Raw genomic sequence first — 72,089 nt, 5'->3', positions numbered from 1 at the left:
AGACTCATTAGCAGTTTTGGAGATCAAGAAGGTAATACCTAGGTTTTGACCATCTAGTTATCTTCGATGGCTCGAGATAAATAGTTTAGAAAGTCTATAATCATCAATATTAGTTGGGCATGCTTAACTTATATTATGTATATGATGTTTGATATTTGCATGTTCATGCCAAAGCATGAGACATTAAATCACTCCTTAATAACAAATTCCTTATTCAATATTAACTCACATGTTAAGAACATGATTAAATTGCCTTCCACATATAAAATAGGAACGAGAGCTTTGTTCATAGGTCAATTGTTGAGCAAACTCAAGGTTGTTTATTACTGGGTATGTTCTCTATTGATAAGACTTACTTAACTATCTTATATAAATCAGATGCATAAAGCCTTGATTATATGAAGATAGAGGCATGAATTAGGTGAAACATATATGATATTTAGAACATCATAAAATATGTTTAGACAAGCGGCATCTAGAAGTTGTATAGAGATACAATTGACAAATAGTTGTCTACCTAATTTATTTTAGTATGATTTTTGAGCAAACTCAAAATCATATTAAAATAAATGGGATTCCAGCCCACTAAGATAGCTAAATCATTAACATCTCGAATTAATAGTGAGGGCTATTAATTTGTATAAAAAAATAGTGGTAGTTAAGTAACTAGTTGCAAGACCCTTATTAGTTACTTGTATAAATTAACTTATATTCGTTTATCTTTATATTGGAAGGTTGTAAGAAAAGATTAGTGGAAATCTATCTTTGTGTAGTATCCTTGACACTAATAAGTTTACTAGGCTAGACTTTCTTGATTGGCATCACAATACGAGAATTGTTCTCAAATAAGAAAAGAAGCTTAATTTGTTAGACATACCTCCATTGCGTCTCCCTATCGCAAATGCATCCGAGAAGGTGATACAAGAGTACAAAAAGCGTAAAGAAGATAATGACTAATTTGTTTGTGTGATGTTATGGAGTATGACTTTCAAACTACAAAGACAATATGAATTTCATTAATAGGAAACCTTCGATTGACTCTGAGGCTCTTTCAAGCTATAGAATGATTCCGACAGTGATTTGCTTAAGTTTTTCAATGAAATCAAGTCCTAAAACATCTGAAACAAAAACCAAACATGTAAAATCAAGCAAATAAGTTTTAATAATGAATTAAAACCAATTAAATTGCAAAGTAAAGGATTTGGATTCAGAATATGATAATCAGACATTTTCAGGCAAACATTACTATAGCTTCAAACAAAAAAAGAACTGATGTAAAACCATTAAGTTATCATGTAAGACCAGTTAACATTCATAAACAATCAAGAATAAAGAGGATTTTATAAGATATAATTATATTGGAGATTGAATAAGAATTGACAAATTCAACAAATTATTAAAAACTTTCATAAAATAGCATGCTTGATTAAGAACATTATCTTCCTAAACATGGAAAATCATATAATAATCAATCCTAACATGTATATTTAATCATTTATGGCATTGATGATCATATTCAAAACCATCACAATAAAAATCCATAAAAAAGTTATCACATTCAAAATCCTGTCATGCAGATATAGTGAAAATAACATAGAAAATCATGTTAACTCAGATCTAAACATGTGAAGCATGTGAAGAAATTATTAGATGGAATTTATCACATAAATCCTAAGCATGTTACTAAAACATAAAGAAATCACAAAAGGAAGAGAAGATGATGAAATGAGTTTTAGGAACTCTGAAGTTATCACCGTATTTGTGTAGATTCTCGAGTCTCAAGAGTAGAGGAAGATGTTGATCCAAGATAGGGTGGAATCTATAGTGTTTTTAGGCTAAGTATTTAGTTTTTGGAAATCTAGTGAACTTACCAATCGTTCTCTATAAGTGTGTATTAAATGATAATTGCCAACCCCTTGGCCTTGGGTGTTCTTTTCTATTTATAGAAAAGAAAGGACGAAACCTAAGAGGCCAAAATAAATATCCTCTTTAGTTATTGATAATTCCAAGGAATTATTAATAATTAAAAGGACTTATCAAAACTTTTTGAATGATAAAATTAAACATTTAGGATAATTATTAATAAAAATCTATTTAATTATAAAAATATTTAAATTCCAGATAATTATCCATAAATACCTGATAAAAAGTGTATAATTATTGATTTTTTAAATTGGAAAATACCAGAACAATGACATTGATGTCTCAGTTTTGGCCAGTTTGAACTATATAGAGCCGGCCAGCTCTAGGTTGGCATTTTTAAGGATTTTTGTCTCTGAACTTTATAATTTTTTCAATTTTGACTCCAAAGAACTTATTTTTCGGTCAATTTAGTCCAATTCAATTTCAAAAAGGTAATATTTGGCTCAATTACTCGTAACTCTTATCAAAATTTTAACTTTCCTCAACTTCACGAGACCGCGAAAAAATGACAACTTTCATCATCAGATTTTTCATAATTCTCTCGATATCTAGACTCAAAGGATGAGTGTGTGGGTGATAGTTTGAGTGTGCAATCAAGTGTCTCTAGCCACTACGGCACTGCAATGTTTTTTAACTTAATTAGGAAAACGCTAACTAATCATAGAGACTAGCAAGGAGATGGAGTCGCCGCTCGGGTAATTCTCCAGGACACTTTTACTAATGGAGTGGCATACTAGATTCTATAAGGAAGCTTTGCCACATCTAGAGGTGGATCGAGAAGTCAACTTCCTTATTTGTATATCTTAATCTTTAATTTTATTATTTAATGAGCTATTCTCTATAAATATGACATTTTATTTTTACAAGGATTCATTACAGCATGTGAGGTCCTCCTAAGTCTAGTCCATTTTATTAAATCCAACCCATGTTTGATTTGTTCGCTTATGTTATTATTTAGTTATGTACAAGGAGACCCATTTAGTCTAGCCTAATTACAAATTATGCATTTGGTTCCAGTCTTTAAACCTAAATGTACTATCTTTTATGCTAAGCCTCAATTTAGTGATCTTAGATCTAATGTGGCCCAATTAATTCATTTAAACATGTTAAAGCCCATTAGATCTACATTGAATTTTAAATTTAGCCTAATTTACCATTTTATTAACCTAATGGACTACAATTTCATGTTAGGTCCAATTTTAATCTAAAATTTATATGTCCAGTTTTTAATTAGGCAATCACAATACAAATATTTGGCAAGAAATAAAAGTCCAAAAATATAAATCTAGCTATTATAACCATTTCTATAACTAAGACTGAAAGAAAAATAAATAAAAACTAACTAAGAATGAAAGAAAAATGCCTAAAAACTAAGTCACAATACATAAATATTGCCAGAATAAAAAAATCCGGCAAAATCCGTGACAAACCGGTCCGGCATGCCGCCGCGAGCCGATTCTTTAGCAGCTTTTCACGCTAAAAGCGATTTCAGGCGAGAAGACACAAAATCAATTAAAACATGTAAAATAAAATAAGAAGCATAAAAAGATAAAATTTAACCAAAAAACCTAAAAATAATACAAACCCTAAAAATTATACCAGACTGTAATCTAATAAGATATTTCAAGGAAGATTCTAAATTCCAATCATATAACCTTAAAGATCTAATCTAATTACATAGAAATACAAATCAAATCATGTTTCTCTAATCATTTTACTAATCATATTCAAAATCCAATAAAAACACATTAACAGATTCAAAACCCAGCATGCTAAAGACATTTTAATTCATAACAAACCCTAATATTATCATGTAAAACATATAAAATAGTAGGAAAACATCCTAATCATGTTTTTAGAATCACTAGAACAAAGAACCAATTAAAAGAGAAAAGTGATGTTAATGGTGGTGGATGTGGAGGAACTCTTAAGTTGTCACCAAAGATTGTTGTTCTATGAGTCTTTGGAGATGATAAAATAGTTGAATCAAAGATTGGCTGAGAATCCAATGCTACTTAGTCTCTCTATTTAAAGAATATTGTCCTAGTAATTAGTAAATGTAGCTAACCCTAGACCTAAGACTTAATGATATATTTATATTATTAAGATTTTAGAAAATCTTATATGTATTAGATAAATATCAATAATTAATTAAATCTCTTCATTTTATCAGATATTCAGTTAAATGAATATTCAATTAAATTTAAATAATTATCAATAAAATTCAATAATTAGCACTAAATATTCTTTATAGAACATTCTTTTATTAATTTTGGCATTTTTAGGTCAATATGTACATAAAACAACGTCGAAATTGAAAGTAAGCCAATCGGCACTATGCAGAGCTGATTGGCTTCAAGGGGAAAAAGTTTTAAAAATCTTGACAATTTAGTCCTTGAACTTGTAAAAGCTGTCATTTTACCCTTCAAACTTAATTTTTTTTTTCCGCTAGTTGGGTTCAAATTGATTCTAGAAAAATAATTTTGTTTGAATTATTCTCAACCCTAATTTGGATTTGCCCGTCCTCCATCTCTTGAGACTCGAGAAAAATAGTAACTTTCATCATATGGTTCTCTATAATTTTCTGGATATCTAGATTCAGAAAATGGGTACTGAAATGGTGCTTATACACTTCTCCTAAAGCATGGAACCATGGCCTACCCAACCTATCATTATCTTGTCTTTTCCAACCCAAATGAGAATCTATATAGCTTCAAAAAAGAAGTTAAAGTGATGCAAGAGACACATGATATGCATGATGCACGTGAAATGCACAAAGGTAAAGGTTAACAAGAACAAAAAAAGGTAAACAGGAGGTATAGACAATCATTCCTTCTGACTTTATTACTTCTACACATTGTTCGAGGTGAGTCTTTCTTCCTAGGATTTTTTGTCTAGGCTTACTATCAATACGGGATAGTAAGTACCAACATATATGCTAATAACTCTCAAATGATACATTTTTAGGCTAAAGCCTTCTAAGATGTGGGCTTCAAACTCTTATAAGGGGAAATACCTCAAACAACAAGCAATTGGATACATAATGGAGATTTATACTGTCATTATCATGGGCTCAGTCTCGAGTAAGTATAAAGGCTCTAATAAATTAAATATTCTTCCTTTGCTCGTCCTCCTTTTTATTGGTATATGCGACGAAGGAAATTTACTTATATTGTGAGTGATGGTTAGTCAGTATTGTAATTCTAAGGTTCTAATGGAGCTAAAAAACTACTAACCGATGTCACGGGGCTCTAGGGAAAAATGTGCATAATGTGTGAAAATGGTGTAGTGATGCAAGAATATACTATTAAGTGATAAAATTAAAGGTAAGAATAAACTGGAGTCAGCTTCTCTTATCCCTAGTGGAGTTGCCACTATGGGCGGCAGTTTTGAACGTGCACCCAAGTGTCTTTAGTGACTATAACATTGCAAAGCTTTTCAACCTAATCAGGAACACGCTAACTAGTCATAGTGACTAGTGCAAAAAAAGGGAGTCGCAACCCAAGTAAATCATCGTGACATTTCTTCTAATTAAGTAGCGCAACTGGATTCCTTAAGGAAGCATTGCCACATCTAGAGATGGATTTAGAAACTTCCTTAATTGTGCATTCTAACCTTTAATTTTATTAGTTAACAATGTATTCCCTATAAATGCAGCATAATATTTTTTACATATAAATAATACAACATATTATTGGTCGTCCTAGTTATAGCCCATTTTATTAAGTATGGCCTAATCTATCTTTATTTAATTATCCTAGTGAGCTACTTAGTTACATACAGAAATGTCCAATTAGTCTAACTCAGTTTTATTTGTTAATCTAAGTTTACCAACCTTTAGTCTTAATAGGTTACATCTTACATGCCAAAAGCCTGTCTTAACTTTTTAAGTCTAAATGGGTCGGTTTCATTAAATGGCAGAGCCTACCTAGGTATAATTAGATTTTATGATTAGGGCTGATTTGCCATCTTTGTAAACTAATGGATTATAGATTACATGCCAAGTCCAATTTTAAGCCTAAGTTTATTTGAATTGTTTTAGTTAGTAATCAAAGAAGCGTATATTTGTTCACTATTTTATAGATTACAAATATACAAAATTAGAAAGCAAAAGAATAATAAAAAAATAACAAAATTACATCCCTAAAGATAAAAATAAAGCAAAAAAAAATAAAAAAATGAGTAAAGTAGGCAAAAATTGGCGAAATCTGATTATGAGGCAAAAAGCCATCAGAAACTGGCAAAATCAAGCAAATGAGAGATGAACAGCCAATCGCCTGTAGGCTTGATTCCTAGGCCAATTTGAGCTTTACGCAAATAATTACTCCATAACTCTCAGAAAATCAATATACATATATAAAAACCAAAAAGAAATTATCAATATATGAAAAACATAGAAAAATAAATATATTAACTAATATTTAGAGTAAAGATAATATCAATAGGCTTTACATAGATGAACAATAGGCAATTAATACAAAAGCAGACTTTAATAGATAATCAGCTAAATAAACTTAATCAAAATATTGAGAGAACAATTGTTTCAAAATCTAATAATGTAATTCTAGTATGAAATATGGCAAAAAACTTAGATCTAATATATAATCTCATAATAGTTATCAGATTCAAAACCCTAAACAGTAAAATTAGCAAAACTAAATCCTAAACATGTTTCTAGATTATAAACAAAATTACAATAGGAAGAAAGAAATAGATGATAAGATGATTGGGTTTTTAGGAACCCTCAAGTTATCACCGTATTGAATAGATCCTTAAGTCTCAAGAGTAGAGGAAGAGGTTGATCCAAAGATGGGGTGAGGATCTAGAGTGTTTGATGGGTTTGAGTTTGTTTTTAGAAATCACAGTACGTTTACCAACTTACTAGTCATTCTTTCTACTAAAAACTGCAAACCCCCTAGCTTAGGGTTTCCTTTTCTATTTATAGAGAAGGTGGAGGAAATGCTAGAGGCTAGGATAATCATCCTATTAATTATTGATAGTTCTAAAGAATTATTAATAATTAAAGGGAATTTTAAAATCCTTTTTGATCAATAAATCAGACTTTAAAAATATTTAGGATAATTATTAATAAGAATCTATTTAATTATAAAAATAATTAAAAGCTAGATAATTATCATTAGAACATTCTCAAAAGTTCATTTTAATAATTATTGACGTTTAAAATTGGAAAACATTGAAAAACTATGCAAAAATCTGAGTTTTGCACTGGCACTATGGAGAAGCAGTAGGCTCCATACAGAGCCAATTGACTATACACAGAGTTGATTAGCTCTTTGGTTGGCAAATTTTAAGTTCTGTTTGTAATTTAGTCTCTAAACTTGATTTTTGACAGATTTTGACCGCAAAACATAATTATTTTGATCAATTTAGTATAACTTGATTTTGGAAAATGATATTTAGCTCAATTACTTGTAATCCTAACTGGAATTTTGATTTTTCCCAACTCTATGAGACTCGAGAGGATAACAACTTTCATCATCAGGTTTTCTGTAATTCCCTCAATATCTAGATTTGGAAAACAAGTGTTTACAATTAGCTTAGATTGAAAAACTATTGTAAGGTTTAGTTTGAGGCTAAATAATAAGTTCTAAAAGTTAGCTTGGGAAAACTCTTAGTGCATTAGTTTTAGGGCGAGCTTAGAAACACTTGGGTTTGATCTTTCACCCGTAAAAGGATTATTGTTAGTGGAATTCCCAATTTGAGATTAGGGTTTAATGTATGAATACTTGAGCCACTATAAATCCCTATGTTGATCTGCCTCCTTTACTCTCTTAGCTAATCAAATTTTTAATTGCCCCTTAACCTTCCAAACACCAATTTAACCCCCCTCTTAGTGCATTAAGGGAAAACAAGTGGTATCAAAACTTATGTCAGCGTAAATCATTTCATGACCATAGAAACCCTTGATCTTGATCTAAACAATCAAATTAAGTAGTGCTAATTGTGTGTTTTAAGTGTCTCTTTTGTAGGTTTTAAGTTAATGCTAAAAGGCCTAAGATTCATTTTTGCCTCCTAAATTGCGACTGCCATTAGCTTGTTATGAGCGCAAAAATCATATTTCTAAAAGTCATTGTAGTAAGGAAGAAATCATGACTATGAGTAAGCCATTGCGACTACGAGAAACCATGAAATGAGCACAAAGAAGATAACGCCCAAACTACCAAAGAGATGTTACCCTCAAACTTGATAAGATCACGGCCACAATATGCATACCCATTAGGAAGACCAGAATATTACTTTTTGCCTCCACATAAATAGTACTACATGGATTGCCAGTCACGTGAAAGTTCAAGAATTGACCATATATATATATCAAGTGTTTACATTGACGAGAGCATGATATTGAAGTTGCAACTAGGATCATGCTCTAACAGTGCATTTAATGCATTATGAGGAGCTAGAAGTAATGATATAGCCTATACTCTTAGGGTAACTCTCTTTGGTAGTTTGGGGCTATAAATACCCCCTTCAAAAGACATTTATGGTTGATCAAGAACCTTCTTAAGCGCCATATTACAGTTCTTGAATTTTACACTTTTCTAAATTAATTTCTTTATGTATTAAACTTGTGAGGTTGTTGTAAGAGCATTGAATGCTCTTGTGAGGTGTGATTGTAAGCTTAAACACTTAGGATTGAGTTGGAGAGTTAGTATAAGATCAAAACTCTTGTAAGGTTGTATGTTAGCCATAAAATACAAGTTGTAAGGTTGGGTATGAGCCTAAATACTAAGTTAGGAGTGACCTTATCAAAACTCAACTGCAATTATGTCTGTCATTAGTAAAACACATAATTGGAGATTGAAGAGTGAACACAGGGTTAGTTAACACCCAAGCGATTATAAACTTGCGTGTTCTTTCTTCTTTCTTCTCTCTTCACTCTAATATTTTAATTACTTGTTATTCTTTCAAGTCATTAATTCAATCCGCCTTCTTAGTTTATCAGGGCTAATAAATGGTATTAGATCTTTAAACTTACAAATCAAGCTTAAGTGTGGGGGCAAAAAATCAAGATGGCCAATGAAGGAGTTCACCATACAAGACCATACTTTGATATGTTTGATTATGCCCATTGAAAGTACAAGATGTGGTAGAGGTTTGGTGGTGAGATGCTTATGCAACTACAACTAAGGCAGTGAACCTATTGATGCAGCCTAGCACAACGATAAGTATTAAAAATATCGTATTCCTTGGGATGGTGAAATCCTAGAGTTACTACTTCGTTCCTTGTTATCTAGCCTAAAATTAATAACGGAGGTTTCTAAATTTACTAATGACTAAAAGTTAAATTCTAAATGAAATGCGAGAATGAACGAGTAAAGAGAGTAATCAAGGCAAGAAAGTAAACCCAAAGGATGCCTAGACTAGTTGGCAACCAAACAAAGGATAACAGATTGTTAAGCCTGATTATGCAACCCGTGAACGAATTCTAAACTGAATTCGGTTTCCCTCTCGAGACAACCGAATTTCTAAACCTAAGAACCTAAAGTTAGAATCTCTTTCTAACAATTGATTATTAAGTTAGCCTTAAGCTTTAATCCACCTCTATTAAGCTTTGTTAATTCTTAATCCGGCGAATTAATTAACCTTATCTCTAAGTGAAAATTAATTTGTTCTTGCAATTAAATTTTCAAACTCAATTAGAATTTCTCAATTGCTAAAAGAATTCTATGAAGAGTAATTAATACATTCAATGTAACGAAAACTAGGTCTTTATTATTAATTGTAAAAAGAATACAAAAAAAGAAACTTCGAAACAATCTTAACAATTCAAGTTACCGACCAATAGCATAAGGAACCCTAAATGGGTTTAATCAATCTAGCTACACATGTTTCATGTCCAAAACAAATAGGAATTTAATTCTGATGAGAATAAAGAAAGCGAAACCAGATACACCCTTTTCTACAGAATTGGATGAGCATTTCCAAGCCTTGATACTACTTATCTCTACAAAATGCCTTTTGATTTGCTCCAAAACCTCCTTTTATCTCGAGAATCTATAGTTACAAATCTAATGTCAATGTGTGGAATCAGTCTCCTCCCTGAAGCGCGCCGCCGGATGTCCAACGCGGTATAGAAAACTACAGGAAGATAAAGAGTTAAAATTGCCAATTCCTTCTCTTTTTTCGCTCGTTCAATTTTATCTTGTCTCCCTGAACACGCAGTCGCACAGTGTCTGGAGTGTCTTGTGAATCGTGTACGCCGAATCGAGGCGGCGTAATCGAATCGCCTGCGTGCCCGTGTTCTCGAATGTAGCAGCGTCACCGTGTGCCAGCAACATGCACTGCGTTTACCCTCAACAATCATGTTGCTTCAAAGTGCTTAAGCCACATGACCTAGAATTTCTACACTGCTCATGTTGACTTCCCAAAAGTCAACTCAAGGTCAAACGCCTCTGATTATGTCTGTTTTCGCCCAAAATTGATCTAAAATTGACCACTAATGATGGACCTATAAATCTCCTGAAATACAAAAAGACACAAAACACGGGTGATCTTGGAATAAAAACACAATAAATGCTAAGAAAATGCAAAATAATATGCAAGCAAACATGTATAAAACTATGCACATCAAATCACCCTACACTTAAGCTTTTGCTTATCCTCAAACAATTAACTCAACTCACAAAGATGCAGTCAGCAAGTCCTTAAAGTTCATGCCCTAGGCCACAACAAATAGCATTCAACACATATCAAAAGAAACTCAGTCGTAAGTCAAGTTGTAAATTATTAACATAGAATGGAAATAATATCAATGCATACATAACTTAAACAATAACTCAATAACAAACATAAAAAAACCAATGCCTCAAAAGCATCACTCAAGCCACTCAAAATGTGTATAAGGTGAGAAATAAATCCCTCAAAGAAAATGCACAAAACCCGCTCACCATAAGCTTGCTCATAAATCCTATCTTCGCTACTACAAACAAATGAATACCAAAATCAAAGGGTCTTTACCAGGGTTGTAATGGAGCTAAGGTAAAGGTATGGAGATTTAAGAAAGAAGTATGAAAATGTCGGAAATTCTTGCAATAAACAACAATGTATGCTCAAAGGATTAAATGCCTAAAAATATTCATTAAAATCCTCAATTTGTAGAATAACGCTCGAAAATGCTATCAATCCAATAAAGAGATAAAGAAATAAGGAATTTTTTACGGCTGACTAGCGACTTTACATACTATGAGAACAATTGAATAAAGTAAAGAGTAAAATTACAGTTTAGATTGAAGGGAGCATCTAAAGTATCAAAAAGAACTTAGTGAATTTACAAACATAGCAAATGTCATTTTAATCCCAAATAAGAGTGAGCAAATCAAAAAAAAAAAATCCAACATAAAGGTAAAAGAAAGATAAAATGAAATGGCTAAGATGTAAAGGGTGAAGTGTAATAATTAAGAAAAGGGGTAAAGGCTCAAACATGGCTAACTAAGGGAAACACAAAGGGTAGGCTTTTGGCCAAATATGGTGAATCCTAAGTTGCTCAAATCATCTCATGGTATTCGTGAATTCATGTAACCTAAACAAGCATTATAGAGCAAGTTCTAGAAGCAAAGCCAAGTACAATGCATACTCAAATAAGAAATATAAAGAGCATATGTATAATGAATGCTTAGAATGGCTCAAAATCTCACATTTGAAGTGTGGCATAAATGGGATTAAAATTGGTTCTCAAAATCATCAATTAGGTCATCACTTAAGAAATAGATGCGTACGACATAATCAAAATTCAAAATTACAATTTGACAACTTGAGAAATAATTAAATAACACCGGTTTAACCTATCAAAGTTGATGTATTAAACACCATTAATTGTTTTCCAAGGACAATGAACAACAAATTAAAGTAACTACAATTCTATAAATCAAATCGTTAACAGCTCAAAAATAGCATAACTCAAGTGCATAAAGACATATTATCCTAACATCCTAACAATATACAACATCAGCGATAGCAATTTTAGACATATCTAAAATTCAGAGGAAAGAAAAAGGAACATACAGTTTACCCACCTCACACTTGAAGGACACATTGTCCTTAGTGTAAAACAAAGTGGGTATCCCGCAAGGGAAGTACAAATAAGGAAAGCAAAATCAATAATATCCAAGTAGATAACATGTATGTAAAATAAACTAAAGAAAAGTAAAAAATGAAAGAAAATCTAAGGAAGACTGCTCGATCATTTAGGAGCTGAAAATTGTCGATGCATCCTCGGCTCAAGTGGCGCTGGGGGGTCTTAAGAAGATTGAGGTTGGTGGCATCGGTGCATCCTCCAGAGGCTCAGCAGGCATGTGGGCAGGTGGAGGTCCCGAAAAGCATGTGGATGTGGCGGATCGAGTCCGGGGGATACAATCTAGTTCAATATCACCCAGGTCATCAAACAATCGTTGCACTCCATCATCCTTGCAGGGTTAGCGATTAAGCTGCCGCCATCTAATCGTTATGTAACTTTGCTCTCTAGGGCCTCAAAGCCGGCACTAGTTTCAAACCTTGAGATGTGTCTCTGGTCTCCTCCCAAAACAGCCTGAACTCAGTGAAGTGCTACTCAGAGGTCACGAAGGCTTGTCTGCAGCGATGAGAGCATCTATCTCCGAAACCTTTGGAAGTGTTAGCGGTGTATGAAGATGAAGCACCGGAGAGGGGCGAAAACACGCGGTATGTCTCGGGTTATAGCTAAATAATCTATGGTGGGTCTAGGTGCTCTACAGGCTGGCCTCACACTAACCTCACAAGATCCGATCGACTAATCTACTTTCGCATGCCGGCCCCGGCCGCCATCATCCGTATGTTAATCATCTACTAATCAGAACATGTCCCACTCAAACAACCATCCAAAACATCCAACCTCCTAGCCAACCATGTGGTGTAGGGGCCAAAACAAATATGTATCTTCCTGGACTCCCTCACAAAGGTCTTGATCTAATTGGCTAGAAGATAGCCCAAATCTAGTTTCCTATGCTGGTGTAGTGCCCAAAGGACGAAGACATCAATCTGCATCACTACCCTAAAGCTCTCCCCTCTACCTATAATGGTGTAGACCAACAGGGAATGTAGATATTGGAGCCGGTCTGGAATGCTGGATGCCTTCAAGCGGCTCGGGTAGTAATGCTCGAGCCTGGTCATAATCTCATCCCACATCCTCTCATAAAGGATAGGGTGAGTATATAAACACCCTTAGTAAGCCTCTCTAGTGATCTCTTGCTTAGTCCATAACTCCAGGTGCATCCCAAATTGAGGCACTATCATTGAGAAATGTGGGCCCCCTAGCCTGAAAGAAATGGCATCTGACTAATGCCAATCAGTGATCTACTGTTGTAGAAAGAAAGTGTTGTATAACTCTATAGTGAGCTCCCGGTAGGTAGGCTCGATGATGTTGAAGAAGTGAGCATATGGTAGGGTCTCAAAGAGCTCTCTAACCTCCAGGGCTAGTCTGACCCTCTCTAGTGTGGTGAAGTCAATACACTGTCCAATCTTGACTTGCTTCTATCGAAGAGATTGGAAGCGCCGCTCATGGTCTACGAATTGAAAATTTAGCAACGTGATTCGTGCTGTATTGTCTTTGGTTTGTCAGGGGGCTTGGTGTGGCCAGTAGTCGGGTTGTGGTGGGACCCGTCCGCTATCGAGAAGAAGAACATCTCAGATGTGCTGACGCCTTTGGGGCCTATCGTGGAGGCTGTCCTGCTGTGCTCGTGGTCGAAAAGGTGGTCAGTAATGTAGCATGAAAATAATCTGGCCCGATCTGAGGAAGGTCCGAATCCAGAAGCTTCAAGCCATCTTGGTTTAATTAGGGACATTTGAAAAGCCCAAGAACTTCAACCTAATAAGGCATCCATGGAGGCCCAAGGAATAATATTTAACTTGTTTTTATGTTAATAACAATTAGGGTTACATGTAGCCACCATACAAGTTAATGTGGTAATTAATACCAAAATAGTACAAGAAGGCCCAATCACAAGGTCCAAATCCAAGAAGCTTCAACAAGCCATACTGGGTTTAATTAGGGACATTTGGAAAGCCCAAGAACTTCAACCTAATAAGGCATCCATGGAGGCCCAAGGAATAATATTTAACTTGTTTTTATGTTAATAACAATTAGGGTTACATGTAGCCACCATACAAGTTAATGTGGTAATTAATACCAAGTAATGGCTATCAATATGGGTAGTGGTTATTAAGAGCCACCATATACAAGTTAATGGGGTAATTAATACCAAGTAATGGCTATTAGTGTGGATAGTGGTTACTAAGGCCATTTAAGAGTAAAAGTAATCCTATGTGTGTGAGTCTATTTTAGTAGTGTGTGCATGGACTTGTACTCTATATAAACAAGTCGTTTTCTTTCTTTTGGAGCATGATTGAATTTGATATATGAAATTTTGTTTGAGTTTTATTGTGAAGAATTCTGTCTTTAATTTCTTGCTTGAACTTTGTGACTTATCAAGCTTTATTCTAGCTTGTGGTGTCAAAATCTAAATCTTTGTTTTCTTGTTATTTATCAAACTTTCTTGTTTGTGGCATAAGAGGAAATTCAAAGTCTATCTTAGTATCTTTATCCTTGTTGGTAAAGGGGTTAAGTAGCATCCATCTTCTTACTTCAATCTTTGAACGATCCGAATTTGTGGATTAAATTGGTAATTTCTAGTTTTCTTCTAATTCAACTTATCATAGTATTTTTGCTATTGGGGAGTTAATTGATGAAACCTACAATTCCCATCATAAGTGGTATCAGAGCATTGGCTCAAGATTGAGGTTTGCGTATCCAATACTATCTTTTAATTCTCAATATCTTGTGTTCATCTTATATTTTGCACATTTTGCCATCTATTGTTCTTTTTATTATTATTATTATTTTTATCTTTATTCTTCATATCTCAAGATTTTGTTTGCATATATCAAAAAAAAAAAAATTCATCCTAAAAGAAAAAAATTTGTTATCTTTGATATTCTTGTGTTAGATCTCAGATTACATAAAATAAAATTTACTCTTCATATTCCATTGAGATCTATCTTTATAATTCTATATCTTTGTGTTCTTTGATGATCTATCTTTGTTTTTCATTTCTATTAGCCTATTCGCTACAAATTGTTCATTTCTTTAAGCCTACCTTATTATTTTCTTGTTAGCCTACCTTATTTCTTTTTATCATTGATTACTACATTCTTAAAATTTTGTTTGATTGAGAAACTTAGTTCATCTAAGAAATCAAAAGCCAAATTTGAGAGGTAAAAGGCAAGAGTGTGAGATCATTAGAAAAAAAAAGCCAAAATTGAGGGTAAACACGAGTGGTATACATCAATTTTGAGTGAAACACGTGAGGGAGTGTTGTGAGATTGTTTCTTTCTATTTTTTTTTGTTAAAATTTTAGGTTTTACAATCATGTCAAAAGACACAAGTTCTTCTTCTACAAATGATCATGTGATTCGAAAGAATGTTTAATATGATGGTGGGAGTCAATGAAAAATTGGAGAGGCATGATGGCATCCTTAACCAATTATAAGGAGAGCCTAGACGAAGGAGACATCCACCAATTGACTAAGAGGAATATGAAGGAGAGGATGTTTTGGATGATGATCAAGTCACCTTGGTAGGACAACAAATCAATCCTAGGAGACAAGCTAGGAGAGGACATCCAAATGATGATGTTGATCGCAACCTTGGAAGCATCAAAATGAAGATTCCTTCATTCCAAGGAAGAAATGATCCAGATGTGTACCTTGAATGGGAGCGGAAAGTGGAACTCATGTTCGAATGTCATAATTATTCGGAGGAAAAATAGGTAAAACTTGCTGCTGTTGAGTTTAGTGATTATGCAATTATTTGGTGGGATCAATATTGCAAGGAAAGACGTAGAAATGGAGAAAGACCAGTGGAGTCTTGGAGGGAATGAAGCAAATCATGAGAAAGAGGTTTGTTCCAAGCCAAATACTATAGAGAGCTTCATCAAAGGTTACAAACTCTAAATCAAGGATCCATGAGTATGGAGGAGTATCACAAAAAAATAGAGAAGGCTATGATTAGAGCAAATGTGGTAGAAGATTGTGAAGCTACCATGGCAAGGTCCTTGAGAGGGCTAAACAAAAGCATTGCTGATGTTGTTGATTTCCAACATTATGTGGAGATTGAAGATATGGTGAATTTGGCCATGAAAGTGGAAAGGCAATTGAAAAGAAAGAGGAATGATTCTAAACCAAATATGGGTTCTTCTTCTTCTTGGAGAAATTGACTTGGGTAATAAGGGAAAGGGTGAGAATCAACCAACCCAAACTAGGGGAATCAAATGTTTTAAGTGTTTGGGTCATGGGCACATTGCTAACATTGCTAGGGAATGTCCAAATAAGAAAGCTATGATTCTAAGGAATGGTGATATTGAGTCGGAGAGTGAGGGGGATAGTGATGATGATATGCCTTCTTTAGAAGATTGTAGTGATGTTGAATGTGCTAAGGGAGATAATCTTGTTGTTCAAAGAACATTGAGTTTGCAAAATAAACATGATTTCCATAGGGAGCAAAGGGAAAATTTGTTTCATACTCATTGTTTGATTTTTAACAAGTTGTGCAACATGATTGTGGATAGTGGAAGTTGTACCAATGTAGCAAGCACTCTGCTAGTGGAGAAATTGAAGTTGCCTACTACCAAGCATCCAAGACCATACAAGTTGCAATGGCTTAATGAAAGTGGAGTTGTAAAGGTAAATAAGCAAGTTTTAGTTTCTTTTCAAATTGGTAGATATAAGGATGAGGTGTTGTGTGATGTGTTGCCAATATTGGCTGGACATATGTTGTTGGGGAGACCTTGGCAATATGATAGAAGGGCTAGTCATGATGGATTCAAAAATATGTATACTTTGACTATGGATGGAAAAAGGTCTAACCTTGGACCATTAACTCCAAAACAGATTTTTGAAGACCAAATGCGCATCAAGCAACAATATGAAGAAATGGGTTCTTCATTGCGAAATTCTTTGGGAAGGGAAACCTTTGAGAGTAAAGAAAAAGGTGAGATGAGTGAACCTAAAAATTCCAATTCTCTTGACCAAAATGGGAAACACATGGTGAGAGAAAACAAAGAAGGTTCAAATGAAGGAAAAATGAGTGTTTATGCAAAAATGAGTGATGTGAAGAAAGCTATGCTTTTGAGACAATACATGCTTGTACTTATGTACAAGGAGATTTTGCATATTTCTAACGAAATAACCAATTGTTTGCCTAGTGTTGTTGTTGATCTTTTGTAGGTTTATGAAGATTTATTTCCGGAAGAAATTCCAAATGGTTTGCCACCTAAAAGAGGCATTGAGCACCAAATTGATTTCATACCTGGAGCAAGCATTCCAAATAGACCAGCATATAAATGTAATCCGGAGGAGACCAAGGAAATTGAAAAGCAAGTGAGTGAGCTTATGGAGAAGGGTTATATTCGTGAAAGCATGAGTCCATGTGCCGTACCCGTCTTGTTAGTGCCTAAAAAAGATGGAACTTGGAGGATGTGTGTTGATTGTCGTGCCATCAACAAAATCACGGTGAAGTATAGACATCCCATTCTTAGGCTAGATGACATGTTGGATGAATTGCATGGTTCATATTTGTTTTCAAAAATTGATTTGAAATCTGGTTATCATCAAATTAGAATGAGAGAAGGTGATGAATGGAAAACAGGTTTTAAAACTAAACATAGTTTATATGAGTGGTTAGTAATGCCTTTTGGTTTAACTAATACACCAAGCACTTTCATGAGATTGATGAATCATGTTTTAAGAGCATTCATAGGCAAATTTATTGTTGTCTATTTTGATGATATCTTGGTTTATAGCAAAAATTTAGATGAGCATGTACAACATTTGACTTGTGTTTTTATGTGCTTAGAAGAGAAGTTGTATGCTAATCTAAAGAAATGTTGTTTTTGCACTAATGAAATTACTTTTCTTGGATATATTGTCAATGACAAGGGTATTCATATTGATCAAGAAAAGGTAAAAGTAATTAGAGAATGGCCAACACCCATAAGTGTAAGTGATGTAAGAAGCTTTCATGGTTTAGCTAGCTTTTATAGAAGGTTCATTAAGAATTTTTCTACCATATCTGCACCTTTAACTGAATGCATAAAAAAGAATGTTGGTTTTAAGTGGGGAATTGAACAAGATGAGGCTTTTAACTTGCTAAAAGACAAATTAAGTTCTGCACCCTTGTTATCTTTGCCAAATTTTACTAAACCTTTTGAGATTGAGTGTGATGCAAGTGGCATAGGTATTGGAGGAGTTTTGATGCAAGAAGGCAAGCCCATAGCATTCTTTAGCAAAAAGCTAAATGGAGCAAGTCTAAACTACCCTACATATGACAAGGAGTTCTATGCATTAGTGAGGGTTCTAAAGACATGGCAGCATTACCTTGGCTACAAAGAATTCATAATTCACACTGATCATGAGTCCTTGAAGTATCTCAAAGGACAAGGAAAGCTCAACAAGAGACATGCAAAATGGGTGGAATTCATTGAATCCTTTCCGTACATCATTAAGTACAAGCAAGGGAAAGAAAATGTGGTGGCCGATGCATTGTCAAGAAGGTATGCCTTGATCTCTAAACTTGATGCAAAATTATTAGGATTTGAATACATAAAAGATCTTTATTCTAATGATCCTGATTTTGCTAATGTTTATGGGGTATGTGAGAAAGGGGGTTTTGATAAGTTCTATAAGTTTGATGGTTTTCTTTTTCGGGAAAACAAATTGTGTGTGCCACAAAGTTCTTTAAGAGAGTTACTTGTGAGAGAGGCACATAGTGGAGGTTTAATGGGACATTTTGGAATTAAGAAAACTTTGGATATATTGGGTGACCATTTCTTTTGGCCACACATGAAAAGGGATGTTGAGAGAATTTGTGAGAAATGCATTACTAGCAAACAAGCCAAATCCAAACCAATGCCTCATGGCTTGTATACACCTCTTCCCATACCAAATGAACCTTAGGTAGACATTTCTATGGACTTTGTTTTAGGATTACCTAGGTCCAAGGGAGGGAGAGATTCTATTTTTGTTGTTGTGGACAGGTTTAGCAAAATGGCACATTTCATTCCATGTCACAAGACGGATGATGCAACCCATATTGCCAATCTATTCTTTAAGGAGATTGTAAGGCTACATGGAGTGCCAAGGACCATTGTGAGTAATAGGGATGTCAAATTCCTAAGTCACTTTTGGAAGACTCTTAGGGGAAAGATGGGGACAAAGCTTTTGTAATCTACAACTTGTCATCCGCAAACGGATGGACAAACAGAGGTGGTCAATAGGACACTTGCAACACTTTTGAGGGCTGTCATCTAAAAAAATCTAAAAAATCGGGAAGAATGTTTGCCACATGTGGAATTTTCTTACAATAGGAGTGTGCATGGTTCAACAAATTGCTCACCCTTTGAAGTTGTGTATGGATTCAATTCATTGACTCCATTAGATTTGCTACCATTGCCGTTGGACAAAGCTAATTTAGAGGGGAAACAAAAAGCTGAATTCATCAAGACTTTGCATGAGAAGGTGCGTGCAAACATTGAGAAGAAGACACTCCAATATGAAAAGCAACACAACAAAGGGAGGAAGCAAGTCATTTTTGAGCCTGGAGATTGGGTGTGGGTGCACTTGAGGAAGGAAAGATTTCCTAACCAAAGGAAATCAAAGCTTATGCCAAGAGGAGATGGTCCTTTTAGAGTGCTTCAATGCATCAACAACAATGCCTACAAGCTAGAACTTCCAAGTGAGTTTGGCAATGTTAGTGCTACTTTCAATGTTAGTGACTTGTCTTTGTTTGATGTACGTGATGAAGATGATGGAGCTGATTTGTGGACAAATTCTTTTGAAGAAAGGGGGAATGATGTGAATCCAAGTTCAAAGCTTAAAGAGATCCAAGATCCATTAATAATACAAGAAGGCCCAATCACAAGGTCCAAATCCAAGAAGCTTCAACAAGCCATACTGGGTTTAATTAGGGACATTTGGAAAGCCCAAGAACTTCAACCCAATAAGGCATCCATGGAGGCCCAAAAAATAATATTTAACTTGTTTTTATGTTAATAACAATTAGGGTTACATGTAACCACCATACAAGTTAATGTGGTAATTAATACCAAGTAATGGCTATCAATGTGGGTAGTGGTTATTAAGAGCCACCATATACAAGTTAATGGGGTAATTAATACCAAGTAATGGCTATTAGTGTAGATAGTGGTTACTAAGGCCATTTAAGAGTAAAAGTAATCCTACGTGTGTGAGTCTATTTTAGTAGTGTGTGCATGGACTTGTACTTGATGTGTGCTACTCGTGTTAGCTACAATCTAAGGCAGTGTACCTATCGATGCAGTCTAGCACTAATGGCGAGTATCAAGGTCGTATTCCTCGGGAAAGCGAAAGCCCAGAGTTACTCCTTTGTTCTTTGTTATATTAACCTAAAATGGATGATGAATAAATTCTAAACTAACTATTAACTACGAGCTAAGTTCTAAGGGAGATGCAGGAGTAATTGATAAGTGAAATAATCAAGACAAGAAGACAAACCCAAAGGGAATCCAAACTAGTTGGCATCCGAACAAAAGATAAAGGATCGGTGAGTCTAATTATGCTACCCAGTGGGCCGAATTCTTAATCAAATTCGGTTTCTCTCTCGAGATAACCGAATTCCTAAACCTAATAACCTAAAGTTGGAATCTCTTCCTAACGATTGATTCTTAAATTAGCATTAAGCTTTAATCCGCCTCTATTAAGCTTTGTTAATTCTTAATCCGGCTAGTTAATTATCCTTATCTCTAAGCGATTATTAACTGAGTTCTTGTTATTCAAAGTTCCAATTGCCAAACGGATTTCTCAATCTCATAAAGCAATCTAAACATCACAATTCACAACGTCTCATGAATAATGCATAATCTTATTCATACCGAAAACAAGAAGAATACAAAACCAACTCAAACAATCCAACAATATAATATCAAGCCAACATAGTAAAGAAATCCCGAATGGATTAAATCAGTCTAGCTAAACATGTTCATGTTTAAAACAATCTAAGAAATCAATTACAATGAAAGAATAATGAAAATAAAACATGTACACCCTTTTCTCTCGAATTGGATGAACGAGATAGCTCCTCAAATCCGGATCTACACTTTGATTAATCTCTGACTCCCAGCGCCCTCCTGTCGGCTCTGCTTGTTGCTAATTACCTTCGGGAATCGGGAATCCGATTGGGAATCTTACTCTCCACTTTCTGACGCGATGTGCGATGCACCGAACCAGCCAACTACACCCCAGACCACTAGCTCAATGTCGCTTTCTTCCCCTCTTTTTGAGAAAAACCTCATTTTTTTTATATATTCGCCGGGTAGGTGGGCAGTAGGTCTCCACCGGCAATCATGAATCTCCTACTATGTATTTCCTCCAGTGTGTTGGCCAGAGGCGTTTTCCAGTGTTGTTGTAGAGAGGCGGCCGAGAAGGTGGTACGAGAGCATTTCAAGAATCAGTTATGGTTGAGCAGCGGCGAGTCAGCCATGCTCGATGTGCATTCGCGGGCGCTCTTGTCCGATCTTGATCTTGATGAATTCTCGTCCGTTTCCGTATTGATCTATAATTGCTTAAACAACGATGATGGTCCTATAAAATGTTCTTAAAATGCAAAAGAAGAACACACAAACAGATGCACGGGTGGGGAATAAAAGCACAATAATTGCAAGCATCAGAATATATGCAACAATAATAATGCACAAATATGCTTATCAAGTCTTATATAAACAAGTCGTTTTCTTTCTTTTGGAGCATGATTGAATTTGATATATGAAATTTTGTTTGAGTTTTATTGTGAGGAATTTTGTCTTTAATTTCTTGCTTGAACTTTGTGACTTATCAAGCTTTATTCTAGCTTGTGGTGTCAAAATCTAAATCTTTGTTTTCTTGTTATTTATCAAACTTTCTTGTTTGTGGTATAAGAGGAAATTCAAAGTCTATCTTAGTATCTTTATTCTCGTTGGTAAAGGGGTTAACTAGCATCCATCTTCTTACTTCAATCTTTGAACGATCCGAATTTGTGGATTAAATTGGTAATTTCTAGTTTTCTTCTAATTCAACTTATCATAGTATTTTTGCTATTGGGGAGTTAATTGATGAAACCTGCAATTCCCATCATAAGAATGATGTGAATCCAAGTTCAAAGCTTAAAGAAATACAAGATCCATAAATAGTACAAGAAGGCCCAATCACAAGGTCCAAATCTCAAGGCTTAAGACCAAGCATACATCCGGTTTAATTAGCGACATTTGGAAAGCCCAAGAACTTCAACCCAATAAGGCATCCATGGAGGCCCAAGGAATAATATTTAACTTGTTTTTATGTTAATAACAATTAGAGTTACATGTAGCCACCATACAAGTTAATGTGGTAATTAATATCAAGTAATGGCTATCAATGTGGGTAGTGGTTATTAAGAGCCACCATATACAAGTTAATGGGGTAATTAATACCAAGTAATGGCTATTAGTGTGGATAGTGGTTACTAAGGCCATTTAAGAGTAAAAGTAATCCTATGTGTGTGAGTCTATTTTAGTAGTGTGTGCATGGACTTGTACTCTATATAGAAGCTAAATAATTTAGACAACACAAAAAATATAGCCAAAATTTTGGCATTATAATGGCTGAAAATTTCTAAATAGAAAATTTGAGGCATTAGAAAATGCCTCAAACCTCAAATTCCTGCAAAGAAATAATGGCTAATGGCATTCCAGCACAAATTAATGAGCAACAGTAACTAAACTTCCATAATTCAGCAATATAAAGCAGATTAAGAGAAATGCATAATTAAAAAATAGGAATTAAATAACTAAGTTAAACCTCAAACAACAACAAACAATAAAAACTAAAAAAAGTAAAAATTAAAAAAAGAAACAATATCAAATAAATAAGCAAAAAAAAACTAAAAATTAAAAAATTAACAATGAAAATAAATTAGAAAATGATGAAGAAAACTTACTTGGTTAATGGCGATATGCGAAAAAAATTGCACAAAGAGTGAAAAATCGTAGAAAATACCTGAAAAGAATGGAAGAGTTAGAAAGATTTTCTCTGAAACGGTCATGATATGCCCGTGTTATGCTCGCTATATATAGTCGTTCTTCACTAACACGCTCGTGTTCTAGACACGGGCCTTGTCCAAGCCGTGTTCTCTAATCAAACCGTGTCCGCAAACGCCTTAAACTTAACATGGTTCAAATACGGGCCGTGTTGAGCTACACGACTCGTGTTAGAGACTATGATACTCTCGGGAACCGTGTAGCTCCATTTTTCACAGCCAACACGCCCTAGGCAATTAAGCACGAGCAATGTTCATCAACACGGGTCATGTTAGGAACCGTGGCAAGCCCGGGTTGTTGCCCATAAATGTGCTTTCTTTCTGTTTTGTGCACTAACACCTGTATAACTCAGATATACACAACCAAGTAATTTTCAACCAAAACAACATAAAAATGAAAAGACTTAAGTTCAAAATCAACCAAAATTTAAAACAAGTAGAAAACTGCAAAAGAAGAAAACAGTAAAATGCTCAAAAATGCAGAAATGCAAAGGATAAGCTTAGGAATGCCTCCCGAGAGCGCTTCTTTTGACTGAGTCATTTAGCTAGACTCATTGACCACTCCCTGCATGTGCGGGTTTAACTTGTGCTGTGGTCGAACTGTCAGGTTTTGGATCCTTAGAATTTCAGCAATCCTCCTAGCAAACACTTTTTGGTACTTCCTTACAGAGGACAATGTCATCTCCCTCTCCTCGGGTGTCAAGTCTGCTGCTAAAATGACATGCAACCTGTTACCCTCACCCGTATATGCATAGTTGACTCGAGGACTAGTGGTTCCTCAAGTGATGGCCTCAACTTCTGCATACATATCTTATCAATCACAACAAACTTATCAGTATTGTTGCTTGGCTCATTTACTAACAGAAACTCAAGCTGTACCAACACTTCCTCATTTGACAGCTCATGCTCATCTCTCCTTGGTAAAGTAACTTGTAAAGGGCCTTTAACTAATATTTCCTGCAACTGTGTCTCAATAGCATCATCAAATAAATTAATAGTATACATAATATCATCATGATCTAAAGACTGTCTCATAGAATCATTCAAGTCAAAAGTGACAGTCTCATCCCCTACCCTAAGTTTTAGCTTTCCATCACAAACATCTATAATTGCCCTAGATGTTGTAAGGAAAGGTCTACCTAGAATCAAAGGTACACTACTCTCACCATCCATGTCTAAGATCACAAAATCAATAAGAAATATAAATTTATTTACTTTTACAGGCACATTCTCTATAATACCCTTAGGATACTTAACAAACCTATCAGCTAACTGTATGCTCATCCTAGTGGGTTTAGTCTCTCCCAGCCCCAACTTCACAAATAGGCTGTACGACATTACATTAATGCTAGCCCCTAAATCAGCTAAAGCATCATTAATAGATAAGTTACCTATAACAAAAGGAATAGTAAAACTCCTTGGATCATGTCACTTTTTTGGTGACTTGTTTTGGAAAATTGTCGAACATTCCTCGTTTAGTGTCACGCATGCCAAGTCCTCAAACTTCTTTTTATTGCTAAGAATCTACTTTAAGAAATTCGCATATTTAGGCATCTATGAAATAGCTTCAAAAGGTAAGTTTATGTGTAGTTTTTTAAATATATCCAAAAATTTATCAAACCGCTCGGTATTCCTCGGTGGAATCTCCTTTGCCTTTTCCTTCTATGGTTCCTTTGCCTTGGTAGCTTCAACTTCTCTACTTGAATCTACTTGCGCATTAACATCATTATTAGAAACAGAAGAAGAACCAGGAATACACTTACCTGACTGCAACATGATTGCATTCACATGCTCTCTCAGGTTGGACTCTGTATTGCTAGGCAGAGTCCCTGGCTGCCTCTCAGCTAACATCCTAGAAATCTGGCCTACTTGAGTCTCCAAATTCTGTACGGAGGCCTGCTGGTTTCTAAGAGCTGCATCCATTTGCTGAAACCTATTCTGTGAAGTGGACACAAACTTTATCATCAACTCCTCTAAATTGGGCTTCTTCTTCTGGTTTTGGGATAGTTAAGGAGATCCCATTGTTGGTGCCGGTGTGTGATCGAATCACAGGCGTTGTTATTTCACCACCCGAAGTTAGAATGGTTTTTCCACCCTGGGTTATATATGGTGCTGTATGGGTTATTCTGCTGCCTGGGTGCATTTTCCATATAATCAACTTGTTCATGGTTAGCAAAAGAAGATGAAGGAGAAGCAAATATACCTCTCGTATTACAGTTTGCATTATAGTACGGTCACCACAAAACTCACAGCCAAGTTGTGCTGCATGGACTGACATTTGGAGCTGGTCGATCTTCTTGGCCAAAAGCTCCACCCTTCCTAGCCTACTCAGAAGGCCCATCGATACGTGTTCATGGCCATCTCCAAAACTAAGTTCTGGGCCTACTCTGGTGTCTTACTATTGATGGCCCACCTACAGCTGCATCCACCATCTGCCTCGTGGCTGAGTTCAAGCTACTGTAAAAAGTCTACACCTGCATCCATAATAGCAAACCGTAGTGTGGGCAACATCTCAGTAAGTCCTTGTACCTCTCCCATACATCATACATGTTCTTATCATCAAACTGCACAAAAGAAGAAATATCATTATGCATCTTTGCAGTCTTAGCAGGAGGAAAGTACTTATAAAGAAACTTTTCAGCCAAAGAATTCCAAGTGGTGATGTTGTTAGCTGGTAGCGACTGTAGTCATCTCTTTGCTCTATCCCTCAAGGAAAATGGAAACAGCTTAAGCCCAATGATATCATCGGTAGTCCCATTTATCTTGAAGGTATCACAAATCTCTAAGAAGTTTGCGATGTGGGCATTAGGATCTTCACTGGGCAAGTCCCCAAACTGTACACTTTGCTGCACCATCTGAATGACATTTGGCTTAATTTTGAACTTATTTACTGCAATATGTGGCCTCAATACTAGTGTGTGTCCCCTCCAAAGAAGTTCTAGCAAACCCGTAGATCGTCCTGTTTGCTTCAGCAACATTGTTGTTGTCGTCTCCCCTGTCTTCTGGTGTATGGATAGGAATCTCAATCTACTCCTCCTCCTCCATATCTAATCGCTTTCTTAGCTGCCTGAGGGATCGCTCTAGTTTGGGCAGAGGGTCTACTAGTGCAGGATTAGAACTCCTTGTCGTAAACTACATGAAATGAGCAAGGCAGCAACAAACCAAACAAATAAATGAATGAATAAATGAATAAAAAGCAATGACAAAAGCATAAAAGAAAAATGGCTAAAGTAACAAATAGAAAATTTCACTCTAGTTTTCAAACAAAGTTCCCCGGCAACTGCGCCAAAAACTTGGTGAGATGCTTATGCAACTACAACTAAGGCAGTGAACCTATTGATGCAGCCGAGCACAACAACAAGTATTTAAAATATTGTATCCCTCGGGAAAGTGAAATCCTAGAGTTACTACTTCGTTCCTTGATATCTAGCCTAAAATTAATAATGGAGGTTTCCAAATTTACTAATGACTAAAAGCTTAATTCTAAATGAAATGCGAGAATGAATGAGTAAGCAAACACAAAGGGAATCTAGACTAGTTGGCAACCAAACAAAGGATAACAGATTGTAAGTCCGATTATGCAACCCGTGGACGGATTCTAAACTGAATTCGGTTTCCCTCTCAAGACAATTGAATTCCTAAACCTAAGAACCTAAAGTTGGAATCTCTTCCTAACAATTGATTATTAAGTTAGCCTTAAGCTTTAATCCACCTTTATTAAGCTTTGTTAATTCTTAATCCGATAAATTAATTAACTTTATCTCGAGGTTAAAATTAACTTGTTGCAATTAAATTTCCAAACTCAATTAATTATAATTTCTCAATTGCTAAAAGGATTCTATGAACAGTAATCAATACATTCAATGTAATGAAAACTGGGTCTTTATTATTAATTGCAAAAAGAATACAAGAAAAGAAACTTCAAACAATCTTAAAAATTCAGTACTAAGCCAACATAGCAAGGAACCCCAATGAGCTTAATCAATCTAGCTACACATGTTCATGTCCAAAACAAATAGGAATTCAATTATAATGAAAGAATAAAGAAATTGAAACATACACACCATTTTCCTAGAATTGGATGAACAAATCAAAGCCTTGATCTACACTATAATTGATCTCCAAAATGCCTTTTGATTTGCTCTAAAACTCCTCTTTAATCTTCAATTGAATCTCAATAGTCACAAATCTAACGTCAAAAGATGGAATCAGTCTCTTAGAAGCTGCCTCAGGATGTCTAAAATGTGTCTAGAAAAACTACAAGGGAAGATGAAGAGTCAAAATCGCTGATTCCTTCTCTTTTCTCGCTCGTTCAATTTTATACTGTATGCAAATACGGGCGTGCTCGAGGCCAGTGGCTTATGCATCCAGGCAATTGAAGAGGCATGAACAGAATTACCCTACTCATGATTTAGAGATGGCAGCAGTAATCTTTGCCCTAAAAGTCTGGAGGCACTATCTCTAGGGGGAGACGTGTGAGATATATACAGGCCATAAAAATTTGAAGTATATTTTTCAGCAGAAAGAATTAAATCTGAGCTAGAGGAGATGGTTGGAACTTCTGAAATATTATGATTGTAATATTCTCTACCATCCAAGTAAAGTGAATGTCATGGCAGATGCCTTGAGCAGGAAGTTAATAGGTAGTCTTGCTCATATCAGTACGAAGAAGAGACCCTTGACAAAAGAGTTGCACGAATTATACGTTGCAAATGGAGGTATTGGAATTGGGAGCATTGTTGGCACATATCAGGATTAGGTCTGTGCTTGTTGACATAATCAGGTTAGCTTAAAGTCAGGACCCACAATTAGAAGAAGTGCAATAGGGTTGAGATAATGATTTTGCTATATATGATGACGGTACTCTCAGGATGGGCACTAGGCTCTGTGTTCCCGATGTGGATAATCTCAGGAAGGAGAATTTAGAAGAGGCTCACTATACAGCTTACAACGTGCATCCGAGCTCTAGCAAGATGTATCACAATTTGAAAGGTAATTATTGGTGGAATGGAATGAAAAGAGATGTGGCAGAGTTTGTCTCCAAGTGTCTGATGTGTCAACATGTTAAATTGGAGTATCAAAAACCGTCAGGGTTATTGCAATTGCTTTCCATACCATAGTGGAAATAGAAAAGGATACTATGGATTTTATTTTGGGTTTACCTAAGACTTCGGCTGGTTATGACTCTATTTGGGTAATTATGGACCGATTGACTAAGTCAGCGCACTTTCTTCTTGTGAAGACTACTTATTCTGTGGCTAAGTATGCACGAGTGTATCTAGAGAGAATTGTCAATCTTCACAGCGTTCCTGTTTCTATAGTGTCTAACAAAGGACCGTAGTTCACTTCAAGGTTTTGGAGAAAGCCGCAAGAAGAGCTTGGTACTAGATTGGACTTCAACACAGCCTTTCATCCCTAGATTGACGGACAGTCAGAGAGGATAATTCAGATCTTAGAGGATATGCTTCAGATGTGCGTGATAGACTTTGCTGGTCAGTGGGATTAATACCTACTATTGATTGAATTCACGTATAACAACAACTGCCATACAAGCATCGACATGGCCCCTAATGAGGCGTTGTACAAGCGGAAGTGCAGATCTCCTGTTTGTTGGGAAGAAGTTGGCAAACAAAAGTTAACAGGACCAGAGTTGGTTCAAATCACTTCAGAAAAGATTCCTATTATCCGCGAGCTGCTGAAGACAGCTTTCAATAGGCAGAAAAGTTATGTGGACCCGAAGCGGAAGCACGTAGAGTTCAGTATTAGGGAGTATGTGTTCTTAAAGGTGTCCCATATGCATGGTGTGATGCGGTTTGGCAAGAAAGGCAAATTGGCCCCTCGTTATGTGGGACCCTTTGAGATTATTGGCAGGATTGGAGAGGTAGCATACAAGTTGGACTTGCCACCGAATTTCTTGCATGTACATCCGATATTTCATATATCCATTATTGAGAAAGTACATTTCGAAACCTTCACATGTATTACAACCTCAATATATGGAAGTAAGCGAAGACTTGACTATCGTGGAAACTCAAGTTTATACCGATGGTTAAGGTGTTGTGGTGGAACCAATCATCAGAGGAGTGTACCTAAGAAACCGAGCAGAAGATGAGGAACCTTTACCCTCATTTGTTTCAATCTTGAGGTAAGCCTTGCTTCTTTTAAAATTCGAGAACAAATTGTTTTCTTAAGGAGGGTAGAATGTAATACCCTAAAATAAAATAATAAAAAAATAAAAAAATAAATAAGGGAAGAGAACTTTTTTTCCTCTCCCTTTTTCTTCTTCCTCCTCCCTTTTCTCCCACTTTGTCACTTCCCTCTCCTCCCTCACCTCCCTTCTTTCTCTTTTACTTCCCCTCCCTCGCCGGCGTCACCTCCTCCTTCCTCTCCCTCACTGCCGACGTCGAAATTGGAAAAAGGAGTTACCGCCGCTAAAATAACCTCCTGCCTCTATTCTTTCGCTTGCCCAACACTAGAACCAAGCTCCCCGCTATCGAAAACTCTCGAGCCAAGCTCCCCAACCACTTTTCCCCCACCGACAGTAGTGTGCAATCTCGTTGGAGCCGAAACTTTCCAACCTCGATCCTGTGGCTTTCGGCGAGTTTCTGGCAAAAGCAGTTGCATTTTCGAACTCCCTGTAACTCAAGCTTCACATAGGTGCTTCCAAATTCGAAATCCGACACCATTGGCAGTACCGGCTTTCGGAACCCGGTGTTTTCCGAACGTGCAGAATTTTGGATTTTTGACTCGGTATAATTTTGTTTGGACCTTAAAATTTATTTTATAATTTTAGAATATTCATATTACTTATCAATTATAAATAATTTAATTCAATTAGATTTAATTAATTATAACTTAGACATAAATATTACAAATTAATTAGTATGATTAGTTATTATTCTATTTTGTGGTAGATGTGGTTATGTTGATTAGTTTAAATACTAGAAAAAAATTTTATGGATTGGTTGTGAAATTAATATTAATGACGGAACGTCTGTAATTAATTATGATCTATGGTGTGTTGCAGAGTCGAGAAAAAATAATACGGTTTTGGTAGCCCGACTCCCATTAAATAATTGCAGAATATTTGAAGTTTTTCTAGCAACATCTGAATCTTTTATTCGGGGGGTAAACATCCATATTTTAAGGGAGGTTCTGTCGAATTTTTGATAGAATTTTAGAGTCGAAATTTCTTAGGTAGTCTAATATAGGAGTCTAGGCCTATGAAAAATTAAGAATATCTTATTAACTGAGTTATTTTCATGAATAGATAATCCGTCCGTCTAGCCATTTCCACCTGAGGCGTGGGAGCAGACTGCAGAGCGCGACAGAACTGTGAGTTAAAGTTATACAATCAACTGCACTTGTGTCATGTTCAAATTAAATACAATGCTAATGGGTTTACAAGTATTATGACTATTATTATCATTAATTTTATTTGATTAATAATTATCACGAACACTAGAAGCATTATTATTATAAATTCTATTTTCGTTATTCTCGATATCTTTATTGTCATTTATTATTATTACTATTATTATTATTATTATTATTGGCTATTATTTTTATTTTTCATTTTACTATTATTATGATTACATGTAATTTTCATGTCTACTACAATTGTAACTTCGGGATGAGGCGGCAGTAGAACATGCCACCTGATGGGTTACATCAGGACTGTGTGTGCACCAGTATTAATCAGAGATAGGTAGTAAAAGATTATTTTTTGGATTTGCCCTGGTCGAGTACAACTCTCTAGGCTGTGAAAATTTGACTGCCGGAGGAAGGTCCCTAGTCGAGCGATGCTCTCTAGGCGCCGGGTTTATTAGGAATTAAGTGACCAAGCTGGATTTAAGGACCCTGATTGAGCACCTCTCTCTAGGCGCTAGTCCTATTGGAGTAAGAGAGCTGAAAGGGTGCTAGTATTGGGGTTAGGTTTTGCTGAGGTACTTGTCCCATAACTGTTTACATTGTATTTTTCTAAATCATGGTATGACACATGTTTTAATATAATATGATATGTTATTTTGATTAAATAAAGATTTTATTGAAAAGGCTTTATTTATTATAGGATTATATGATTTTAAATCACTCTCGAGGTTGACAGTCTCAATTTTAAACTTTTCAAATGATAGCTAGGTTCTTCGTCATCTTTCTCTTGACAGCCCGACTTCTTTCTCCTTCGGGCCTATTGTAATTAATTTCTACTTTTGTATTTTGCTATTTAAAATTTTAGACTTTTTGCAGTAGTGTACCTGGCATATTATGTTTGAATTTGGTCTATAATAAGTTATGGAATGTTTGCTAGTATCCAGCTGGAGATTTGTGAATAAAATGTTGGGCTGTTTTAATAGTATATATATATGTATGTATATTTGAAATGTTGATTAATTAGGCTTACTATGGGTTTGGGTGGCTTTAAGCCTACCTATTCCCTAGTGCCGGTCACGGGCCCACAAATCAGGTCGTGACAAAATATGATCAAGGGAGATTACCCTTAAAATTTAGAGTTTCCTTATGAGCATTTGGGAGCAATCGAGATCCAAGAATGTAGGTTGTACTTCTATGATGCAGTAAATGTAAAAGGTGTAGGGTTAGGTATAGTTTTTATTACATTAGAAGTCAAGATGCTATAAGTGGCCAAGAGGTTGCACACATGGTCACGAACAACATGGTAGAGTATGAAACGTGTTTGTATGGGCTAGAAGCGGCTATGATGGTAAGAGCAAATGAACTAATGGTCTACGAGGAATCCATGTTAGTACTCAACAAGTTATCGAAGAATGGGAAGTGAAAGAAGAAAGGCTGAAACCATATGTCAACTACCTGAGGACTTTGATTTGCAATTTCTCTAAATATTTTTTTATCTACTTACCAAGAGATTAAAACCAGATGGCAGATTCACTGTCTATATTCTCACCTATATGGGACAATTCCACTCAGCTACTAATGAGACCATTGGTGATTGTAAAATCTAGAGTACCTTATTACTATGGAAAATGGATTATGAATATCCATATAGGCTAGAAGAGAAGCCATAGGTTTATGATTTGCAAAGGTACATGGACAATAAGGAATATCTAGAGGAAGCAGCTATAAAAGACAAATACGCGCTATGAATACAAGCTAGGAACTATATCAGCCGTGATGAAATGCTGTATAGAAGAATGGCTTAGAGTGTTCAGGTTAGGTGTCTAACTAAGAGAGAAGAAGTACAAACGGTGATGAAAGAAATGCATAAAACGGTGTACGAGCCTCATATGAATGGATTAGTGTTGACTAGGAATATTATGCGTTGAGGCTATTAGTCGATGATGATGGAAAAATATTGTATAGCCTTAGTAAGAAAATGTCATGAGTGTCAAGTGTACAACAACTTGAATCATCTACCTCCAATAGAGATTTATAATTTGACATCTCTATGGCCCTTTGTAGCTTGGAAAATAGATATAATTGGAGAAATAAAACCTCTTTTGAACATTCATAGATTTATAGTCATAGCCATTGATATTTCTCAAAGTGGCATGAAGCTAAGTCATGAGTAGCAAAAGAGATTGGGATCTAGAGTGTTTGATGGGTTTATATTTTTCTTTTTAAAATCACAGTACTTTCACCAACTTACTAACCATTCTTTGGCAAGAATTCCCAACCCCCTAGCCTAAGATTTCCTTTTCTATTTATATAAAAGGTGGAGAAAACCTTAGAGGCCAGGATAATCATCCTTTTAATTATCAATAATTCTGAAGAATTATTCATAAATAAAGGAATTTATCAAAAACAATTTTAATCCATAAGTATAAACTTTTTAAAGAATTAGAATAATTATCAATAAAAATCTATTTAATTAGAAAAATAATTAAAATCTAGGTAAAATGAAATTCTTCTAGAAAATTTATTTTAATAATTATTGACGTTTAAAATCGAAAAACACCAAAAATGACATGAAAAATTTGAGTTTTAAACCAACCGGCACCCTGCAAAGCTAGGCAGCTTTGTAAAGAGCCGATTGGCTCTTGGTTGGAAAATTTCTAAAACTTTGCAATTTAGTTCTATACTTAGCAATTTGATTGATTTTAACCCCAAAACTTACTATTCTAGTCAATTTGGTCCAACTTGATTTTGAAAAATAATATCTTGGCTTAACTACTTATAACCTTAACCGGGATCTTGACTTTTCTCAACTTGATGAGACTCGGGAGGAACAATAACTTTCATTATCAGCTTTTTCGTAATTCTCACGATATCTAGATTCTGAAAACAGGGGCTTACAATATGATTTCTTTTATTATTTTCTTACTTCATTTTGGTGGCATGATGGGTGCTACTTATGTTAGCTACAATCTAAGGCAGTGTACCTATCGATGCAGTCTAGCACTAATGGCGAGTATTAAGGTCGTATTCCTCGGGAAAGTGAAAGCCCAGAGTTACTCCTTTGTTCTTTCTTATATTAACCTAAAATGAGTGATGAATAATTTCTAAACTAACTAATAGCTACAAGCTAAGTTCTAAGGGAAATGCAGGAGTAATTGATAAATAAAATAACCAAGACAGGAAAGCAAACCCAAAGGGAACCTAAACTAGTTGACAATCAAACAAAAGATAAAGGATTGGTGAGTCTAATTATGCTACCCGTGGATGAAATCTTAACCGAATTCGGTTTCTCTCTCGAGATAACCGAATTCCTAAACCTAATAACCTAAAATTGGAATCTCTTCCTAACGATTGATTCTTAAATTAGCATTAAGCTTTAATCCGCCTCTATTAAGCTTTGTTAATTCTTAATCCGGCTTGTTAATTATCCTTATCTCTAAGCGATTATTAATCAGTTCTTGCTATTCAAAATTCCAATTTTGAAATGGACTTCTCAATCACACAAAGCAATCTAAACACATAATTCACAACGTCCCATGAATAATGCATTATCTTATTAATACTGAAAGCAAGAAGAATACAAAACTAACCCAAACAATCCAACAATATAATACTAAGCCAACATAGTAAAGAAATCCCAGGGGATTTAATCAATCTAGCTAATCATGTTCATTATCAAAATACACAAGAATTCAATTACAACAATGAGTAAAGGTAGAGAAAACCCGATTACACCCTTGGATGAGAGTAAATTCCTCTTGCTCAAATTGAATCGATTCTTGTTCCTCTTGCTCGATTTGAAAGCCAATCAACGAACCTCGCCCAATCTTCAATCTTTAAAGGGAATCCGATTGAAACCTTGATCCAAGTCCCCTTTTCCCTTGGTTTCAGCTCAAAAAACCCTTAGGGAGAGAAAAGTTAGGGTTTGGGACGTTCTCCCCCGCTCTCTTTTTTTCTTTCCTTTCTTCGTTCTTTTAATTAATTCCCTCTGTTGCCGCCAAACGATCGTATTTATGCCCGTGTTCCCAACACGGGCTGGTGTTTATGCCCGTGTTACTCTCTGTGGCCGTGCTTCCTAAAAACTTCTTTTTCTTTGATGTTTGATGCATCCAACACGGCGGTGTTGATGCATCCAAAACTTCTCTTCTTAATGATTGATTCTTAAATTAGCATTAAGCTTTAATCCGCCACTATTAAGCTTTGTTAATTCTTAATCCGGCTAGTTAATTATCCTTAACTTGAAACCAACACGGCCATGTTCAGCTTCCTCATGCGCATACTTAGCTTGTTTCGGCAACTTCGACGTCCAATTATGCTCCAATTCTTCCCTTTATCATTCTTTGACTTCTTTTGGACCTAATGCACACAAACAGACACATAGGGTGAGTGTTGGGACCAATTCACATCCAAATGTCCATAAAATCAATCTTAAAAACCTCATTTAGATGTGTGTATTTTACGCACATCATGGCACACATTTAATTTTTTGTATGTAATGATTTTAATTTTTTTATATTTAGTAACTTATAAAATCTTAATTTTTTTTACTAATAATAAGTATTAAAATAACAAATACAACACTATAACAAATACTAACACCATATTTGGTTAAAATTTATTTTACTTATAAATAAGTTCATATATTTGTGCGTTAAATAATAACTAGATTCACTTCTAATAAAATTAAATAGAATTTTAAATATTTATAATAAAAAAATTCATAGAGATATAAAAGATAAGAGAAAAAATAGAAGAGAAAATTAACTGAAATTAATCTCATAAATATTTTTTTACTAATATGAAATTCATTTTAGAATTATCTATTTTATTAGAAATTAATTTAATTATAATAATCTTGTGAATTTAATAAGTCAGAATTCTAAATAAATATTCATTTCAATGAAACACATAGAACTAGAAAATAAATTCTACAAAATTATTTATTTCAACTAAAAAATGTAAAAAATATAATATATAGATGAATTAGTATTTTTCTTGTAATTATGCTCTTTAATAATTAATAGTTATAAGATTATTTTTAAGAATTATAATAATTATTAAATAATAAAATTATTAATTATCAATTTCTTAAGAATTTATTAATTTATTAAATATTAATGCTATGTTTGATTGAAATTCATAAAAGCATTCATTTTATTTGAGAAAAAGATATTAGAGAGAAAATCAAATAGAAATAATAAGTTGAAAAAAATATTTTACTATTCTGGAATGTATTAATTTACTAATGTGAAATTAATTTGGAGATTCTACTTATTTTGTTATAATTTAGTTTAGTTATAACTAATTTCGCACAAATTTGATTATATAGAATACCAAATTAACTTTCACTCCATTTAAAGCATATAAATTTTAGATTCGCAAATGAATTATATAAATTTTATGGATTTCACAAATACTGTATAAATATAAAAGGTGAACTGTATCTAGAGTATTAATTCAAGTCGGCTTGGACTTAAAAGAAATTATATTGTAAAGCATAGCATACTCATCAATAAAAATGAACATAAAGCTCTTAGTTGACACTTTGTTTGAAAACCTTACATGAGGGATAACAAGCTCATGATTTAGATGCTTTTGTGGGCTCCTTTTATTTTGGATTAAATAACTTTGCAAGATGCTTTGGGCATGGCAATAGAGGTGGTCGAAAGGGCCAACAAAGAAGGGGCAGACCTCCTAAGAAAAGTAAGAATTCCAATTTTGTTCCTATTGAGACAGGTATGCAAACCCTATTAACCTCTATTAATTCTTATGGTAAGTGATCCCTTAACCAGAGTGATGGTCTTAATTCTAAATGTGAGATTAAACATAATAAAAAAGTTAGAAAAGTTATTTCTAATGATGTTATTAATGCTTATGATGTTATAATGTAACGGTGGGCTTTGCTATGCAAGCCTACCAATCACCATGAGTTGTTTATGTTGGAATGCTCGGGGGCTTAGGAACCCTTGGGCATTCAAAGAGCTTTAACGTATTATCAATATAAAAGATCCTACTTTAGTTTTCCTTAGTGAAACGAAACTCTCTTCTCATTCTTGCTCTGATTTTAAATTCTTGTTGCAAGGTGATGGTTTGTTTATTGTGAATAGTAATGGTGCAAGTGGTGCTTTAATTGTGCTTTGGCGGAAAGGTGCAAATGTCTCGATAAATTCCTCTTCCCAAGGCCATATTGATGCTTCAGTTTGTTTAGATTCTGGTCATTGGAGATTCACTAGGTCTTATGGACATTTGAATGCCTCTCTTAGGCATCAATCCTAGGGATTGCTTTGGAGACTTGGTTTTATACAAGAGTTCTTAAGGTGGCCATGGCTTGTGGGCGGAGAATCTTAATGATTGATGAAAAGCCTCCCCAGTGTAAGACAATTTTCCTTTATGTCTGATTTTTAAGTTGCTCTAGATAGTTATGGTCTATGATCCATTGATGCTTCAAGGCATATTTTACTCGACATAACAATCATAAGTACTAGGGCCTCATCAAAAGTCGTTTGGATCATTTCTGTGGTTACATTGATTGGAGCACTAATTTTCCTAATGCTTAGGCCAGTAATTTGGAGTTCCTGCACTCTAATCATAGACGATTTTGTTATGTTGGGATGCTGGTAATGGTAATGATCCTGTCAAGAGCAGTCTAATGCCTCCTCACTTCCAATTTAAGGAAGGGTGGACTCTAGAGGAGGATTATGTCGATTTGGTGTCGAGCCTGGTGTGAGTCGATGAGTCAGGAGAGATCAATTACTAGCTAGATCAGTTCTTATGCTTCGTCTTTAATAACTTGGAATAAGGACCAAGTTTGCAATATACCACACTAGATTACTGATCTCAAGAAACAAATTAAAGTATTAAAAAGTGACAATAGCACGACTAGTGGATTGTAAAGGGCTGCAAGGTTAGAATATAAACTGGGGAAGTTGCTCTCTCAGGTGGAGATCTATTAGAAACAAAGGTCTTAAGTTTCTTGGTTGGCTCAAGGTGATCAAATTCCAAATTCTTTCATCAGCGAGCCTCTCAGTAAAAAAGCAAATATGATCTCAAGTCTTCAGCACGAGCGGGGGATTTGGAGGGGGACCATGTTAAGATTGCTTCTATTATGCATGATTACTTTACTAATATCTTCACATCGAGTAGACCATTAGTGACAGACATGGAGAGTATTCTAAGGTATGTGCCTAATAAGGTCACTTCTAAAATGAATGCGTCCCTCACCACCCCCTTCATGGCTGAGGATATCTGCAAAGCACTTTTTAATATGCACCCGTCCAAGGCATGTGGTAAGGATGGTGTGTCTGCTATTATTTTCAAAAATATTGTGATGTGGTGCATGCTGATGTTTGCTTATCTTAAATAAAGGTGGTACTTTGGGTCAATATTAATAACACTTTAATCACTCTTATTCCTAAGATTAGTAAACCAGTGTTTGTTAAGGACTTCCGCCCTATCAATTGTGTAATGTTATCTATAAGATTGTTGTCAGGGCCATTACTAACTGTTTTTGGGTTGTGTTTTCATGGATTATTGATGAGGTTTAATGTGCGTTTTTACTAAGTGCATTACTCATAATGTTCTGTTGGGTTTTAAGTGCATTCATTAGCTTAGGAATCTACAAGGGCTCACAATGGTTATGCTTCTAAGAAGTTGGACATGTATAAAGCTTATGATAGGGTTGAGTGGTGCTTCCTTGAGAGTATCATGCTTAGGCTAGGCTTTCACCATGATTAGGTGTCTTTAATTATGCGTTGTATGCGCTCAGTGTGTTATTCCTTTTTAACTAATAGACAGTCTTCTAGTCATGTTTGGCCTACTAGCGATATCCGTTAGGGTGATCCTCTTAATTATTTTGTTATGTGCTTAGGGTTTATCATCTATTCTCGATAATGCCACTTCTCAGGGTTTAATCCATGATTTTAAGGTTGCTAGAGATAACCCTGCTATTTCTCACCTTTTCTTTATAGAAGACAGTCTTATTTTCTATAGGGCTAATGCTGCTGAATATGGATACTTTAAGAACTGCCTGCATCAATATGAGCTGGAATTTGGACATTTGATTAACTTTGAGAAGTCAGCAATCTCTTTCAGTCCCAACACTAACAACAATAAGATTGAGTATGTGAAACAATTATTTGGGTTCTCTATGGTATATGGGCATCATGTATATATAGGCCTCCCTACCTTCTCAATGAGGAATAAATGGATCCAGTTTGGATACTTAAGGGATAAGGTGGTTCACCGGCTGAGTGGGTGGAAGCACAAGCTATTCTTCTTAGGTGGTAAGGAAACCTTGATTATATCAGTTATCCAATCTCTTCCCACCTATGTTATGTCTTTCTTTCGTATCACTATTAGTACTCTTGACGATATTGAGAGGTTATGTGCTCGATTTTGGTAGGGGTCTACTGAGGATGGTCGAAGCATGCATTGGTGGTCCTAGTGTGAGCTATGTATGTCAAAGCGCATAGGTAGGCTTATTGGGAATTGATATTAAAACATAAGGAAAGGCACAATGAAAGCAATTTAAAATTTTTCTCAATTCCTACCAAGGATTTTATTGACTAAGATAATCATAACACACAAAACCAGTAAAAGATGAAGAAGGCTTATAAAGGAAGTTTTCAACCAATCTAAGGAGTACTTCTTGCTTTGTTGATTCTTGATTCTTCAAGGATGATTGATGCACTTTAAAGATACTCAAGTGACCAGCCTCTTTTAGTGATCCACACAAGCTTCTAAGCAAAGATCTCACTAAACCATTTTAGGAGATTGAGAAGAGATGTTGGAGATTGAATGCTAGTTCCAAGCAAGGTCGATGAATTATTTATTTATTCACCTAGAGTATGTATCCCAAAGAAAATATTTTTCTTTCTTAGATGTGCAACCATCCTTCAACCTTAACCCTTGCCGCCCCATGTGCATCTATTTCTATATATATGGCCTTTAATCAAAATCCTTAAGGGTTTAGAATTTCTACAAAATCCTAACTTACTTTAAGTTGGGCTTTATTATCCTAAATGGATTTTAATTAATATAAGAACTAGTCCATGGATAATAAACCCATCATAGGCCGAACTCCATAGGCTTATTAGCTCTTAACTAATTAACTCTTAATTAGGCCCAAATATATATGAGCTTAAGCCCAATTCTTAAAGCCTCATTTTAATCCTCACTTAAAATTTCTTTGTGTGTGACCCTTAAGGTTCCTACATGTTGGCAATTAATATAGATTATGAATTAAACTCATTTAATTCAATATTAATTCTCTAATGTAACTTAATCCATATTCACAAATTAAGATTGGCATCTAGCAATACATCATGACCATCCAAATATATAGGAATGATTAAAGTGCTATAATCAACCTTTATAGTGAACAATCTTACAATGTAATTCAATCCTTTCATTGTACTTTTATCCCAGTTGATTCATAGAGCATGGATGCGAGTGTCAATTCTATAATTAAACCAATCATATTTACTTTTGGTAATTACATATAACATTTTGAATAAGATCTATAAAATACTTTTCATAATCCTCATTCATACAACATTGTCCAAGGATTTTCATGTTAAAGCATATCAAGGATCATCAAGATAAGGTCCCATGGTATATTACCTTGGATAATGAATTCTTTATTGATAACTTATTATCTCCATATGACTCTTACTATACCCCATATGACTATCCTTGAGCGCTCCATAGATAGGGGAACATAAGATAGTATAAAAGTGTAGTAATCCTCATATAAGATAATATATTGTTATCTCAAATCTAAGGATCACATCTTACATAATTATCACAAGAGTATTATCTATAGACATGAGGTAAATTCCATATGGACTACTCAGTAGGGTCATGTTTAATGAACTTGTTCTTATGATAAGCACCCATGTGCTTATTTTGAAATCTCTATTCCTCAAACTTTTGAGACAAATTGCTTACTTCATAAATAAGTGATAACACTTATGGTAGTCTCGAGCATTTGATCAATATGTAACGATTAATATCTAATTTTTGATCAAACATCGACTATGAACAAAGTTCAGGAACGTATGTAATGAGACCTCATCATTATAAACTCGCTTTATAATTTCTCTTACATTTGTGTTTATATTCCATGGTGTTCATCTCTAACGGTTTGGATTATTCCTTGATAATACCCGACTACTCGTACCATTAGAGTCAAAACAATTTTTTAAGTATAATTGTATGCCATTATTTGTGATGTATAAATTAACACAGATTATCTGACAACTCCTTATCTTTAGGGCATACTTTAACAATCTCCCACGTGCATTAGAGCACAATTAAAGCCAATCATCATGGTATCCAATAATTTTTTATCAAATATCAACTATGAACAAAGTTTAGGAACGCATGTAATGAGAACATCATCGTTATAAACTCACTTTATAATTTCTCTTACATTTGTTTTTATATTCCATAGTGTTCATCTCTAACAGCTTGGATTATTTCTTGATAATACCTGACTATTCGTACCATTAAAGTCAAATAATGTCTTTAGTATAATTATATGCCATCATTTGTGATGTATAAATTAACACTGATTATCTGACAACTTCTTATCTTTAGGGCATATTCTAATAATCTCCCACGTGCATTAAAGCATTATCCAAGCCAATCATCATGGTATCCAATACCGAACTCTTCGTTATGATGATTATATTCTTGCTAGGTCAAACGGCTTTGTTAGAGGATCAACTTTGTTACTCTCAATTGGTATTTATTTTATCTTTATATTTTACTAATAAGTCATCTATTAGTAATGCGTCATTACAATATTTTGGATCGCAGATGAGACCTTGATTCTTTGAAAATGGTTTTATTGTCTATCTAATTCTTTAGATCAACAACACTTAAGAACCACATCTTATTCTTGAAAAAGAATATTAAAGATCCAAGTATCTTTCATATATTACCTCAAATATAATGGGATGTATTGAGCTCAAATTGTAAGAATGACATTTTTGGAGCTCTTTCCACAATTCATGCTTTCCTTTTAAAAATGAAATGAATCTATCTTCTGAGTTTATTCTATGTGATTAGTAATCAACATCTAGAATAACCATAAAGTCTAGTACTAACATGACATATGTTCATAATTAAATATTATGCTTTCACATAAATCATTCTATTAAGAATATTTTTTTCTCAATGAGTGTTTATGGAACATATCTTTAGAAAGAGATATGTCATGAGACATCGCCAAGAATCTTTCTTTGATTCTTCCATATTAAATGCTTTAACATATATGTCTATATATTCAAAATTTAGAACATTCATGCATTTTGAAGCCTCTATCTATATAGATCTCAATCCTAAAAAGTAAACTGCATGTTCTAACTCTTTATGGATTTATAAGGCTTAGTAGACTCATGATAAAAGATTTGTGACTTTCTCTTTATCTATATGTCCATAACATACAATATTAGAAAACATTATTATACTCTCACTAACCTCTTCATATACACTTGTTTATTCTATGTAGATTGATACTTACAATTATATTACTGATCAACCCTTTGATTAAGTATGTAATTTATTAAGTTTTCTTTACTCAACCTTTGGGAAAAGATTTTCATATTATTTTTTCTCAAAAACTCACTTGCACCTTAATGGATCTTATTTATTTAGATGGGTCTACCATAATCTTCATTTGGTTTAACAATATGGTATCCACTATAAAATCTTACGGCTTGATGTCAATTCTAAGAATTAATGTCAAACACTAGTTCTTAATGTAGTAGTCACATCAACAATGAGATATAATTAAATATTCTATAAGAGATCTCTATTTCTTACAAATCTATTGTATCCTACTACATACTAAAAATTGTATATATGATTAGCTTAAGGTTGTGTATCTTATACTAAGCACCTTCAAGCTTTATTCTATTTTAATGTTAGTTTGCTTATCTTGATCTCTATCAAGATCTATCAAACTCCCACTACTTTTTTCAAAAAATTTCTTTTCTTGAAAGATAACATATCCTAAACAAATAATTTTATTTCAAGAGTATAATAGTGTTGATATTACAAACTTATATTTATTAGATCAAGCCTTTCAGCTTTGTCTGATTGTGCATGTTTCTTTTAAACATTACAAACTAGTCTATATCCTATATAGACTTTATTATGATCATTATCATAAATGGAACATATTGGAGTTAATGGTTATAAGAGTATATATTCTACAAGAAGGCTTGCAACACTCTTTATTGATCTAATTATATCTCATAAAGTTAGGTTTTATTATCTTATGAGACTTTATCAATTTGAGTGATTGCAAGTTATAGACATTCTAATGATGATCCAAGTATTCCATATTATATGATCTAATCTTGATATGATACTTTATCATAACTCTTCCTAAAAGCAAGCATACATCCTATGTATCGCTTAGGAATTCAGCAAATGTGTCTTCCTCAAAGACAACTTGATTATAATATTGATTTCATAAGATTTATAAGTTGTATAACTTGTTTATGTTACTTATTTATCTTAATATTAATAATATAATCCTTATGCTTACTTAGAATTTCTTAAGGTTTCTCGCAATAGGGGTTTTGTTTTCGTACTTTCATACAACCTTTTGTATGACATTCTAGAAATATAAATTATTTAACTAAATAAGGCAATAATTTCTTAATATTATTAAATGAGATAATAACAAAAAATTTTATAGAAAAATAATTAATAACAATTGTTAAATTCTTAATAAGGAAAATAAAACCAATAACAAAAGTAAACAGCAACAATTGCCTTCAAGCTATTCTATTCCTTCTTTTAAGATTATAAGCTTGCTCTTACTTCTTATACTTCTCTAATATCCTTCCTTCCCATAATGGTGACACTTTCATTTATCCTTGTTAACACCTCAAATAGCCTCTAAGGCTTTCTTGGGCTTCTAGGGTTTCATTTCTTTTTTCTTCTTAGACTTATTCTTAGTAGTCTTAAAAGGTTCTACCTCCATTTTTCTTCTTTATGGTGCACTCTGTAGTCTTTAATATATTAATAAGTTCGGGTATCATAGTATCTAACTTATTCATATGAAAGTTCATAACAAATTGCGAATAACTATCAAGTAGAGATTGTGAAATTAAGTCTATACTTAATTCATGGTCCATCATAAAACTAAGATGTCCTAGATGTTTTTCGTTAAGCTCGCTCATAAAACTTGAGACTACGAGAGTTGTTGGCCAGTCAACTCCTCTCTCATGCTTGATTTGACTTTAGTTTATTCATCTTTTTCTATTTATTTATTCATATTTAGCTTCTAGTTTCTTCTTCTTATGGAATGAGGACTTTTGCACTATTAAAATTGCATATAATCGAATATTTAAGACTAGTGAGCATATTATTTTAGTTTTCTACCTTGCGGAGAAATAAGTTATTGGTTCTTTCAAGACCTTTGCGGACTTATGAATACTCGTGTGGGCATACCTAATAACACCCTAGCCCAAATGACATAATTATATGTGTCCTAGATATCAAAATGTATGCACTCCCCTTGGATTAATCGAAAGCAACACGATTTCTCCCTTACAAGTGTGGATGTCTCGTCTTCCTAGATCATCAAGTCACGCCCTAGTACCACCGGTCAAGCATGTCCATTGCATTCCCATGATTTCTTATGCCAATCCTTATTGTCGTCAAGAGTCCTCATGCTTAGAGGAACTTGGAATGATGAAGATACCAATGGTGAAAATCCTGAATTGGAACATTGGGTTGGGTCTTGATACTCGGCGTTGCTTCTTTCCTCCAAAATATTCATTTGTGTTCATTCTGAGAATGATATCAATACTCGATCATCTAGTTTTCTTTCTTTCCATTTGTCCAAGCATTATATCGGTGCTTATAATTGTCGCTTCCATGCGCTTTCAATCAACACTCGTACTTATGCTTTCCAAATAAAACCAAAAACATCAAACTAAGCAGAGATTAGATTTAGTGGAACAAAAGAAGCAAACAGAATAAGAACATAGGTGGGATTTCATATTTGATAATGAAAGAAATCATAAGTTCTTTATTCTCTTTTATACGGCTATGCGAAAGGATCAAATCAAATTGACTTAAACACAAGGGTTGATAAAGAACATAAAAGAAAGGAAAGACGTTGATGGCTCGCTAACACGACTAGCAATCTATAGCTAAGTGCACCTATCGAATGTAATCTAGCTATGGCAAGTATCAATGTTGTATCCCATGAGAACTGAGAAACTACTGCTACTATGCTATTATAATTATCTAACCAATCAAAAGGTGGTGAAGATTATTAACTAAGAATGCTTAAGAATGCAATTGCTAAATTTTAACAAAGAGAATGAAAGTTGAAAAAGGATAATAAGATGAGTTAACCCAATTAGGGATCACTTTAGCTAGCCGACTAACAAACAATAAATTATGAATTGATTGATTAAGAATTGCGATTTGTCGATAATTTCTTAAATGAATCGGCCTCTCTCTCGAGTTAACTAATTCCTAACCTTAAAGATCTAAAGTTGGAATCTCTTCCTAACAATTGATTTCAGAATAACATTAATCTCTAAATTACTGCTAATAAGAATATTTAGTTCTTAGACCAGTAACTTATTTCTAAGATGCAAACCACCTAATCACACAAGCGTTATCCAAACTCAATTGAATTTCTCAATTACAAAGGAGTTCTTAGATTGATTTGACAATGGACAAGAAACAATAAATCTTATTATACTTGAATGGAAACTACAATCTCAAATCAATAGTCCAATCAATTAAGCACAAAACAAGCCTAACATGGCTAAAGATCGCCCCCAAATGAGTCTGATAGAATTAGTTACACATATTCATGATTAAACTAAAAGAGGAATTGAATACAAAGTAGACAAGAATCAAAAAGAACATGAGCACCATTTTCTCAAATGGTGAGATGTTATCCCCTCTTGAATAACTTTGTATCCAAACTCTATAGCTTAAGATCTCTTTCTTCTTTCCTTTGAATCTTTGATCCAATCCTTAAAAGCAGCTATCTTGATGATGTTGAAGTGGAATTCGTCTCTGTTTTCCTCTTCTTGATCGTCTGGAAGTTACCTCTCAAGGTCTGTCTTGAATGCTCCAAAGTTCTCTTTTATCTTCTTCTTTTCGCCCCGCTTTCTTTCATTTTCTTTTGTTTTAACTTAAGTTTCGGGATCCAACACGGCCTGGATTTATGCCATGCTGTGTTGATCTAAAAGTGTATATTTGTCCTTCTTCAGCACAGCTTGGATTTGGGTCGTGCTCCTCAACACGGACATACTCCTAGGCAGTGTCACTCTCAGAAACCGTGTTGCAAATCGCTTCTTTTCGCCATAGGAAAGGCATTTCAGAATGTGCTCTAACCCTGACCATGCTCCTCAGCACGGGACTATTGAACAGTCTAACGTGCTCGATTCGTCCGTTTCTTTCCAATTCTGGTACGATTTCCCTCTAATTTTGATGATGTACCTAGAAAAATACTTGAGACAGAAAGGAAACTAAAACAGAGTGATTCTAATACAAAAATGCATAAATTGCTCTAAAAATAACTCAAAATCAAGCATGCAAACATGTGTTCTATCAAGGTTATCAAATCACCCCACACTTAAGCTTTTGCTTGTCCTCAAGCAATCAACAATTTAGATCATAAGCTTGCAATTAACCCCTTTTAAAATCTATGCATTTGATTAGAATTAAGCAACATTCAATCTATCCTAAATTGAAACTTAACCAAAAACTAAACTAGCAATCTAAATAAGAATAATTATTATGTTAGTGTATGAAGAAATTAAATAGTATATTCAACATTAAATATACAAGAAAACATATGCCTCACAAGGGATCACTCTATGCACTCAGTGTTTAAAAGGTAGTCATCAGTCCCTCAATGCAATCATATTCAACCTACTTGCCATAGGCTTGCTCATAAATCTCATCTCCGCTACTGCAAACAATCAAATATTCCAATCAAAAGGTCTTCAGAAGGTTCGAAATGGTGTTTAGCTATAGGTATGGAAATTTGGGAGTGAGGTGTAATAAATTTCTGGACTTTTTGCAATGCCTTCCCTTAATGTCAGCTCAAAAAGGGCTAAATGCCAAACAAAGGTAATTAAATTCACTAGTTCCAAAATCTCTAAAACAAGATGCTCAAAAGGTGAAGAATGAATGAGTACTCAATAAAGTATTTTTTTGGTTTAGATTTTTATTTGGATTAAAGGGAGCATCTAAACTAAATGTTTGAGGGACTTAGTGAATTCAAAGTACACGTAAAACTGACATTTTATCCAACAACTTAATGAACACAATGCAAAAATTCCAAAAATAAGGTAGGGATCAACCAATGAAAGGCTTAACAAATTGTGATGATAAAATAAAAATGATAAAAATGAAGAAAGTGAATAGGCTCAAACTTGGCTAGCTAATGGAAAATATTTACAGGTTGGCTTTTGGCTATAAGGGTGAATCCTAAGTGCCCTTATCATTTCACAATATTTGATTGTTCATGTGACCTCAACAAGCATTACCGAGCAAGTTCTAGAAATAAGAAGAGTACAATGCACACTCAAACAAGGAAAAATAAGCATTTATGATGTATGCTCAATTAGGTTCAAAAACTCACAATTTAAGTGTGTACATTTGCATAAGGTGTCCAAATACCATCAATCAAATCATCATTTAATCAATTCATACAAAAAACACAACAACTAATCAAATTTAAATTATCTAACTTAAAGAATGGTTAAGTAACACTGGTTTAACCCAGCCACTATGATGCACCTTTAGTTCACGTGCATTCACAGGTACACCTTCGGCCATCTTGCACCGAAATAATTCCTTTAAGGTCTCAAACCTTTTAGTCTTGGACTGTTCATCAAACCTTTCTTTCAAATATAATATGATAGTTTGAGCATCCATATTCTCATGTTGTCTTTGTAGTTCGGAAGTCATACTCCCTATTCCTCAACCTTATGAGACAGATTACTTATTTCAAAAGTAAGTGATAACACTTATGGTAGTCTTGAGCGTTTGATCAATATCTAATGATTAATATATAATTTTTAATCAAATATCGACTATGAGAAAATTTTAGGAATGTATGTAATGAGAACCTCATCATTATAAACTCATTTTATAATTTCTCTTACATTTGTGTTTACATTCTATGGTGTTCATCTCTAACAATTTGGATTATTTCTTCATAATACCCGACTCCCTGTACCATTAGAGTCAAATAATACCTTTAGTATAATTGTATGCCCTCATTTGTGATGTATAAATTAACACATATTATCTAATAACTCATTGTCTTTAGGGCATACTCTAATAGGGTTGGGCTTTAGGAATCTAAGATACTTTAACCAGGCCATGACTGGAAAACATATTTGAAGGATTCTAAATATGCCCAAGTCTCTAGTAGCATGGGTTATGAGAGGGCGGTACTTCCCTAGTGGTTCTCTACTATTGGCTGATATTGGTAGCAATCCATCTGTTCCTTGCATATGGATTGTATTTTTGATGCTTTTTTACATGTTTGCACAATGCTTGAGCCCGCTGCTTTTGAAGTATTTCTCACATGTTGCTAGGCCTCTAGGTACTGGCAGAATTATCTCATACACAATAAGCCTATCTTATTTGCTCACTCAGTTTATAATTAGTGTTGTGCTTTTATTAGTGATTATTGTGTAGTGCGTCAATCTTTGATTACGCTTAGGACGATTAGTGCCACTTCTTCTGAGTGGTAAGGCCCAAGTCACGACATTTTTAAATTAAATACTGATGTGGCCTTTAATGAAGATACTAGTGATATTGAGATAGGTGCCATTATTAGAGATGATAGGGTTAGTGTGTGGTCCCTTGTTGTATATGGATCGTCATTGTCCCTCTGCTGAGGTAGGGGAAATGCTTGCCATTCGAGTTAGACTGCAATTAGCTATTGACTGTGGTATAACAAGCCTTGATGTGGAGTTGGATGTTGCTAACGTAATTTCCTTAACTCGAGAGGGCTTTTCTGTCAGAAGGGGGGAATATTGTCGCGGGTATACAGTGCTTAGCCGCCATAGTACCTATTCACAATTTTCAGGTTATCTCTTGTTGTTGTAATGGTGTTGCGCATGCATTAGTGAGGGAAGGTCATCTTCTTAGTTTTCCTTTTATTTGGATTAAGGATGAAGGCCCTAGTTGACTTCGTGAACCTTGTATCGGTTGATCGCTATAGTCAGGATTGAGACTTTTTTGGACTAAGTTGCACTCTTTTTCCTTACCAAGATTTTGTCCCACTAGATTTTTCTTGATAATATTTTTTAACAAGGCGATTGTTTTGTGTATTTACTCTTGGTAATAATATTGTCTTCTTTAAAAAGAAGACTTCATATATAACTAATATTCAATGATGATCTTCTTGTTAGCATATTTGTCCAGTAACGGTTCATATTCTTACTATGAAAATTTATCCATTTATGTTGAAGTTAGTTAAATTTATTCATTTTTTTCTAATCTATTAATCTAAATCAATTCAGAGCATTGCGCCGGGCAGAATTCTTATAGATAGTAAAATCTTATTCTAAAAATTTTAATATTATTATTAAAGTTAATTTATAGCATTTCGAACATGACCTTATAAGTAATGAAGAACTACTTCAAGAGTTTTAATGCAACTACATATTCAAAGCTTAAATTTAAAATATGATGTTCATTCCGGCTGTCATTCTGAATATGTCATTAGAATGAAGTATTTCGATACCAGAGCATTTCAACGTCTCATTTCAGATTATTTCGAATTATATGTATATAGTTTAATTTTAAACCATCAAAATACAACACTATAAAATTAGTACCCATAATCTAGTTAGATAGCAAGTTAGAAAGCAACAAGCAAGTAAAATATCACACTTTTCATTATTATAGAATTACAATAATGAAATCTCTTTCTATAGTACAATCCATTAAAGTACAAAATAGTACATCATAGTCGCAAAGACATAAAATCGAATTATATAAGTTTTAAGTTGGTATTACTAAATAATATAGATTAAATTATAAAAGAAATTAATAAATTAGTGAAAAGAACACATAGTTAAACTGTAGAGTTAAATAATAGATAAAATTAAAGAAATAATTATGCGGAATTATTAGATCATTTGTTTTGAAATTTTAGATTTCAAATCGTTTTTACTAATAGAAAGAAAATAGATTTTATTGAGTTAGAGCTAAATATTACTGAATTATTTAACTCAATTCATAGTTTTATTTTTAATAGTTGTTTCATCTTGATCATTCTAAGTCATTTCAGTATAAAATTTTAGCCGATACAGAAAAAATATTTTATTTTTAATAAAATAAGACAGTCTGAATAAAATTAAATCAAATCAATAATTTTAAAAAATGCAATTACTATTTTCTGCACGCTCTTATATATAAATTTGACATTTTAGTTTTGCTAGAAAACTTTATGCATGGACCACGTACGCATTTAACCTGATAATAACCGAACCTTTGTGCACGTAAATTGAAAATTAAATATTTGATTCGGTCTGTTAATACGAGCGTAGTGCACGCGCTGCTTCATAACGCGTGAGGGGTATGAATTAGAGATGGAATCTTTGTTCCTTATAATGCGAACACGGATGAGAGAGCAGTGAGCATGAGGAATCACAATAAGACATAGCAGAACATATGCAAATTTATGTAATTCTTGTTTTTACTCATTAGAGTCCAAAGTGCAGTCTGACCTAATTCAAGTCAAATTTATTATTAAACTGTAATTTTATAAGTGTTTTATCAACTGAATTGGTTTAGTTATTCCAAACATTATTTTACGCAATTGCAAATGAATCCAACCCTACTCCCTGTATAGTTCTAATCTTATAAAAATGGTACAAATCTAATATTACAAAAACAATTTTTTTTAATGAAATTTTTAAGCCTTAATTGCTAAATAAATATTGTATTTTGAGTTTATTTTTAAATCAATTATATATTTTTTATTTTTTAATATTAGTGTTATATTTTGATATTATTTTTAACTTTAATTTCAAACAAAATTTTTTATTAAGATTTACTGATGTGACTATATTTTAATGATATAAGAAATTGAACCAGTATTAAATTTGTTAGTTTATTATTTGATATGTTCGTTTATTATTACATACTTTATAGAAAAATTTTCTCCCATCATATTTGAAGTATTTTTAACTATTCCAATAAATGGATGAGAAGTTAGATTGTTAATGAAGGTACTAAAATATAAAAAAGAATATTTATTGTTAAATTACCTATTTGTTCACTTCAATAATTTTTTATTATAAAATGACTAAATAACTGGCCTCAATTTTATTTTATTTTTTTCGTCCAAATTATAATATATCAATAAATCTTAGTTAATGATTTTGTCATAAATAGAAATAAAAAATAAATTTAAAAAATGTAATTTATTTAAAAATTAAGTCAATTTCTAATATTGTGAATGAATTATTCAACTCCAATAGTTTGATTTAATTTACATGAATCCGTTGTTAATCTGGAGGTATATAATTATATGCAACTTGAATTTGCTTATATTTCATTTTGTATTTTGGATAAAATTGGTAAAAGATTTCAATATTTAAGCTGCGGATTTTGCATTTGATTGAAAAAACACTTTTAACATTGGTTACGTAGTAATAATTATTCTATTAAACCTCTCACTATAAAAGGTAGTAATAAAATTTAAATAGATAATAGAAAAAAAGGAATTCAAACTCCAACTTCTCAATTGTTTAGAGGAAAGAATGCTAACTTGACAATATTCGTTAATATAAGGAGTGAGCAAATTAAAGAAAAAAAACTTGATAGATAAAAAGTTGCCCAAAACTTAATTAAAAGGATGAATTAATTTAGGGATAGTTATTGTGACTTTTTAAATTTTTATATATTTATTTAGAAAATCATAAAATTTAAGTTAAATTTAATATAAAATATTAATAATATATAATTTTTATATAAAATTATATACTAAAATATTTTTAATAAATCTCACAATTTTTTTAATGTAATATATTGAAAAATCAATGTAAGTACCACACTCTAAAATTTATTATTAATTTAAATGGTCTAATTTTACTAATTAAATTTAAAATTTTATATTTTAAGATAATTTTATATATTTTAAAATTTAAAAATAAATATTTATTTTTATAATTTATTTAAAAAGCATTTAAAGAGATAAAATTGACGTGACTAGTCCAATATAATTACTAAAAAGAAAAAGTTAGGAAATTGATAAAAAATTTATTCTAAATTTAATAGCCATTTAAAATCTTATATATTTCCATCCTTTCACTATTTTATATCTAATGGTATCAAAATTATTGCTAATTCTTGAATTTCTAATAAATATATTAAATCGATTTAATTATAAAATAAAAAACTTAATTAACCATTGATTTTAAATTTTTAATCTAAAAATATAAAAAAATTAATATAATTGTTCGATATCTTCTTAAATTTTATATTTAATATATCATTATATATAATATATATAATATATATATATAACTTTTAATATTTTTCATCAGTAAATTAAAAATATGATGAAATTAATTTTTATTGTTTCATATTATTCAGTTGATAAAAATTTATAATCAAAAGACTGATATTTCAATTAACCGAATATTTGCTTCATGTTCTTTTTAATTAGAAAAATAAAAAATCAAAACCAAATGGTTATACTTTTTATAAACAAGATTGGGAGATGTACACATACTATATTATATCATTATTAATTAATTAATAAAAGGGTAAAATATAGTAATATAAAGTAAAAAAGAAATTATTAAAATGAGATCACTTTCGTTCGGTTGCGGTCTCATAAGTGGCTGTCAGTCATTAAATTAGAGAAAAAAAAAAAAAAAGAAAGAAGGAAAGAAAGAGCTATCATTCCACAGACACACATATACTCTCTCTCTCTTTCGAGAGCGGGAAAATGAAAGAAAAAGAAAAACCTCTCACTTTCACTGACACACTCTTTTTCTCTCTCTCTCATTCCATATTTAACACATATTTTACATTACTAACTTCTCTCTCTAACCTCATCATCATCGTTCATCTTTCAACTTAATCATCAGCATCATAAATAATTCTCTAGCTACATCATAGGCCTCTCTTCTTTCTGTAATCTTTTGGTTTCTGGGTGTTTATGTTTCTTTAAAGGCTCTTTGGTTCTCGTTTCTGTGTGTTCTTTCAAAAGAGTGACAGTGAAAGTAGCTATTACTAGTCATTTCTTGTAATATTTTGTTCTCTTTCTCTCTGTGGATGTGAAGCTCAGAAGAAATTAGAACATGGCAGCTGCAGCATCCCAAGGGTTCTCGATTCGGTAAGTTTTCTTGTAGTTAGTGGGAAATTCTTTGCTCTCTTTCTTCTTTTCTTGCTTGAGAAAACTTAGTGGGTCTTTTTCTTTTTCTCCTTTGTTCTTTTGTTGTAATTACATGTGGTGGTGGTACGTACATATACAGTGAGTACACGGAAAAGATGAGAGTGGTGGATGTGGAGAAATGCTGGCCGTTTAGCGGTGGTGGTGGAGATAAAGAACAAGTAGAAGCAACTCTCCTTCCTCCCATCACCGTCACTAAATTCCGCTGGTGGTCGCATGAACTCAACAAGATTAATCAGCAAAAAGAACAAGGACAAGGACTAGAAGAAGATCATTGCTTAATTGGAGTATCAAGAAATGAAGCTAAAGAGAAGGAGGAAGGTGAGGATGAATTGGAGATTGTGTGTCCGGTTTGTGGGAATTTCGCTACGGAGAGTATGGAAGTGTTCAATGCTCATGTTAATACTTGTCTTGCTCATGCACAAAGAGAGGAAAAGAAAGCGAAGACACCATCGAAGTCTAAATCCAAATCCAAATCTCCCAAGAAAAGATCCATTCTTGAGATCTTTGCAGTTTCGCCGCAGGTTGAGAAGGTGGATGATGCGGATGAGGAGAGTGATGATGATGATGGTAAAGACGATTATTTTAATGGTCAAGAACAAGAAGAAGATGAGAAAAAGATGATGAAGAAGAAGAAGACCAAGATAAAAAAGACGAAGAAGATAAAGAACGTAGTGATCGGAACTAAGTTAACAATGGACAGGAAAAAGAACAAGTGGAATAAGAAGAAGAAGAAAATGAAGAAGATGAAGAACAACAAGGGGTCAATTGCATTTAAGGTATGTGATTTCCATCATAAAATATTGTTGACTGCTTATACATTTGTGATTTTATGTAAACTTTTGAACAAATTAAGCTTATAATTGCATCATAATGGTTAAAAAGATGAAATGGTGGTTGACTGTTGTTACTAACTCTACTGTAGCCTTGTGACACATCTAAGGTTGTTTATTTGATTAATTGAATAAGAAGTAGGCGTTTTCCAATTGGGTTTTGGTCTTTTTTCTGCTACAAATCACTGCTGAAAAAGCTGGTTAAAGACTGTATCCATTTGAAGAATCAGACTTATCACTGGTCTTCTTTTTGTGTACTTGGAGCTATTTGAGTTCAGTAGCATAAAGAAAGACTGTTAAAACAAAAGGGTAAAGGAAAACCAAGATATGGGGTTTTCATGTTTGCTAAGGCTTGAGCAGGAAATGGCTGGACAATATGGTCCAGCTGGGCTGTACGAGTCGGGCAGAAGGGGGTTTCATACTTAAGGTGAAGAGGTTTATGTTGTCCTTGGTTCTGAATGTATAATGGATCTTGGGTTAATGATGATGCTTTTTCAACTATTTATTGATGCCATTATTATTTCTTGAAGATTATCGTGTGGGTCAAATCTTAGAGATGATGGGTGGTATTTGATGTAAAAATTTATAGTGTTGGCAATTTAATTTCTGAAATGTGATCATATAAATGCTAGAGGTGTGGCTCCTTTGGATGGAAAGATAAAGAGTGCTATGGCTTTAAGTAAAACAACTCTATTGGCCATTGTAATTAGATTTCTGGTGAAATGGGTATATACTACAGAAAAATCTAATGTACTTCTGTCGGTGTCTTACTGGCCAGTTCAAGTGACGTGCATTTTGCATCTTGTCACATGGCCATCATTGGGTGATAGAAGCACTGAAGGATCTTGGCATAATCATCGATTGTGTTTCATATCACATATAGTGGACTTCTGTTCAGCATCTTCAAGAAAGCACTCTCAGAAGGCTGATAGCTTGTTTGAATTGGGGGACTGTTTATTAAGCTGATGATCTTTCTTGGCAAAAAATTATTTAATTCATGACTTTAGATTAGAATAGCAATGTTGATCTAGTGGCATGGGATCCTTCGAGTGCTGGATTTGTGGATATTACTGCACCATGATGTTTCAAAATTTTACCTCCCGATCATCATTTTATGATGTTTAAGTATTGGAACACTAGTAATACAAATTAGATGACTGAGTAACTAGATAAGGTATAGTATTTCTGTAAGCATTTAATAATGTTATTCATAAGGGCATAGCTAAAGATTAAGTGTTCTTTGTTTATTGTGGCCTTTCTAAATAGGAAGATGTCTAAGATTGATTTGCATACCAGTTTCTTACTTTATCTAACTGATGTTTGAGTTCCACATTTACATATGGGTTTTTCCATATTATGCCTTGTGAGGGATTCACTGAAGGATGGATGAGTTGAACAGAGATGCTGTTCACAAGGTTGATAAAATGGGCATGAGTTAATAACATTATATTTTATGGCCGACTCTTGTTAAATTCTGGAGAGTACTTAATCCTGCATGAATGGTCAACATGTTCGTCATTTGTAGGATGAAGTTCGATGATGAATGCTTTGCAAAATTTTGCTGAAGTAAGGCTAGAAATATTTCTAATTGATTAGAGCTTAAGAGAGAACACCATGACATTTACATTTCAAACTCCTTGATGAATTGCAATTTACAAGTTGCAACTTCTTCTATTTGATCCATGTAAAGCTATCCGTGCTACCTATAGACAGCATAGTTCCAGTCAAACTTATCATAGACGTATGCCTTTATGTTAGGGTATATAACCACTTTTGAGATGCTAATATTGACATGGAAATCAATCTGATATTCCTTTTGGCATTTACTTGCTTTATGTTTTCTACTAAGAGTACTTCTACAGCTAGAAAAATGTTACTATGGTAGCTCTTTTTCTTTTTCTTTCTTTCTTTTTCAATGTTTTGATATTTACTGTTTTAACTGAGAATACATCCACATTTGATCTGAACTTTCTGCTTTCTTTATGAGTGAATCGCAAGGATGGTGTGATCTAAATATCACCCGGTTGTTTATAACAAAAACAGGATTCTAATTAGATATTTGCTTTATTCTCTTGGATGAACCTTATACTTAGCATAAATTAGGAACATATTTATATGTATTTTAGCTTGAGATTTCATTCTAATTTTTTAAGACCTTTTCTGCATGTCTTGTTGTAATATTTGCAACATGATGAATTCCTTTGGAAAGATATCACCAGTTTTATATGATTGTAGTTATGCAATAAGTATATGGAATTGCCTTCTGGACATGCTTGTCCAGTTGAATTAGTTTGAAGTGTGCGATAGAATTGATTGTATGATTTAGCACACCTTATAAAAAAAGTAAATAATTTTGAAAAGAAGTAAATAAAACCATAAAGATAAAATGCTTGATCTTCTGAAGTGGTTACCTTATGTAATTCTATCATGGAAAGGCGTGGACTGAGGGAGTTCTATACAATCTTAACTGGTTAAACATAGTTCAGTCTAGTGTTTAAACACCTTGCTATGCATATGTATGTATATGAAAAATGTTTTATCTTCTGAATTGGTGGCCAAAATATAAATTCTTCTACAGGAGCCCGTGGACTAGAAGAATTACAGTTATGGTCTTGCTCTCTTTTTATGCATATTAAAAGGCACCTTTTGGAACCAGTCTGTTCTCCATATGTACTTCAATTTGGTGTGTATGCATATCATAGGGAACCTCTTAAACTTGTTATATAGAATAATATATGAGATCTTGTTAATATAAGATATATAGCTTAATGTAAGGCAACATATTAGCCCAATAATAACTTCTGCTAACTGTTAAAACCATTAGTGGTAAAACTACAAAAGAAAACACACCACCTTCTAAGAAGGATACATCTGGTCAATCTACTGAACTCTTGAATAGAACAAGATTATCTTATTCCAGAAGCTTTTTCACCTTCATAATTATAATTCATAATTTATTATATGTTTTTCTTCTTCATGCTTGTTATTTGTCTTAAAATCATCAATGTGTCAACAGAAATTGAAATGCTTGATTCTGTTCAAGCTTTTATCAAATTATTCAAATAGGATTTTCGGATTCTTTCAGAATTCAAGGTAAAGGCTTTTATCCTAAATGACAGATGTTAAACTTTGGAGGAGAGTAAAAGGCAATAGGAATCTCCATTTTCTAGTTGACTTGCCATGAAGGAAATGACATGCATATTAAAGAAACCTATTAACAATTCAACTCAAGAAGGGAGCAAACAATCCAAAAGAGGTCTAATTTTAAGCTTGTGTATCTGAAGCTGACTTCCATCTCATGTTGTATTATTCCTCTCCTTAAAAATTCACCGCATGGATAAAGCATTTCATGGTATTAAAGATTCTAGATAAGCCACATGCATTCTATAGAAATGCAACATTTCCATTTTCTGAATTCCAAGGAACCTTAAGAAAACAATCTACGATCTTTGTATGAACTTCCAACAAGAAGTCGAGCTGCAAATGTCCTTGTATTCAATGTAAGGCAGGTTTAGCAATCGGAGTAATGCACGTTTATAGTTAGGAAACTCAAGCAATTGACAAGTTTTTGGGTTCAGATTTAAATTTAGGAGTTAGATTGGCACTGTTTAAGTGGATAACAGGAGATATTTTGGTGGCTGTTTGAATTTTATTCTACTGGTTGAGGATGTATCTTCATGCCATTTTGGTGATCACCACATGCCATTTAGATATATATGTATCTATCTGCATGTGTATGTCCTATTAATTACCCACTCCACATAAAGTTCCCAAATGTCTGTCCTACTTTTTATGCCTAAACCATTCACTAGTGATATATACACCTAAGGAATTGTAATAAATGGTCTGACTACAATCAAAATGGAGACAATTTTAATTTTGATTGGTTGATGTTGGAGATTGAACCAAGTCATAGGTCATATTATACAGCATTGAAGTCTACATCTAGTATACTATAGGGATGATTTAAAAGGAAAAGAAAATAGAATGTTGAGGTTAATTATAACTTGTTTCTTCCAAAGGTTCCCTTTGCCTAGAGTTCTAGTATAGTATATTTTTGTGATCCTGAGCTAGTCTCTCAATAGGTACATTTATGGGGCACTCAGATCACGGTTGAAACTTCGAACTTTGGGATTGCAGAGGCTCTAGTATGTGTTAGAATACCAAATGATAAAAACAGTTTAAGCATGTAGGTGAATAGCATTAGAGTAGAATTATATTCCTTAACAATTAGTATTTTGTAAAGCAAGTGAAAGAGTTCTCCAGTACTAAGCACATGTGTTTAAATTTATGCAGCCTTGTGTTTGTCTATGTGAAGAGTTAAAGTCTGGATATGACACAGAAAAAAGTATGCAAAATGAATCAAAATTCTGTTGTGTTTAGAATTTAATTCTTTATAATGGTATCACTTGGACGACTTTTATTGGTAATGCTGTGAGATAGCACACTCGAAAATCGATTCCTTTTCTTTTCTTTCATTCTTTTTTCCTAGTAATCTCACCTTTCTTCTCCTGAGTAATAATTGTTACATGAAGGTTTAGTATGATAGTCTTGCTTTTGTTATATGGAGAACATGTTTTATTACCATTTGTAGTTTGAGTTCTTAGGTGAATGCATAAGAATAAATTTAGTCCCTAACAACTAGGACTAGAATGTATAGCTCATTTAGGATCTGATGTATATAAATAGTTATGCTGCTGAAATAATTTGCAATAACCAAGTTCCTGTACTAGATCTAACCATCATTCAAATTGCCATGTTCAATTCTAAAACTTTTATTGTTAGTGGACATGTTTTATTCAACTGGTAAGTTTGACCATTTAATGACAAGTATTTATATGTGTGTAATTGTAAAGGTATTTCATGGCAGTCTGATGACTTTTTCTCAGGGGAATGCTCATAAGCTTAAATTGCCAGTTCCAGTGATGTGTTCAGGAAAAGTGAATGGTTCATTTTGCAATAAAAGGATCCCAAAAGCTATTCTGGACGATGTTTCAGTCCACCAACACAAATCAGGACTGAAGGGTTCTATACGAAAGAAGAATGGAGTTGAAGCATCAAAATTTATTGCAAAGCACCAAAAAGAATTCATCCCTATTCGTGGTATTCTCAAGAATCATACAAAAGCTATTGATCAACAGAATTCTGAAATTTGTAATGTGTCAGGCAGTAGTCAAGCGAATTGTTGTGAACTTCAATATTCAGACAGGCATGTCAGGTTCTCAGGTAAAGATGACATTCTTGGTCCAATGAAGAATAAGTTCAGTTCCTCTGAGAAAAATGCTTTTGATACATATCCAAACATCCTTGCTAATCAGTCAGACCAGGATCACTCCACAGAAAGTGATAAAGAATCAGATGCTGTGGGGTTGAATGGAAGTGGTGATATTGATGTTAGCACAGGAAATGGAGCAGAGTTGCAAACAAAGATTAACAAGAAACAGTTGGCAGGTATTAATGACCCTGTTGCTACGCCTGATTTTCTGAGGCTACATCAAGAAAAAGAGCAGCATATCTTGGATATATTATCCACAAGTCCAGTAATGATTCACGGTAATGATTTGCATATGTTTCCTCAAAGGCACCCAAATGGACCAAATAAACCCACACATGCTAGCAATTTGAGACTGCTTCCTACAATGAATGAAGCACATAATCCCCATGTAAATTCTCAATTTTGTGGTAATGTACCTATGCCATCTGATTCTAGAGGAAAGTCCATTGATTATTTTGAAGATCTCACGCATGGATTTGCTGCTATAGATTCATTGGCAAGTACAAGGGCATTTAGCCAACCTTCATCATCTAATTTTCCTTCAGTTGAAGTGTCGAATAGGAGCTTTTCATTTATGCCACAATCTTCCATCATAAGTATCAGTGGCCAGGCTTTGCAAAACCAACCATATTATCATCTTTCTCCAATGGGATTTAGGGTTTCAGATAGGAGGCAAACAGTAGGTGTCTTAGGCGAAAGGTGCATGGATGGGGAATTTTATGGCCTGCCTCTAAATTCACATGGGGAACTAATCCAGGTGAGTTCAAGTGGTAGAGTTGGTGTAGACCACATGAAGAAGTCAACTATGCTAAGTTTTTCAAGTAGCTCATATCAACAAAATTCTGTCATGTCCGGAAGCTTCAGTGGTTTTGCAAGTGAAAAGCATCCTAATGAGCAGGGAGTTCCAAATGGTCGATTAGATTTGCTGCCTATACAAAAGAAGCACAATGTACATTTACCACCTCAGTTCAGTGTTGCCGGCTTGCCAAATACTGGAAGACTGGATGCTCATTCACTAAATCCTGATAGAGGATGTAGCAGTAGTGTCTATCCATTTGATTCAAACCTGAGTTCAACGAATATATCTCTCAATCAATGCAGGCAGTACATTCAAAGTCAGAACGAAAATCAGATGGCTCATATGAAAAAAAACTCGGATAATATGTCACTGAAAACTGTGCTACCAACAATGAGGTTGATGGGTAAGGATGTCGCAGTGGGTAGAAGTAATACAGAAATGCAAAGTTTTGAGGATGGAAACATTTGGATGGACAAAGAAATTATACAAGAGCATCGTCCTTCAAGTAATGATCTTGGTCATTCCTTGCTGAAGAGACAAATTCAGCAGGAAAGGATTTTGTGTCCAGCACTAGAAAAATCAAAGGAAACTTTATATCTTCCTTTGGAATTTGAAAGCAATCAGGCCTCACAAAGCAACTTTCAGATGAAAGCTCAAGAATTTAGAGCTTCTCACCCATTCTATAACTGGAAAACTAGTTCTGCATTCCAAAATGGTGACCTTACTGTCGAGCCAAATAGTAGTAGTTCAGAGCTGCATCCAACTGCTCATCCATTTTCTCTTGATATGCTATACAAGGGAGCCAACTTGCAGGATTACTTAATATCTGGTGCTGAAAATGCAGGTATAAGCTCTCAAGTGCCGGTAATGTCTACATTGCTTAATACACGTCCACATATGGGCTGTAGACCTACTGAATTAAATTACCAGCAGAATCTACCTAATGCTCGGAAGTCAGCTTTTGACTTTCCATTCTTGCACCCAGATTATAATGAGCATAACCAATCATCTTCATTTCCCACCTCCTCTAAGAACCTGCCTCCATGGTCAGTACATGCATCACCACTACAAGTGAAAACAGGAGATATGGCTTCTAAGAATTTTTCTGATGTGGGTTGTACACATCATCCTTCTTGTACAAGTGGAACAAATTTTCTTACACCTCTTTACCATTCATCAGTGGTTTCTGACCCTCACAGTTCTGTGATTTCTGGCCCACCTTTGAGAAGTTCACTTGGATCAGTGTTGTTTATCGAACCTCCAGGCTTTCCGTTCAGTACTGGAGTTCATTCAAATTCGTCAATAGACATGAGCTACAGAGACAAGATCATCATCCAGGAAAGAATGAAGTCAAATTCTTTGGGTGTTAAGGTTCCTGATCATTGTCAGAAAATCAAGAAGAGGCCCGCAGCTATATCAAGTGGTTCTTTGAGGCCAACCAAGATGCCTAACTTGATGCAGGAGGATTTAAGTGCTGTGACAGAGCTAACAAGGGAGACCTCTAGCAGCGAGATCTGGCAGAACATTGCAGCTTATGAAGCCAGATCAAAAGGCGATAAAGGAATTGGTTTAGGATGCTGTTCCTATGAAGCTCAGAAGAATGGTCTTGGAACTTCAAGTGACTCTGATTTTTCTAAAGCTGATACTTTGACGAAACCAGGACCCATGAAACTAACTGCTGGAGCAAAGCACATCCTCAAACCCAGTCAAAAAATGGATCACGATAACTCCAGGCTCATCCATTCTACCATCCCATTTCCTGGTGCAACTGACTGTGAAAGCTTTTTAGATTCTCAGAGGAAATCAACAATGATTTACAGGTTTTAGGGGTAAGTCCTGTCATCCTAGGATGATTTTGACTAATACAAGAGCATGAGTTTGCTAGTTTGCTCTACATGTTAATTAAAAGCTATATATATAGTCAGCAGGATTGCTTTCCAGTATAATATTTACATTACTGGTGAATCGGACTTAATGTAATATTTTCAAGCCAAGGTTTCCTTTTTTTGCAGTCAAACACAGGCTCCAACATGTGGAATTATGTTTAGGAATGCGACTGCTGAATTTTGTGCTCTTCTTTTTGTTTTGTCATTTTTTGTTTTGTTCTTCTGAAAAGATTTGTGCTTCTTAATTATCCGGTGTTTAAGTATTTTATTAATTTTTCGATTTTCGAGCCGTTACACTAAATTGTTTGGTTAATTTGTTACATGGAAAGGTGGTAGCCGCTAAGATACTGAAGTGGTACTTTACTTTGTTTTTATTCAGGAGTGGTACATTTCTAACAACTCCAATTTTGAGCTTTTCTTGTTAGAAAAAAAAAATTATCAGAAAAAGAACTTACACAATTTGAATTCAAGTCTTCCCATTTGCTATCCACTTGTATTAAATTAGAGAAAGTTTATCAACTTTATGGTGTGTAGACCTATTTATTGGTCTAGATAACTATCTAGTCACTTTAAATTTGCAAAAAGATTTCCTAACTTAAACACAAAATTTTTATTTTAGCCTGTCGGAGCTCAAACTCAAATAATCCAATTATTTGAGCGAGCTTAGACATATTATTTTTTTAAGGTATGCCTAATCCAGTCCACCAAAAGATATAAAATAAAATTTATATATTCTTAAAAGTAGATTAGACTTAATTAAAATTTTAAATCTAGATAAATATACATGTTAGACTCAAGCTGAAGTTAAAAACTTTAAAACATGACTTGAACAAGTCTAATAGCAAGCAATATAGAATTTTTATCTTTTATTATATAGCCAAGTATTATTAAATTTTTAATCAATATAGAAATTTTTAAGAAAAAATTGTTACAAATATACAAATAGAAAAGGCTAATCCAGACCTAAAAATTCATTAGAATGTAAAATATATTAAATGTGAAGGGTATTTTTCAAAATAATTCAAGACATAGATTTTGTTAATTTAAAATGATCCTAAATTTAAAATAATTTGAGATTAAAGGACTCAAAATTACAATGATTTAAATATCAATTAACCCAAAACTAAACGGTTAAAGAAAAAAAAAGACTTGTACGTATAGCAATTCAAATTCAAGCATGACACGATCCAAGAACTTGCATAATTTGAATTTATAACTGATATCAAATCCGATTCAAAATGTAAAATAACTTAATATATCATTTCTTTTAAAAGAGAATAACCTCAATAAGATCTACATTGGTGATTGCAATCAAGGATAATCAACCCTTTGGTACGAAACTTTGAGATATGTTTTCAATTGGTATTAATAATTTTTTTTATAGAAATTTTAATTAGTATAGGCAACGGTATCTATTAAAAATCCGTTTAATTTTTTATGATATGTAAGGTGAAGCTCCGCATCAGCATTCTACTCACCATTCATGTCATAGTTGATTTTAAGTAAATTACTTGTTGGTACCAAAGCTTCGCAACTTATATCGAAATAGTACAAATTCGTCAATTTGTTTCTTTTTAGTACCACACTCATTATATTTTATTTCAATTGGTGGTACCTATTGGGATTTCGATTGTTGTCCCTTGGAACCAATAAGGGAGTGTTGAAATGGTGACTTCAAATCACAAAACTTGATAAAGTATAAGGTTAAAAGCCACATAAGGAATTTAAGTGAACAAAACAAAGAGTAAAGGTTAAAAAAAATTGAAATAAGAGATTTATAGTGGTTCGAAAATGATTCTCCCTACGTCTAGTCATTAAGATTACACTTTAGTGTTTAATTATAACCAAATCTTGATAACAACCTTTGGGTTTTATAAGCTCACCCAACAACTTGGTATTCAATAGGCTAATAATAAATCTCTTCCCTTAGTGTTTCCATCTCTCCCTAAATTTTTTTACTCTTGCATTTTAATAGAAACTCAATAACTCTTGTATTTTTAATACCTAGACTCACACAACAACTATTTTACAAGAGCATACAAGCTCTTACAACCTATATAAGATTAACTATATGCAAAAATTATAAAAATAAGTAGGAAATGCATAGCAATAGATATGGCTCTTAGGAAGGTTGTTTTTGAACCATTAATATCTTTTAAGAGGGGTATTTATACCTTCTAACCATTAAAGAGACGTTACAAACAGATACTAGAGCAATTTCTTACTTCTAGCTCCAAATAGTGCATTAAATACACTGTTAGAGCATAGTCGTGGTTGCTACACCTTAATTGCTGATGTAACTGACTTTTCGTGGTCGAGAAGCTTGTGTCGCGGTCACGAAACTTAAAGTGGCAACGGCTATATTCCATTTGGCACTCCGTAATTCGCCGTGTCAGAAGTAACCGTTGGTGTGGTGGTTGTGATTTAGAGAGCATTTTTTAGAACTTGTTTTGATTAAGCTCCTTTAAAGGAAATCTATAAAGAACACTTGAAGTCAAGGTGGAATACACCCAATCTTAATTGTCAAGGTCAAAATCAAGGGTGCCTTCAATCATGAAAGAACTTAGGCTTACATTGACTTTCATTTGATTTTTAAGATTATTTTATTTTTATCCCCCTTTTTATTAAGCGCTACTCTCTCTTTTTCTATCCCAGTCATACTTCTCTCCCCTTTGTCAAAAATAAAAGAAATAAAAGGAGTAAAAGAGAAAATAAAAAATAACCATGAAAGATATGTTGGATCAATCAATAATGGTGTTATAAATTTAAAAACTAAAGAAGATAAAATAAATAATCTCATTAATAATGTAAAGAAGAGAACAATAAAATAAAGAAATAACAAGAGGAAATGAAAAATAAGATAACAAAAATCAAGAAAAGAAGAGACAATCCAAGTCTAATCTCTAGCTTCCTTATCTCCAACTTCTTCCTCTTTCTCATTACCTCTAGAGACTTGAGGTTGAACTCTTATCTCTACAACTCCTTTTCTTTGGATCACTACCTTAGTCTTTTTAGAAGCTCTCTTAGGACTTTCATACCCACCTAAGATGTATTGATAGATATTATTTTTGGTGAGAATGATGGCTCTAAAGTGAAGAAGGTAGTCAATATCAAGAAAATTGGAGTTTTAGATTAATTAAGTTAAAGGGATTTACTTAAGGTTGGAAAGAAAAGTATAAAAAAATTTGGCAATCAAGGTGATTTAAGAAGGGAGAAGAATAAGACCCTTGGACTTATTTCCTAAGGAGATGAAATGATCATTGAGGAAGTGAAAGGTTTGGATTTCTTTTTATGGTTTACCATCCTGTTGAGAAAAAAAAGGTCCTTTTGGCTTACCTTTTCATTACCATCACCTCTAAAGTTGATGATGAAGGTAATAATTTAGTGAAGGAACCAAAGATGAAGAGATTGGAATTTTTTGATAATGAGAATCTTAGGTTAAACCCGGTTTCAATGGAGATGATGGACCAAAACTGGTAGAAAGAGCTTCATATCAATCATGTGGAAGTAGTCATCCACATGAAATCTGAAAATTTCCGCCAATTGATCACTTGTAAGGCTGAAAGGCTTGCCAAAAAGGTTGAAGGTGATGCCATAGTGGCCTAGAGGGTCACTAATACGGTGATGGTGAAGGTAATAATTCGGTGAAGGAATTAAAAATGAAGAGATTGAAATTTGTTGGCTAATGAGAATTTTAGGTCAAACTCGATTTTATTTACACTCTTAACCTTCTCATCTTTGTTCAATTTTATTGTGACACTCATGGGAGTTTTGGCGACTTTCAAACCATCCATCTCAATTTTCTTCAAGAGTTCTTTTGTGTACTTGGATTAGTTGATGAATATTCCTTCCTTGCTTTGCTTGATTTGAAGACCAAGAAAGAATTTGAGCTCTTTCATCATGCTCATTTCAAATTTCCTAGTCATACACTAGCAAAATCCTCGTAAAATAATTCATTAGTAGCACCAAGCACAATGTCATCAACATAAATTTGTAAAATGAGAGTATTGTGCTTGTGTTTCTTTACAAAAAAAGTAGTGTCTACTTTTCCTTTTGAAAACCCATTTTAATTAAAAAAAAAACCTTTAATATCAAGTTGTAGGAGCTTAAGGCTTTAGACAATTTAAATACATGATTTGGAGATTTATGATTTTCAAAATCGGAAGGTTTTTCAACATAAACCTCCTTATCAATGAAACCATTTAAAAAAACACTTTTTACATCCATTTGAAATAATTTGAAGTTCATGTGACATGCATAAGCTAAGAGTATTCTAGTGGCTTTCTAATCTAGCAACCGGAGCAAAGATCTCATCATAATCAATGCCTTCCTCTTTGTTGCAACCTTTTGCAACCAGTCTAGCTTTATTCCTAGTGATAGAGCCTTTCTCATATAACTTTTTTTCTAAATACCCATTTGCACCTAATAATTTGGTGGTCTTAGGTCTAAAAACAAGTTCCCATACTTTATTTCTATCAAGTTGGTTGAGTTCATCTTGCATAGCAATCACCAAACTTTCATCATTTAGAGCCTCATCAATGGTCCTTGGCTCAAATTGAGAAACAAAGGCTAGATTATTTTAAAGCAACATGTTTAGAACGAGTACTTACACCCTTTGATAAATACCGAATAACTTAAGTAGGTGGGTGATTCTTTTTGAAGTTCCACTTATTGGAAAGACTTTCGGACTTCTTGAGTTGCAACATGATTTTGTTAGTTTTCTTTATTGTCCTTAATGGATTCTTTAATCTCTTTAGATGGATCATCAAGATTAACTTTGAGCTCCTAAAATGCACTTATAAGATCATTCACAATAATACCTTTCCTAAGATCAAGCTTGCTTGATTCATCAAAAACAATATTCATGGACTTTTCAACTATTAAAGTATTTGTTAAAGACTCTATAAGCTTTGCTTGAAGTGGAATAGCCTAGAAAAATTTATATATTGGTTTTGGAGTCAAATTTACCAAGATTTTTCTTGGTATTTAAAATGTAACATTTGTATCCAAATACTCTAAGACATGAAACCTTACTCATGCTTCCATTTTAAAGCTCATAAGAAGTTTTAAGCTCTTTTGAAAACTCTATTTGCAACATAATAACTAGTGTTAACGGCTTCCACCCAAAAGTAAGAAAGAAGTTTTTACTCATTGAGCATTTTTCTACCCATTTCCACTAGTGTTATACTGTTCCTCTCCACAACACTATCTTGTTTTGCTGTCTTAGGAGATGAAAAGTTGTGAGAATCTTAAATTCTTTGCAAAGAGTTTCAAAGAGATCATTTTCAAATTCTTTTCTATAACCATTCTTATGGAGGAAATCAAAAATCCTTTTTCGTTATGAATATGTTTTGCAAAATCTTTGAAAACATTGAAAGCGTTGTACTTATAAGCAAGGAAATTAACCTAAGTAAATCTAGAGTAGTGATCAATAATAACATATGCATAAGACTTCCACCCAAACTAGCTACTCTAGTTGGTCCAAACAAATCATATTTAATAGTTAGAGTGGTATAGAAGTACTTATAATATTTTTGAATTTAAATGATGATAGGTATTGTTTTCTCATTTGCCATGGCTCACAAGGTTTGTCCTTGATGAACTTCACCTTAGGAAGACTATTCGCTAGCTCATCTTTGGCTAACTTATGTATAAGCTCCATACTTGCATGACCAAGTCTTCTATACCATGGCCAAGATTCATCACTAATAGACACAAAATACTTAAAAGTTTGGTTAGCAATTTTGTTTAGGTTAATTGAGTAAGTGTTGCCACTTCTTTCTGCTTCGAACACTACTTTTGTCATCCATTAGGGTATTGATATAGCATACATTCGAGTCAAGAATGACTTTGCTATCTTTGTCACACAATTGACTTAAACTTAATAAATTATGCTTTAACCTATTAACTAGGAAAATATCATGAATAAAAGATTGATTGTTCTTGCCAAAAGAACCAATGCTAATTACCTTTCCCTTGGCATCATTACCAAATGTGAATTTCCTCCACCATAATCTTTGACATTCATAAAGAAGTTTTTATCTACTGTCATGTGCCTTGAACATCCACTACCAATATGCCAAAGATTTGTGCTTGTAGAGTTAAGAACACCTGACTAGAGTCCTCCAAGTTGGCCATAAAGCAAAGATTGGTCTCTTCATCTTTTTCACTCTCATTATTAGAGGATGAGGATGCATCACTCCAAGTAGCCTTTAAACCCTTTTCTTCTTTATCTCCCTTTTTTCCTCTTCAAGTATTTGAGACAATCCAGCTTGATGTGTCATTTTACATTCATAACAAGTAACATCATTCTTCTTGTCCTTTCTAGGTCTTAATTTGGAGAAGGACTTCTTGCTTATGAAAGGCTTGTTGCTTCTTCTTCTTTTAGCCTCTTGAGTCCTCTTGACATGTTTTGTGATGAGGGCCACATCATCCCTCTAACTTTGAGCTTCCACTTGGTCTTCATCATCACTTGGAATATCATTCCCATCTTGAGTTCTTATGTTAGCCTTGAGTGCACGCCTTCTTTTTCCCACCATCTCTATCAAATTCATCCTTGACAAGCGATATCTCATGGGTTAGAAGCTTACCTATGAGAACATCTGTTGGAATCTTTCCAAGGTCTTCAATTTACTTCTTCTATACTAGCCACTCTAGCACCATATTTATCTAAAGGAAGACTCTTAAGAATTTTGTTGTTGATATCCACTAGCTCATAATGCTTCTCAAGCTTTTTCAAATTGTTGATCATCGTTAAAAGTCCACTGGTCATGTCGGTCACAAATTCGTTTGGCTTCATCTTAAACATTTTGTATTCGGTGACGTATATTTGGATCTTTCTTCATTTGACTTGCTTGGTGCCATCATGATAGTTTTCCAAGGTAGTCCAAATTTGGTGCAATGTTGCACCCTCCCATATTCTGCTTTAGATAGACAACTCACAAAAATGGCCATTGCTTGCTTGTTTTTATGATTTTTCTTCTTGTGAGCATCTACACATTCTTCCTTAGGAAGAATTGTTTCTTCAATGTTCTTGATTTTAGTGGGAGCCTTCCAATCCTTTACTACATAGTCCCATACCTCAACGCCATATGAATCCAATTAGATTTTCATACAAAATTTCCAAAATGCATAATTGGATCCATTAAAGTATGGCTTGAGATGTTGAAATCCTTCATTAGTTTCCATGATCTTTACACTCGCGATTAAGATAGTAAATGAGTGATTATGCTCTAATTCCACTTGTTGCCCCTTGGAATTAAGAAGGGAGGTTGAATTGGTGACTTTAAATCACAGAATTAGATGAAGTACAAGGTTAAAAGCGACACAAGGAATTTAATTGAACAAAACAAAGAGTAAAGATTAGAGAAGATTAAGACAAAGGATTTATAGTGGTTCAGAAATAATCCTCCCTACATCCACTCATCAAGATCATAGTTAAGTGTTTAACTATAATTAAATCTTGATTACAACCTTGGGCTTTCATAAGCCCACCATAACTTAGTGTTTTAGCAGGCTAACACTAAACCTCTTCCCTTAGTGTTCCAATCTCTCACTAAGTCTTTTTACCCTTGAGTTCTAATGAAAATTCAACAACTAATTCCTTATATTTTTAATATCTAAGCTCACACAACAACCCTTTTACAAAAGCATACAAGCTCTTACAACCTATACAAGGTTAACTATATACAAAGATTATAAAAATAAGGTAGGAAATGAATAGCAATAAATATGGCTCTTAGGAAGGTTATTTTTCGACCATAAATGTCTCTTAGGAGGGATATTTATACCTTCTAACCACCAAAGAGACGTTACAAATAGATACTAGACCAATTCTTTACTTCTACCATTAGAGAGTGCATTAAATTCACTGTTAGAGCACAGTTGCAGTTGCTACACCTCAATCACGAATGTAACTAACTTTTCACAATTGAGAATCTTGCATCGTGGTTACAAAACTTAAAGTGGCAATGGTCATATTCTATGTGGCACTCGGTGATTCACTGTGTCAAAAGTAACCGTCGGTGGTTTTCTTGAGCATTGCATAAATCATGATTGTGATAGGTGTGGATACTATTCTTACTGCTTCCTTAGAACTGAGGTTCTTCGACGTGATTGTCTGGTTCGCAGGCGCAAGACCTTCTACCTTCTAAAATCAAACTTTTATGGGCGTGATACGAGACTCGCGATCGCGAAACCTTTAATTGCTTTAATAGTTAAGTTGTTTATGAAAGTCGCATTCGCAACATACTTATGGTGGTCGCGATTTATAGAATATTTTTGAGAATTTGTTTTGATTAAGCTCCTATAAAGAACACTCAAAGCCAAGGTTAAATCCACTCAATCTCAATTGTCAAGGTCAAAATCAAGGGTGTGTTGAATCACGAAAGGATTTAGGCTAACACTGGTGATTTTTTTATATTATATTAATTAGTATCATGTTTAGGTGAACTTTTGGCTACCACATCAGCAAAAAATCATCAGAATCGTAATGGGTATCGATGTCACCAAAAGTATAAGATAACTATAGTGCGATTCATTTTAAATGGAGCTTAAAGAATAATGTTTAAGGGTTGTATTAGCATTAGTCATTCATTAGTATTTTAGGTGGATATTTATTAGAGAAGTGCTAGTGATTTTCATGTCTAGCAGTCCTAAAGATTAGTAGGAACTTAGGTTCAACTATTTCAGGAGCAGTGCTTTGTGGCTGTGTAGAATGGTGGTTCGCCTATCGAGTATGTCAATAGTCTAGGCAAGTTTCCATTAGATATCATACTTTCAAATAGAAATAATAAGTGTGGTACTAAAAAGAAACAAATTAAAGAATTGGTACCATTTAGATATAAATGGCAAAGCTTTAGTACTTGTATGAAAATTTGTCCAAAGTCAAGTGTGACGTGGACAGTGAGTGGAATGTTGATGTGGAGCTTAGCCCTCTATATCATCAAAGTTTATTTGGATTCCCAATGGTACTATCGCCTGTAATGAAAATTAAAGTTTTAATATCAAATCTAAAATTAAAGCATTGATACCGATTGGAAATATAGGTCAAAATTTTGGTACAAATGGGGTTATTACCCCTTATAATCACTAGTTAAAATATAAGAACCAAACGGTGGAACGAATCTCACCTAAACACTAACATCTAAAATTTCAATAGCATGTCTCGCTAGGTAATGGGCCAACATGTTATCCTTTTTGCTACAGTAGTTTAGCTTGAAACAGATAAATTGGCTTTACAGTAAGGGTGTCAAAACGTGTTGATGGATTGTGTTTATGTCGAGTTGATCTACTCAGAAAATATAATTAAAGTCAACACAAAAACGACCTTTTTATTAATTATTTTAATTTACCTCAATCCTAACACGATACAAATCTTTAACGGGTGACACGAATATGACACACATAACACGTTTAACTAAATGGGTTGTATTTGGATGATAAAACCCGACACGACCACATAACCTGTTGAATAAATCATATAACTCATTTATTAATTTAAAATTAGAATTTATCATTAAATCTAGTGTGTAGTTTTAAAATTTTTAATTTCAACACTATATTTTAAGATTGATTTCAATATTAATTTTCATTAAAATTTTAAACTAAATCTACTAACATAGCATGAATTTTAAAAGTAGAAAAATTAAATTAATATTTAAAAATTATTGACTCATTTCATTACTAAAACATTATCATTTAAGTATATAAAATTATTTTCTTTTTAAATTTAGAGTTTCATTAATCTTATGTACTTAAAAGATTAGCTATAGAATTGTTGATTCATTCTTTTTATTATTGTCAGAGTTCACGCCACATCAATAAATTTGATTGATGATTTTACTGAAAACTAACATTGAAGTCAATATTAAAGTATGATGTTGAAATTAAAAATTTGAAAAACTATGTGATACATGATAAGTCCATATTATGTATATTGTATTTAAGGTGTTTTAGTGCTTTAATAATATGTTTTGCATACATAATATGGTGAGAATATATGCTTTTACCCCACTTTAGCTTAATTATTCAATTTTAGGTACTGATAGCCAAAAAGGAAAAATATAAAGCCAAATACTCATAAATGACTTAAATAAGACTACTATTGTCAAGACCCAAGATTAAGATATGTGGACTGCTATTTCTAAATGCCTGGCTGAAAATTATAAGGCTCAAAAGGGGGATTAATTAGTCTTTTTTGTAATTGTGAGCCATTATTAGTTGTTTGTTTAATATAGGATAATTAAGAGATGTTAGAAGATAACGCTTAGAGGTCTTGTATTTAGAGAAAGATTCTGCAAAAGGAATCTCTACAGAGCCAAATAAGTATTGGAGAGCAGATACACAATGAATCATCCAACACTTGTCCACTATACCTTTCTCTGTAATTTTCTATATAGTTCATCTTCTAGAAATATTTAGGTTTAGTTTTTGCTATTGTTATTCTTTCAAGATCTAAGAAGG

General features: G+C 33.7%; 2 protein-coding genes and 1 non-coding gene across 4 annotated transcripts; all 3 read left to right on the top strand.

Moving 5' to 3' along the window:
• Nucleotides 1–25,525: 25,525 nt before the first annotated feature.
• Nucleotides 25,526–25,631, top strand: LOC112535051. The gene has a single exon (XR_003079256.1). It is a non-coding gene; the product is annotated as a small nucleolar RNA R71 (small nucleolar RNA).
• An 11,934-nt stretch (nucleotides 25,632–37,565) lies between these two features.
• On the top strand, nucleotides 37,566–38,807 carry LOC125370011. Its single transcript, XM_048373580.1, has 2 exons — nucleotides 37,566–37,685; nucleotides 38,274–38,807. The coding sequence occupies exons 1-2, from the start codon at nucleotides 37,566–37,568 to the stop codon at nucleotides 38,805–38,807; spliced, it is 654 nt and encodes a 217-aa protein (XP_048229537.1).
• Nucleotides 38,808–51,968: 13,161 nt separating this feature from the next.
• LOC8277800 lies at nucleotides 51,969–62,113 on the top strand. 2 transcript variants are annotated; one of them, XM_048375100.1, is made up of 4 exons: nucleotides 51,969–52,775; nucleotides 52,915–53,611; nucleotides 58,555–61,568; nucleotides 61,752–62,113. In XM_048375100.1, exons 1-3 carry the CDS (start codon nucleotides 52,741–52,743, stop codon nucleotides 61,564–61,566), a joined length of 3,744 nt encoding a protein of 1,247 aa, XP_048231057.1. In that variant the 5' UTR covers nucleotides 51,969–52,740; the 3' UTR covers nucleotides 61,567–61,568; nucleotides 61,752–62,113. The 2 variants fall into 2 exon arrangements, with proteins under 2 accessions (XP_048231057.1, XP_015575433.2); XM_015719947.3 differs by having other exon boundaries at nucleotides 58,555–62,113.
• Nucleotides 62,114–72,089: the final 9,976 nt, after the last annotated feature.

Source organism: Ricinus communis, chromosome 5 (genome assembly GCF_019578655.1).
Source record: "Ricinus communis isolate WT05 ecotype wild-type chromosome 5, ASM1957865v1, whole genome shotgun sequence".
Classification (NCBI taxonomy): domain Eukaryota; kingdom Viridiplantae; phylum Streptophyta; class Magnoliopsida; order Malpighiales; family Euphorbiaceae; genus Ricinus; species Ricinus communis.
This window is presented reverse-complemented; position numbering and strand designations above follow the sequence as displayed.

Bases quoted from the DNA above. Each gene is read 5' to 3' on its own strand.
- LOC8277800 (XM_048375100.1), top strand. From the start codon at position 52,741: ATGGCAGCTGCAGCATCCCAAGGGTTCTCGATTCG. The intron at 52,776-52,914 runs GTAAGTTTTCTT...GTACATATACAG, and splicing joins TCCCAAGGGTTCTCGATTCG to TGAGTACACGGAAAAGATGA. The intron at 53,612-58,554 runs GTATGTGATTTC...ACTTTTTCTCAG, and splicing joins AGGGGTCAATTGCATTTAAG to GGGAATGCTCATAAGCTTAA.
- LOC125370011 (XM_048373580.1), top strand. From the start codon at position 37,566: ATGGAGAGTATTCTAAGGTATGTGCCTAATAAGGTCACTTCTAAAATG. The intron at 37,686-38,273 runs GCATGTGGTAAG...TTATGTGCTTAG, and splicing joins TTAATATGCACCCGTCCAAG to GGTTTATCATCTATTCTCGA.